The 72,089-nt window shown below is 42.5% G+C and overlaps 1 protein-coding gene across 3 annotated transcripts; it reads right to left on the minus strand.

Annotated features, from left to right (window-relative positions):
* Nucleotides 1-31,978: 31,978 nt before the first annotated feature.
* On the minus strand, nt 31,979-45,748 carry pcdh10b (protocadherin 10b). 3 transcript variants are annotated; one of them, XM_063498466.1, is made up of 5 exons: nt 42,956-45,748; nt 42,027-42,085; nt 41,760-41,866; nt 34,841-35,176; nt 31,979-33,240 (listed from the first exon to the last, which is right to left on the minus strand). In XM_063498466.1, the coding sequence occupies exons 1-5, from the start codon at nt 45,302-45,304 to the stop codon at nt 33,221-33,223; spliced, it is 2,871 nt and encodes a 956-aa protein (XP_063354536.1). In that variant the 5' UTR covers nt 45,305-45,748; the 3' UTR covers nt 31,979-33,220. The 3 variants fall into 3 exon arrangements, with proteins under 3 accessions (XP_063354536.1, XP_063354526.1, XP_063354516.1); XM_063498456.1 differs by having other exon boundaries at nt 35,019-35,176; nt 42,791-45,748; XM_063498446.1 differs by having other exon boundaries at nt 42,791-45,748.
* Nucleotides 45,749-72,089: the final 26,341 nt, after the last annotated feature.

Consider the following 72,089-nt stretch of genomic DNA (forward strand, 5'->3'; position numbering starts at 1 on the left):
TAACCCACTTTGCAACTCATTTCTTTGAAGACAAAGAATATTTTCTTGGTTCTGTCCCACTGAACCACTGTGCTCCACTGTTGTGTAAATGCTATTAAAAACACATAAGCTAGTCACACTGTTGTTCTGTACTATGTGGCCCTTCATCATACACTATCAATCCAACTGCACACATCTAGTACATAATAATAATAAAAACTACTTTGATTTGTATTCTGCCTTTCAAAAGGGACACAGACTATAAATAAACAAAAACACTAGATGTTGATGGCTTTGTTGAAGAGGTGAATTTGAGAAGTTTCTTAAAAGAGTCCAGTGACAAAACAAAGTGAGAGGTCCTGGGGTCAGTCTGGAGTGACGGAGTTAAATCAGACAGTAGAGCCAAAGAATCATTTGCTATCTGCACTGAGGTATCAGCTGTTTGGCAGCCAGTCAGCTGATCTGTGAGGAAGGTGAGTACGCACATCAACAAACTGACCAGAGTACCGAGGAGACAAGTGCAGAGACAACAACGCCACGTCAGTGAAAGCAAAGGTTTGTCATCAAGTGACAAGTGGTGACATTCACACCGGTGTCGTCTCAATCCAGAATCCAGGATTATTCCAGCACTGGGAACATTTGGCTGTAGCTCAGCAGGTAGAGCAGTTCACTTGCTAGTTGCAAGGTTGGTGGTTCGATCCCTGTCTGCTCCAATCTGCATGCCCAATATCACTGAGCAAGATACTAACCCCGCGTTGCTCTCCGGTGCATCCATTGGATTGTGAATGTTAGATAGAAAACACTAACATAGAAAAGCGCTGTATAAGAACCATTTATCACTGACAGCAGATGTCTTATCTGTGACTTCTACCGTATCCTTCTCTGCCCCTGCTGACTTCCTCACACTCATAGCTTCTCTCCTGGAATGCTTTTTTCTAGATCCATGACCTTCTCCATACTTCTCCTTCAGTACTCTCTAAGCAAACACTGCATCTACACTGATCAAGTATACCATTATGGCCACCTGCCTAATACTGTGTTGATCCCACTTTTGCAGCCCTGACCCTTTGACCCCTGTAGGTGTGCTTTGGTATCTGGCACCAAGATGTTAGCAACAGCTCCTTTAAGTCCTGTGAGTTGTGTTGTTCCCTTGTGGTCCACTTGTGATGCTCACATGCCCGTTGTTCCTGTGGTGGGCAGGGGTCAGCATGGGCTAATGCACTGTGTATGCTCACACAGTTCTCTCAGAACCAGCATTAAGTTTTGTAGCAATATCAGCTACAGTAGCTTGACTGTTGAATTGAATTTATCATTTGTCTGAACAAACACTTCAGTAAAACTATTTGACACACCATACTTATTTTTATGCTTTGTGATTTTCTCTGAGCAGCTAATCACTGGATTAACTTTGGTTATGTCTGTTGTAGATCCATCACTCTGGACCTGCAGACCACAGGGAGACACCACACACCTGTCTGCTGTCACCGCTCAATTATTTCCTGCTCCTACTTTAAAGTGTACATCACAGTCCAACTTATTCACTGCAGCTACATCACACCATTTATTATATGATTTATATTTTATATTAATCTAATGAGAATAGAGTAAAACAGAGATCATGGTGAAATGTTTGCATTAGCACAGTTTTTCTCATTTTCATGAATAAATCCTGCAACACTGTGAAAGCTTCACATCAGCTTACAGTCTTGAGGATTTGTTGACTTTTTGAAAGTGCAGTTTGCCAGTTTAACCACAGCTGTTATTTCTACTGTGTACTGGTGGATTTATCAGAATTCCACGGGACGTTCTGAAGCACTCCCACCCAGTCATGAAACTTGCAGTTACAAATGTTCGCTGCAGACTGAGAAACTCTTTGTTGGCAGGTTTAAATGTGGACACAGAATTTCTAGATCCCGATGCACACTTGCTTTCCTGATACTCATTACTCGTAATACTGTACAATAGATTAATGTGACAGCAGTGCAGAGGATCCTCTGGTTTAAAGGATTTCTTCTGCATTTAGGTTTTCTACTGACAGCTGTCAATATTTTCTGTGCTACACAGCCAAAAACAAAACTGCTGACAATTAATTTGGCAAACTTTATTTTCTAAATCATAAAAAAATGGTTTAAACAGCACAACCTGTAACCTGAGCTGTGCATCAAAGTGACCAATCACATCAGGACCCTCGCCTGCCTGCAACAGCGTGAAACTGCAGCAGCATGCTTGAAGCAGACGCTCTCACGTGCGCTTTGTGCGCGTGGCTGCTGAGTTCTACTCACGAGTATTTTAATTGTTTGACAGTTGATTCAACTTCGGTTTTTGAAGTGATGATGATCACACATTTACTTTGTAAATAGTCAATAAAAACTGAGTGGTCAATCCCCAAACTGTAGCTGTAGATGGATATTATAAAGAGCTCAGAGGGAATTCAATTCAATTCAATTCAATTTTATTTATATAGCGCCAAATCACAACAAAAGTCGCCTCAAGGCGCTTTATATTGTACAGTAGATAGCACAATAATAAATACAGAGAAAAACCCAACAATCATATCATATGACCCCCTATGAGCAAGCACTTTGGCGACAGTGGGAAGGAAAAACTCCCTTTTAACAGGAAGAAACCTCCAGCAGAACCAGGCTCAGGGAGGGGCAGCCATCTGCTGCGACCGGTTGGGGTGAAAGAAGGAAAACAGGATAAAGACATGCTGTGGAAGAGAGACAGAGATTAATAACAGATATGATTCGATGCAGAGAGGTCTATTAACACATAGTGAGTGAGAAGGTGACTGGAAAGGAAAAACTCAATGCATCATGGGAATCCCCGGCAGCCTACGTCTATTGCAGCATAACTAAGGGAGGATTCAGGGTCACCTGGTCCAGCCCTAACTATATGCTTTAGCAAAAAGGAAAGTTTTAAGCCTAACCTTGAAAGTAGAGATAGTGTCTGTCTCCTGAATCCAAACTGGAAGCTGGTTCCACAGAAGAGGGGCCTGAAAACTGAAGGCTCTCCCTCCCATTCTACTTTTAAATACTCTAGGAACAACAAGTAAGCCTGCAGAGCGAGAGCGAAGTGCTCTAATAGGGTGATATGGTACTACAAGGTCATTAAGATAAGATGGGGCCTGATTATTTAAGACCTTGTATGTGAGGAGCAGGATTTTGAATTCAATTCTGGATTTAACAGGAAGCCAATGAAGGGAAGCCAAAACAGGAGAAATATGCTCTCTCTTTCTAGTCCCTGTCAGTACTCTTGCTGCAGCATTTTGGATTAACTGAAGACTTTTCAGGGAGTTTTTAGGACATCCTGATAATAATGAGTTACAGTAGTCCAGCCTGGAAGTAATGAAGGCATGAACTAGTTTTTCAGCATCACTCTGAGACAGGATATTTCTAATTTTAGAGATGTTGCGCAAATGGAAGAAAGCAGTCTTACATATTTGTTTAATATGTGCCTTGAAGGACATGTCCTGGTCAAAAATGACTCCAAGGTTCCTCACAGCATTACTGGAGGCCAAGGTAATGCCATCCAGAGTAAGGATCTGCTTAGATACCATATTTCTAAGATTTTCAGGGCCGAGTACAATAACCTCAGTTTTATCTGAATTAAGAAGCAGGAAGTTAGCGGCCATCCAGGTCTTTATGTCTTTAAGACATTCCTGCAGTTTAACTAATTGGTGTGTGTTACCTGGCTTCATGGATAGATAGAGCTGCGTATCATCTGCATAGCAGTGAAAATTTATGCTATGTCTTCTAATGATGCTACCTAGGGGAAGCATGTATAATGTAAATAGAATTGGTCCTAGCACTGAACCCTGTGGAACTCCATAATTAACCTCAGCATGTGAAGAAGACTCTCCATTTACTTGAACAAATTGGAGTCTATTAGATAGATATGATACAAACCACTGCAGTGCAGTACCTGTAATACCTACAGCATGTTCTAATCGCTCTAATAGGATATTATGGTCGACAGTATCGAACGCTGCACTGAGGTCTAGCAGGACAAGCACAGAGATGAGTCCACTGTCAGAGGCCATAAGAAGATCATTTGTAACCTTCACTAAAGCTGTTTCTGTGCTGTGATGAGCTCTGAAACCTGACTGAAACTCTTCAAATAAGCCATTCCTCTGCAGATGATCTGTTAGCTGTTTGACAAATACTCTTTCAAGGATGTTTGATATGAAAGGAAGGTTGGAGATTGGTCTATAATTAGCTAAGACTGCTGGGTCTAGAGATGCTTTTTGAGTAAGGGTTTAACTACAGCCAGCTTGAAGGCCTGTGGTACATAGCCGATTATTAGAGATAGGTTGATCATATTTAAGATTGAAGCATTAATTAATGGCAGGACTTCTTTGAGCAGTTTTGTAGGAATGGGGTCTAAAAGACACGTTGATGGTTTGGAGGAAGTAATTATTGAAGTTAACTCAGAAAGATCGATTGGAGAAAAAGAGTCTAACTTAACATCAATGGTACTAAAAGTAGCTGTAGACGATATTACATCTGTGGGATGATTATTGGTAATTTTTTCTCTAATGATAAAAATTTTATTTCTGAAGAAGTTCATGAAGTCATTACTAGTTAACGTTAAAGGGATTGTTGGCTCAGTAGAGCTCTGACTTTTTGTCAGCCTGGCTACAGTGCTGAAGAGAAACCTGGGGTTGTTCTTATTTTCTTCAATCAGTGACGAATAGTAAGATGTTCTGGCTTTGCGGAGGGCTTTCTTATAAAGCAGCAAACTATTTCTCCAGGCTAAATGATGATCCTCTAAATTTGTGACACGCCATTTCCTCTCCAGCTTACGAGTTATCTGCTTTAGGCTACGTGTTTGAGAATTATACCACGGAGTCAGGTACTTCTGATTTGAGACCTTAGTTTTCACTGGAGCTACAGTATCCAGAGTCGTACGTAGTGAGGAGGTAAAATTATTAACAAGATAATCGACCTCTGTTGGAGTAGCGTTCAGATAGCTGCCCTGCTCTATGTTGGTACAGGGCATTGAAGATGATAACAGTGGGTGGATTATATTCTTAAACTTAGTTACAGCACTATCAGAAAGACATCTAGTTTGATAAAGTCTACTCTCCACTGCTGTGTAATCAATTATTGTAAATGTAAATGTTATCAGGAAATGATCAGACAGCAGAGGGTTTTCAGGAAACACTGTTAAATGTTCAGTTTCTATGCCATATGTTAAAACAAGATCTAGAGTGTGATTAAAGTGGTGGGTGGGTTCTTTTACATTTTGAGAGAAGCCAATTGAGTCTAATAACAGATTAAATGCCATGTTGAGGCTGTCATTTTTAGCATCTACATGGATGTTAAAATCACCCACAATAATTATTTTATCTGAGCTGAGCACTAAATCAGATAAAAAGTCTGAGAAATCAGAGAGAAACTCTGTGTAAGGCCCAGGTGGACGATAGATGATAACAAGTAAGACTGGTTTCTGAGTTTTACAGCTGGGTTGGACGAGGCTAAGCATCAGGCTTTCAAATGAATTAAAAGTCTGTCTTGGTCTTTCGTTAATTAGTAGACTGGTGTGAAAAATTGCTGCCACACCGCCCCCTCGGCCTGTGCTTCGAGGTTTCTGGTAGTTAGAATGACTCGGGGGTGTTGATTAATTTAAACTAACATAATCATCCTGCTGCAACCAGGTTTCTGTAAGGCAGAGTAAATCGATTTGTTGGTCGATTATTAAGTCATGTACTAACAGAGACTTGGAGGAGAGAGACCTAATATTTAATAATCCACATTTCACTGTTTTACTCTTTGGTTCAGATGTGGATTCTGTATTGTTCTTTCTTTTTGATTTTTTATGTTTAAGTTTTTTATTGCTGGTTTTTGGTTTGTTTTTTGTCTGTTTGGGAGCTGACACAGTCTCAATGGAGATGGTTTTTTGGGGGGGTAGCGGGAGGAGAGAAGCTGCAGAGAGGCGTGTAAGACTGCAACTCTGCTTCCTGGTCCCAACTCTGGATAGTCAGATTTTGGGGGGTTTAATAAATTTGTCCATATTTCTAGAAATGAGAGCTGCTCCATCCAAAGTGGGATGGATGCCGTCTCTCCTAACGAGACCAGGTTTCCTCCAGAAGGTTTGCCAATTATCTATGAAGCCCACATCGTTTCTGGGACACCACTCAGACAGCCAGCAATTTAAGGAGAACATGCGGCTAAACATGTCACTCCTGGTCTGATTGGGGAGGGGACCAGAGAAAACTACAGAGTCCGACATTGTTGGACTCTGTAGTGTGGGTGTTTATTTGTCTCTGTCACTCACACCGGCGTGCTGCACTCAGGCATCAGATATTAATTGAATTGGTTTAGAAAATGAGTATGAACGAACAGCTGACATATTTCCCACTGTCACAGTCACCCATGATGTTTGCTCTCTGCCTTCAGCTTAGGTGGCTGTGTGCTTTGTTAGGCGAACACCAGAAATACTCGAGTACAGAGTCTGTAACGTGCTGTTTCTAGTGTGCTGAGCTGACATCTTGAGCCTCCAGGTGGATGAAGCAGTAAACAGGTATGACTGTGGTGCTGCTGTTGCCACTTTGGTGAAAGAAGCACATTTAACAGGAACAGCTTGTCTGTTTCCTGTTTCACTGTAATAGCTGTCTGTCAGCTCCTCTTCATCCTGACAAAGCTGTGCGTGTGTGTGCATGTTTGTGTGCGTCGCTGTCTTTAAGCTCAGGTGTTTGGTGTTTGTTTCCGCTCCGTAATGAAGAAGTAATGAGCAGTCGGACAAGCTGTTGATTACCCTTTTTTCCACTAGCTTGCAGAGCTCTTGCAGATGGCTTGCAGTTGTCTCTACACAAGTATGTGTGTTTGGGCATCTGTTTGCAAGCGTGTGTGTGTGTGTGTGGCTACATGCACGTCCTGTGTTTTCTCTCCCGTATGAACTAGAAGTGTGAAGGCGTTTCTGTGTGAAACAAAGCAGCTAGCAGCAGCTTCTTTACCCCAGGGGTGAATTAAAGTTTCCTTTGTGGTGTGGTACTGATAAGGCCGTTAGACACTGATAGATGACGCTCTCCCAGGGAGCTGACATGTCACTTGTTCTTTTTATAATAGTTTTCTCTGACACAATCGTTTGTGAGGGGACCTGTGTGAGAGTGTGTATGCACAAAATCTGCTTATAGAAAAGGAGCAGTCTAATATGATATGATCAGACTGATAGTACACTTAATACATGATGAGCAGTTATCATGCAGCAGTAATCTGGAGCCACATCCTTCCACAGCATTAGTCCTTGGTACGCCTGCTTTTACTGCATCAGATGTTCAAAACCACAGTCTCACCAAATAATTGGATACAGTGTAGCGAGATAACGCCTGCTAAGAGAGTCACACTAACTGATTTTAAAAAAGGAAAATGTGCAGCAAAGACTGGAAAAATTACTTTTTAGTCATTTTAGTTTTCATGTTGATCTTTGCTCATTTGTTTCCTGAGTGTCTTCTGCTGTTTGTCTCCTCTCTGTACTTTTTCAGTTTACCTCCCAGTTTCACTTTCTTCCTTTGCTCCTTGACTGCACTCATTTTTGTCCTGACTGAGTTAACCTGTGCTTTATTTCCCCTCACTCAGCCGCCTAGCGGGGTGAAGACATTACCCCATCAGCCTTTCACAGCTGAGGGGTAGAGAGTATTGCAAGTACAGTTTAGCAAAAATGTTCAATTTAGCAGCTACTAATGGGTCAAAGTGTAACTTAGAAAGTCTAAGTAAAGGGTAAAAAAAGTATTCTGTGTGACCTAAAGTCAGAACTACTGTGGAGCTAAATCAGCTCAGAAGCTTGAGTCATTTGAAAAAGTGATTTGAAACTGAAATTTTTGACATTTGAAATATAATAACATACCTAACTGATTGTGAGTGGATGGGTGTGTATTGAAAGTTGTTTGCACTGCGTCATTGGACGTTTGCTATAAGCTGAACTTCTCTCAGGGTTTCCCTCTTGTACCTCTGCACACTAGTCTCTGTGACTCATCATATTTACACTGAAGAGTAGCTTGAATCTGTTCGTGTGATAGCCACCCATCATGCATATACAGGGTCTCGACCTCCACACCTCCAGTTAGTAGCAGGCTGGTACACTCACAGTCTTACTTGTCTTGATTTAAGAGAAGAGGAAAAAGTGACGGATTGAAAGTTTCAGGTATTCAGAAGGAGAGTGAGAGCTTTGGAGAAATGCACATATACTAAATGTACTACATTTGATCTATCTAGCAAAGCAAAGCTGAAGCTAGTTTTGTCAAGACATGACACGGAGACTCGGCTTGACTACTGTAATGCACTTTATGTTGGAGTCAGCTGAGGATTTCGTGCACGTCTTCAGCTCGTTCAAAATGCTGCTGCCCGCCTCTTGACTGGTACCCGCAGGCATGAACATGTAACACCTGTCCTGTCCTCTCTTCACTGGCTTCCTGTTCATGACAGAATTCATTTCAAAGTCCTAACGCTGGGTTATAAATGCCTTAATGGCCTTGCTCCCCCATACCTTTCTGAGATACTTCAGCCTTACTTCACGGGCCCTCAGATCAGCTGACCAGCTGCTGTTGGTTGTCCCAAAATCTCGGCCATAACGTAGAGGAGAACGAGCCTTTTCAATTATGGCTCCAAACTTATAATATGCAGCCTTTAAGTATTAGACAGGCATCTTTGTTTCCTGTTTTTAAGTCTCTTTTGAAAACTCGCCTTTTTTCGACAGCGTTCAGACTGGTGTGAGTTGATATGTTTATTATGTGTATTACTATGTGTTTATGTGAGTGTCACTGTTTTTATCTTGTGTGTTTCTGTACAGCACGTTGGGCAAACCTTCTGTTTTTAAATGTGCTATATAAATAAATTGGATTTGGATTTATCTGTACAAGCATGAAGTAATGGAGCGTTGTTGAGTCAGCTCTGGATTACTTCTTTTTATCTAGAGCTCCAAATGAAAATGTAAAGACCAAAAAAAGAGCAAAGAATCAAAGAAAGCAAGCAGGTGAATGTCTGAAGGCAAAATAAAAATGATTTTCTTTTCCTTTGGTCTCTAACACAAATCACTGCACTGGATATAAACTCAGCTCGTATTATGATGACCTCTGAGTACTAATAATGATATTCAATTAGGTTGCATTGATCACTGAACATTGATCATTACACAGAGTTTATGTTCAACATCGTTGCCCTCCAAATGCCATGATAGTGCCCACAGTGATGTCACAGTGATGTCACAGTGATGTCTACACCTGGGTGTGGTTTGTGTACCTCTCAGATTTTCCTAATCTTGCATACGAGACATGAGTGGACGATCATGTTTGTCTTTACTGCCAATCCAATTATAAACTATGGACAACAACACTGGGACACTTTAATTTTCCCTCAGCAGGATAATTCTGTCCAGTTCCTAAAAGCATGAAGCATCTGGGTGGTAATTAAAGCCTAACAAAACAAGCCTAATAAGATAAGACAAACTTTCCCAAGTCTTTTATCGTAAACATGCTCAATGCAACCACAGAGGCCAATATTTTCACAGCTGTGAGTCACTGAACAACAGACTGACTTGGTTTGGTGGCACAGCACTAACTGTTTTCTTTATAAACTAATGTATAATTACATTATACAATGTTTTAACTTCTACTTCACATCCTACTACAACTCACACCAGTATTTCACAGTATAGTGAAACATGAGCCTTATATGTATAAATCAATCTTAATCTCACATTTCAGTCAGATGAGAGTTCTGAAACCTTATTTCTCTGCCAGAATGTCACCGGACGAAAAACAGCGAAACACAGAAAATATGTATATGAGTTTCATAAATCATCAGAAGGGCTTTCTGCCAGAGTAGTGTGTAGGAGGGAAAAGTTGCTATTGCAGGAATGACAGACCCCCCCTCAGCACACACACTCATATACAGCTCTGCCGAACATTACACCATTTTTACTTTGCCAAATTCCAGAGAAATGGCAGTGTGATGTGCTTTTATGGGGCGAGGAAAAAATACAAATGGCATGAAGATATGATTCAGTAATCAATGTGGTCTTTTATTTGTAGAAGTGAGCTTAGAAATCATCAGCCAATCAAAGTGCTCTTTGGGTGCTCTCCCAGAGTTCACCTGGTTCACGTAAATCACTGTTTGTGTTCGTGTACTTACCTTTTTCAGATTCTTTCTTTGCACTCTCCTTTTCCACTGATTTCATAGACAAGCCTACATAGAACAATTAATGTTGGTTTAATCAACAGATTCTGTTTCCTTTTTGTTATTTTTATTGATTTTCAGAAGTCACTGAGAAATGGTGCTTTGGTTACTGCACTGTTTTATTCCACAGCCTCTCTTCACTTCTTTTCTCTTCCCTTTCTGCACTCATTGTGTTTGCTTTGCCTCCACTGCTTCGATTTACTCCATAAACACACACACAGCCTTAGTGAACACACACCGAAGTTTGTCACGTGTACACGGAGTTGTTCCAGGAAATAGACCCTTAAATGATCTGGCTACAGGACTTAGAGGCAGGCATTGTCTTTCCAAAGGAGACTCATGTCCAAAACATCTGCACACATGTTCACCTCCGTGGTCCCCTCACACATTCTCAGCCTATTACAACTCAAAACAAAGAGGTGTGGCCATATTATTTAACAGAAAAATTAACTATGGATTCATGTATATATGGGCCAAATGTTGATGATCCCTCGTTTTTTCACACCCCCTTCACTTCACTTTCAGATCACTCTGACGTCGTGCTTATAATAAGAGGAGAGCTCACCAGGTATTTAATCCAGAAACGGCCAGGCTCAGTGCAGTGGTCAGAGGAACAGGCAGCCAGTACGCACTCACACTTAGACTTTACCTGGCAGCTCCATTATCATGGATATCACAGATATCACTGCTCTGTCTCTAGCTCTGACACAGAAAAGAGTCACACCATCAGTTAGGAGCTGGAGATTTAATACATCACTACTTAAAGAACAAAATTAAAATAATAACTAACAATAAACAAAACTAAACGGGCAAAGTATTTATAATATAATGACCCCCCAGGACTACCAGCATGTGTTCTGTGGGAAGCTGGAAAGTAATGTGGGACAAAATAATAACTTATTGTTCACATAAGAAAAAACAGAAAAAATACTTGTATTAGAATCAGAACAAAAACTTCATTCATTAGAATCTGCCCATGCTGCCTCACTACAAGGAGATATTATTAACAACCTGAGAAAACTTCATTTCTGCTGCACTTGGAGAACTTTGAACAAAGTAACCAGTTAAAACTACATTAAAAAACAGTTTTTTATTCTATTAAAGACACAAATGTGAACATTAATCATGATCCACAAATAAACCTTTTAAAGACTTTTATGAAGTCTTGTACTCGTCACAGATCACAGATCACTCGATTCATAAAGCAACAAGACAGGGCAGAGAAGCAGGAGTAACACTCAGGCAGCAGCTGTGAGCAGAGCCAGGAACACTGCCAGGTGTGAACAGGTGTGATCCAAACTGCTGTATTAACTTTTATAATTCCAAAATGATTTGAAGGCTTCATTTTCATATTCAATGGAACCTGAACTGTAGCAAAAAATCCTGTAAAATGATGATTAAAATTCATATACGTCTGTGTGTGTAACAAACCATCCATCAAATCCACACATGCAAAGAAGTCACACCAGGAAACCAGTCACATGCATTACTCAGGTGTGATTTTGACCCACTCTTCCACACAAGCTAATCCTGAAGCTACCATGGCCCCTGTGGACTCTATTGTTCAACAATGGAGTGTTGTGTGGTGAGTGTGCATGCAGACCATGGTGGCTGAGTACTTCCTGCTTTATGTGAAGAACAATGGTACCTGCTGATTCCAGGTCTTTCTGTAGGTCTCCAAAAGTGCTCCTTGGCTTCTGGACAACTCTTCTGATAATTTGTTTCTCTCCTCAGTCTGTAATGTTGTGGGGAGCACCCAGTGGTGGCCGGTTTATGGTGAGATGATGTTCTTTCCTCTTCCAGATTTTATGACCAACTCTGCTCACTGGAACCTTCAGTAGTTTAGAAATTCTTCTGTAGCCAGTAACATCAGTAAGGTTGCAAAGGATTTGACAGAGCTAACTGGTTCTACCCATCATGACGTGTTTCTTATGTGACACCTTTTTATAGGCCATCAGTTGGGAGTAGGCTGGGTATTGATATCAATTTCTATAACTGATTCAATTCAGTTTTGACTCAGACAATCAGAATTCTTATAATTCTGATCATTTATCAGTACATGTCCATATTTATATCTGTGTATAAAACAAAGCTGACACTGAGACTTCATCAGAGGTCTGAGCATCACAGCAGAGGCCTTTGTGTCAAAGTAACTGAGGATAAAACAGAAAAACATGAAGGAGATTTTCCTGGCCTGACTTTTTATAGCAGATAACCTTAAAAATATTCAGCAGTAGAACAAAAACTGAGGAAAAACCATGAATCAACATGTGAACATGACCTGATGCTGCTGAATGAAGCAGAATTGTGATGAAACCTGCAGCTTCAGAATCTGAGCGATGTCAGCTTTCCGACGTGTCCGTGTCGGGTGAACGATCGGACTTTGTGTTTACGTCGTACCTGCTCTCATTTGCTGTTTTAGCTGTTTGGTGGTCGTTAAAACAGTTTCCTGAGCTTCAACCTGAGATTCTGGCAAAATCAATTTTTTAAACCCACCCCTAGTTGGGACTGTACCAGCTGATATTAATTTGCACTAAGAGGCAGGATTGCTTTCTTTTCACTGATAGATTTCAGCTGATGTCATGACTTTGCACCGCCTGTTTGCACCTTCCTTTCTCCATGCGTTGAGTCCTGTGTCATTTCTAATTATTACACATAAGTTAGTTTTAGAACATCTATGGTTTGATTTCTTTCCATGTGTGGATTGGACGTGTTGTTTCTGACGCTTGGTGATAATTTCATGTCATTAGCACTTTTACAAATATATTTACTTCAAAAACTGGTGACTTGTTCAATACTTATTTTAGCCACTGTTAGTAAAAACTCTTAAAGGAGCAGATTCAGTGTGTAAGGTACAGCAATGTAATACATGTTTGAAAAACATTACCCATTTTATTAGTATTTATGAAATACTAGAAGAAAAGCAAAATACTTCATGTAAGTTTCTGAAATATAAGTCTTTGTAATCAGGAGCCCCACATCCTCCTAATGCTGACAATGAAATAAAATTCTACTAATTACAGAAGTCCATAAAAAAGACGTGGGTCCTGTCACTGCTATGATTTATTGTGTTAAAAAAAACAATACTAATAAAGCTTACAAAAACTGTCCAATGAGAAAAATTAAATAAAAACCAACAAAAAACAGTTTTATTTATACAGCCCGAAATCACAACAACAGTCGTCTTAAGGTGCTTTATATTGTAAGGTGGACCCATACAGAGAAACACCCAACAATCATATGACCCCCTATGAGCAAGCACTTTGGCGACAGTGGGAAGGAAAAACTTCCTTTTAACAGGAAGAAACCTCCAGCAGAACCAGGCTCAGGGAGGGGCGGGGCCATCTGCTGCCACCGGCTGGGGTGAGAGAAGGAAGACAGGATAAAGACATGCTGTGGAAGAGAGACAGATAAGATAAGATGGGCCTGATTATTTAAGACCTTGTATGTGAGGAGCAGGATTTTGAATTCTGGATTTAACAGGAAGCCAATGAAGGGAAGCCAATACAGGAGAAATCTGCTCTCTCTTTCTAGTCCCTGTCAGGACTCTTGCTGCAGCATTTTGGATTAACTGAAGGCTTTTCAGGGAGTTTTTAGGACTTCCTGATAATAATGAATTACAGTAGTCCAGCCTGGAAGTAATAAATGCATGAACTAGTTTTTCAGCGTCACTCTGAGACAGGATATTTCTAATTTTAGAGATGTTGCACAAATGGAAGAAAGCCTTCTTACATATTTTTTTAATATAAGCATCCAAGGACATCCTTGAATAAACATTGAGATTCTAAGATTTTTATGAGATCCTAAGTATTAATATCCAAATGTCACTCAGGTTCATATACGTGTGAAGTCAGATGAAGAAAAACTTTTGCCAATAAAGATCATAAGATTGTGTATGTATTCCCAAACATCAGGAAAGGAGTTCAGCATATTCATTCTCAGCTGCCTTTTTCAGCTCGATAATGCAAATTGATGTGTTTTGGCCTTTACCTGGTCTGGAGTGTAACTGAATGCCTCAGCTCCACGCAGTGTTTTTCCTGTGTGTGATCACATTTGCAGTGCAGTGGCTACATTTGCTGCCTGAGAGAGAAACAGAGAAAAAAATAATTTTCAGATATGTTCTGTTACTGTGGACGCCCACAAACACAAATCGAGTGGCATGCACATCACTTCAGAAGTGGGAGGAGGATTCAGTGTGGGCTTGATTTAACAACAGATGGAAGTTACATACCAAATGGTTGTGAAAGAGTCTGCAGAGCAGCAAATGTTCTTGTTTTGACGGCCCTGTAGCCCCTCATCACATTCCACACATACATGCATGCAACCCCCCTTTGGCTTGGTGTGTGTGTGTGTGTGTGTGTGCGCGTGCGTGCGTGTGTGTGTGTGTGTGTGTGTGTGTGTGTGTGTGTGTGTGTGCATGTGTGTGCGTGTGTGTGCGTGTGTGTGTGTGTCTCCTTAAAAACTGTGACCAGTGGATTCACAGGAATTGACATCTGATTTCTCACACTGCAACATTTCAGCTGTGAGTGCAAAGAGCTGGAGCCTCAGCAGCTACAGCAGAGCAGTGTAATAAACAGCTGTGATCATTTTACGTTCTGATGCTTTGTGAAGTAAAGATTTGAGCAGCATAATAACAGTAAAAATATCTGACACATGATCAACTTTTTCAGGTACAATTTGTGGACACAACCATCTTTGACTTACAAGTTCAAAATCTGACAAGTGAAGATAAAAGTGCAAAAATCCTTTAAATTCCTTTCACACACACACACACACACACACACACACACACACACACACACACACACACACACACACACACACACACACACACACAAACCTCACTAAAGTATACTTTGTGTGTATCTCTGACACAGAACAGCTTGCAGGATGATTACACAACACAACAAGATTTTCAAAGCCTGAGCGTAGGAATCACAATTAATACTTGGTAGTTAGTGCCATGTTATTGTTCACACAACACCAAAATAAAGATGCCAGGAGGCAATAAAGAGGAAAACACAATAACAACTGCTGAAAAAATACCCAAGTGGTCCATGTAAAGACGAGTGCAATGATATGATTCAACGAGGCAAAGCAGTGCTGTGGACACCAAGAATGGTCCCTCTACCTTTTGCTCAGGTTTCCCAACATTATGTTGCACAGCTAAACATCAAACAGGTGCAGAAATCACTCCAAAGAGCTCATTCGTGCATGTTGAACCATGGCTCTGTGGTACATTTTGCCTGCATACAGTTCATTTTACAATTGTATGTTCATATTTTTTGTCTTTTTCAATTATGAGTTTCTGTTTATAGTTTTACGTCTTATAACACTGTACACACATTTATTAAGCACAAGTTTGACTTGATGTTTTATCTTGCACTACAGTAACATGCTTACATGTTCTAATTTGAAGTTAAATAGTAAAATGATCTGAAACATACTGTCTCATAATTACAGAGTAACATGAAAGTAACGAGTAGTATAACAAATGTCTTTCTCCTGGGTGTAACTAAGTAACATACTGGATTACTTTTAAGAAACCTGTTCTGTGTAATACCTGTAATAATGACTGTTTTGAGTAATGATGCCACACTGACCACAAAAGAGGAGAAACACCTCCAGCATGCACAAACATTTGACCACTCAGCATGTAATTAATTTGCATGAATGTAATGTCTTTGATATGCTGCTCAGAGATGGTGGTGACTCTCAAAGCAGAGCCAATGAGAATCAATAAGTGATATCGATAATTGAATTGGTATCAGTTCCCGTCCCTGCAGCAGCTCCACAGGCTGTAACCATGGACCAGTTAGATGTGAATGTGTGTAAAGTTAGCATCTAATAACAGTTACACTGTTACATTTCAAGAGCTGCTTTTTAGAAAACAAATGCATCAAAATTCTAGTTATATCCTCATGTAGCTACAGCCAAGGTAACTGTAGCATGTAAGGTGTGCAACATGGCCACAGCCCTCTGACAAGTAAATATGTCATGTTTCATTGTGGTGGTCACAGAATCATATTTTTCAAAATGATGTCGTTTACGTGAATGTTTTTTCTTCCAACTGTTACCCAACCCGTGCGTTACTGGCTCCATGACCTCCGCCCTTTGTTGTTGTTTTCTCAAAGATGGAAGTTTTACTCAGTTCTGTTTAGTGTTTCCTTTCTGGTTATAGCACAGTTCTGTCATTTTACATGACTTTTTTTATGGCAGCTTACTGTTCTGTTTCTGTTACAGCCCGGCTGTAATAAAGTGGTAATAGTACAGTAATGAGGCATTAGCACTCAGGTAGCTGTGGTAGTTTGTGTGTAATAAGCAGGAAACAGAGCTGCAGAGCAGGACAGCGTCTATGATATCATTTCTTTGCATGTGATGATTGAATCGGTTGTTTCCCGCATCTGGTGACAATCCCACGTCATTAGCACTTCTAGAAATAAGTTTACTTAGTAAATTGGTGACCTGTGGTGTGTCTATAAAAAAAAATGTATTGAAATTAGCAATATCAGCATCAAAAGCTTTGTATATATATTGTGTAAAGGCGTACTAAAATCAGTAGCGACTCCCAGAAACTTTGAGGTAGCTAACTATGGGGCTCATCGACAGCCCCGTCCTTCCTCAGATGGATATAAAGATTGTGTTAACCCGTTCTGCAGCTAACTGTGTCATGTCTACATAAAAAATAAATAAATAAATCACTATTGCTGGTAAGAAACGCTGCTTACAAAACATTTTTGAAACAGAGTTTGGCATCAAGTCAGTTAAACCTTTGGGATACTGATCTGGTCAGTTAAGCAGCAGAGGGGGTTCATCAGTGTTGAGCCGAGATGGAGAGCATGCAGTGACTGATGACATTTATCAGATCGTCTGTTATCAGAGAAAAAACAGAGAGACCCGTGGCTGATTGAAGCCAGATGCCGTGAAACAAGAGAGACAGAGAAACGGGAATGAGATGAGGATCAGCATGTCCTGAGGTGAGGGACACTTCACTGAGCTATGAAGACGTTTGTGTCTCATGGGACAGAAAAAAGGACACGAGCAACTTTTAGAGCTTCACTTCAGACACTTTCTTACCCTAAACAACATCATTTCATTACTGCACTAATGTTCTCTGTGAACACTTTATGAATATATTTATTATTGTTGTTGTTGTTGTTGTTGTTGTTGTTGTCTTTATGTTACTCCAGCAGAGTTGCTGTTTTGCTAGAACTTTAAGTCATGCCCATCAATCTGCTGAACTTATCAAAAATCTCCAGGAAAAGCTGTCAAGGTCTCTAAAACGCAGTCACAGAGCCTGAGTTGTTTGTTTTTGAATAACTAATAATAATAATAATAATAAATTTGTTCAGTTTAATAAATCATGATGGTTAATTAGAAAATCTGATGTTGTTAGTTAATTTTGTCATGCCAGATGAATCTCTGATGATGTGTTTTTGTTCTTCCGTCACAGTCCAGAGTCAGGGGAAAGATTTACAAAGGCCAAAGAAAACCCAGATCAGGAGCTACGCTGCTACAAGACCAAACGGAAACACATCACAGAATGATTTCAAGTAAAGCTAATAACACTAACCCTGCAACATCTTTTACCTTATTTAATCAGCACCTCCACAACATAAGATCTAAATATGAGTGTGTGTAAAGAGTCAACAACTAGTTAAATTAAAGAAAGTACAACTCAGCAGTATTTTGTAGGGTAATAATCTAATAGTCTAATAATAAAATGTTGGTAATGATAAAATAACGTTTACATTCAAAACTGAAAAAAGAGCTTTGAAAATGTTTAATTACATTTTAATTAAATTTTGCTTTGCAAAATCACATTTATGTTTAAGCCTAATCTTGAAAGTAGAGATAGTGTCTGTCTCCTGAATCCAAACTGGAAGCTGGTTCCACAGAAGAGGGGCCTGAAAACTGAAGGCTCTGCCTCCCATTCTACTTTTAAATACTCTAGGAACAACAAGTAAGCCTGCAGTGTGAGAGCAAAGTGCTCTAATAGGGTGATATGGTACTACAAGGTCATTAAGATAAGACGGGGCCTGATTATTTAAGACCTTGTATGTGAGGAGCAGGACTTTGAATTCTGGATTTATGGCTGGCAGCCGTTCCAGGGTGTACCCCACCTCTTGCTCTATGGTAGCTGTGATAGGCTCTGGCCCCCCTGTGACCCTCATAAGGATGAGTGGTACACAATGAATGGATGGATGGATTTAACAGGGAGCCAATAAAGAGAAGCCAGTATAGAAGAAATACGCATTTTTGGATTAACTGAAGGCTTTTCAGAGAGTTTTTAGAACTACCTGATAATAATGAATTACAGAAGTCTAGCCTAAAAATAATAATTAAAAAACGTTTTCTTCAAATAAACTGCTTATTAAAAAGTTTCATCTTCTGCGTTTTCCTTAGCTACACTTTGCACATAAACCATTGCAGTGTTGTCGCCTCTTTTTTTGTTTCCCTGAGTTGCTTCTTCGCCTTCTGCAACTCATCATCTTAATCTTACAGAGTTATCTGTAAAGAATACGCTCAGACCAGTATTCATATGTTGTAGCTGTGTACTGACAGTACTAGCTCGATGGTGAGTCTTCCCACTGGACTGGAAGAAAGATATCACTCATTTCCCTTTGGCTCCATGAAATTAAAATATTGCCAAAATAAGAGCCAAATGAAACGTGTTTTTTATGATTACTCTTTAAAAGGTTCAGAATGCACGCTATAAGATAAAACATTAAAATAAACTGAATCCAGCTACAGTATCAAATCAAAGCAACAAAGTAACTGATGCTACTGATGTGAACACAGTTTGTGCAATCCTTCCATCTGCCTCAGGCCCACAGCCATCACAGCAGGCCTCGGCTGGACAACACTGTTTACACAAAGCAGCCCTTATTACTGTACTGTGTGTGTGTTAGAGAGAGAGAGAGATGACTGTTGACATTAAGCAGCCTCCATCCTGGGTGGCTCTGCACCCCCGACCCCCTGCTCCCCCCAGAGGGCACGATGGCTACAGTTAGTTCAGGCGGCCAAGTTGGGACAGCATGTTACACATATGGTAAGCAGAAAGTGTGTGTGTGTGTGTGTGTGTGCGTGTGCGCGTGCGTGCGCATGCGCGTGTGTGTGTGTGTGTGTGTTTTCTTTTAAGTGGGGACCAAAACTTCTGGTCTCAGATTTGCTTAAAAACCTTTCATTTAATTAGAAATCCCAGTCTTCAATTAATTCAATACAAAATACTACATAGAGTGCACTATACAGGTCATCGGATGTTCAAGATGGGCTTTACGTCTACCAACAACTGCTCACACTGCCAAACCAATTCACCGGACAATTATATCCACTCTCTTTGGTTCTGTCCACCAGTTCAGAAGTTTTGGAGTGAGATATGTGAAGACTTATCAAAGTGTCTGAAATGTAACATTCCAACTTCTCCTTTAGTATGTTTGTTGGGCAGCTTAGATAATGTCACTACGGAAAAGAATATAGCCCATATGGTTTTCACTGCCCTATGCATAGCCAAGAAAACAGTCCTCATGAACTGGAAAAATAAAAATAATCTTAATTCTAACCAATATAGAAATTATCTATTAGATTACATTAGTCTTGATACAGCCTCTGCCACCACATCAGATCAATTGCTCTGGGCTCCTTTGATCAGCTCCATCACCTAGTGGGGGTGGGGGGCCATAGTTTGGTCCCACCTTCACTGTTGTGATTGGTGTGGGGGTAGGGACAGGCTTAGGGCGTCGGGGGGTTCCCCAGGAGCATCTTCCTTGGGGGGCTCAACCCGGGGTAGCGGTCATGGCCAACTAGGGGCTCTGTTGGCTCTTAGGTGACGGTTTCCTCGTGGCTGCGTGCAGCGGGGCTAGGGGAGGGTCTGTGCTGACGGACGTGGGTTACTGACCTGGTAGCCTAGCTGCCCCTGGGTGGGTCCGGGATGGGCGTGAGGTTCTGGGGGCGCTCCGTCTCTGGGCTGGGGCCCTGGCCGGGCCTCAGGGGCTTGGGTCCTGGTTGGTGTGTTGCCGAGGTTGTGGGCGGGTGGGTGTATGGGGGCCCGGCCCTGGCGCGGGGTGCCGCCGGTGCATCGAGCCACCTGGGGGGCTCTTCAACTGGTGGGGGAGGTTGTCACATCTTGCAGGAGCTTTCCTCTCTTCAGGAACTCTCTCTGCAGGAGGGGGAGATACAGGAGTGGTGGAGGAAGATCTCAGCCTGGGCGTCTATTGTCTTGTGTAGTCTGGAAGATGAGTGGATGATGGGGTGGGTGCAGTTTTCTCTGTGGTGGGGTCGGGTGAATTGTCCCGGGCTCTGTGGGGCCGGGGGGCGCTGCTGCACTGGGCCCCGGTCCGGATGGGCCTGGGCCCCCCCTTTCCCTGGCGGGTTGCACAGCATGGGGGTGCCTACTGGGGTCAGCGGGGGAGCTGGCCCCAGGGAGGGGTCACTTGCCCCTCCCTTCCTTCCCTCCCCATCTCCAGCGGCCTCCCTCTTCCCGCTCCACCACAATCACCCACACATGCAGGGCCTTGGGGTAGGGGTGTGTCACCAGGGTGCAGAGGAGACATCCCCCCCCTCTGTCCCCTTCTGGCTGCCTCTGCCTCAATTTTTATCCCACAACTTAGACATTCACATTACTCACACTCTCATTACACATACATATAGGATCTTGGAGGTGGGCACGCTACACGGATTCCAAACTACCATCAGGGTGTACACCTCACCCCTGGCGTCGTTGCCCACCTCTCAATTTTAAATACATGTAGACATTGAGGGCTAGCAGGAGGGGCTATATGCTTACCTGCTGCTCTGGCAGGTGGCTCCATGCCCTCCTGGGTTTTAAATGCACCTTAGAACACACATACATCAACAGTACATATGAGCGGGTGGAGGGAGGTTTGGAGTCTTCCTACACCCCCGTTCTCTGCGGCCTGCTGGAGCAGGGGGGCTAGGAGGAGGAGTTGGCCGTCCGACTGGGGTCTGGTGTATGGGGCCTCCCTGCTGCTGCGGAGTCGGGGCGGTCTGCTTCTCCCCACCGCAGGGAAAAGGGTTACACCACTTGAGTCTGGGTGCAGTTTCCCCCTCCAGGGGCAAGGGTACCTAGACTCGGGGCTTAGAGTACGCTTGGGGAGTGTGATTGTGTGTACAGCGTCTCTCTATGTCTGTCTCCACGTTGGGTGAGTGTTGAGCAATTGTATATGAGAGCATGAGGGTGGGAATAGATGTTTGTATCTGTGTGTGCCTGTTTGTCTGTGTCTATATGTCAGGTTGGGTATCAGACGCCACCTCTCTGAGGACATCTCAGGCCCTCCAAGGTTTGGAGGCCCATCTCCCCCCACCACTTCCCCTGCCGGTGGCGGACGCCCTCAGACATCGGTGCGTTGGTGGTTCTCTGTCTGATCTCACGTGCTGCACAATAATGTTTAATATTTAGTATTTACTGTCATATTCTCATATATCATTGTGATCTTGTTTATTACTCTCGTTTTCTTCTGCTTGCTTTCTTTTTTCTTTCTCAACAGGTGATCCAGGTGATCGATATATGTATTTTTTGTCTGCTTATTCTGTTGGTTTTTGTTTTTTGCCCTTTTTCCCCGTCCCTCTTCTCAGGTTTTTTTCTTTCCCTCTTTCTTTCTCCACATTCTCTCCTCCAGTCAAGTCTGTCCCGTATTCAGCAAGTGAAAATAAAATAAACAATAAAAAGTTGAATCAAATGGACCATTACGGCAAGGCTGGGATGGTCCATTTGGTAAAGTAAATCCGTTGGGCATCTTTCTTCGCCTTTAGACAATAATTCTGATGGCAAAAGAACCAAACGGGACAGGTTAAAAAAAAAAAAAAAAAAAAAAAAAAGTGGGGAGGAGGGGTGGAAATGATAAAATCAGTGCTGTAGGCAACAACTCCTGTGGTCATCTCTCACTGTGTGTGCCTTCCACAGCCACCACAGTTTCAGAGCCCGTCCTGATTTTCAGACGGCAGCTGAGGAAGCGTTCAAAGTTACGTATCGTATGTATGTGTCCCTCACACAGGTGATCACGCTTTTAAAGTTATTGCACCCAAGCTGTGGAGCGGTCCTTACAGGGTGGTGTTTCCTTATATGTTTCCCTTCATTTTTGGCCATATATGCATGTGTGCATGTGTTGGAGTGAATGTCTGACTGTATGACCGATTATGTGTCTATATGTTTGAACATCTGCACTTATTTTCAACGTGTGCCTTTTATTTGAACTATGAAGCACTTTGTAACTGTGTGTTTTGAAAATTGCTATATAAATAAAGTTATTCCTGCTGTTATCATTAGCATTAGTATTAGTGTTATAAATATTTTGCAGCATTCTCCAGTTTTTATTGACCAGTCAGAGCCAAAAAAAAATCAAAAATCAACAAAGTCTGAAGAATGAAATATGGCACTATAATTATTGTAGAAATTTGCAAATGTTCAGTCAACTTGTTTGTTTTACAAAGTATTTCTTTATGATAATCTGAACAATTTAAATGTAAATTTAGCTTTTCAAAAACACTGAAACTGGTTATTTCAGGAAAACTGATTTAACAATAAGAGTTAAGAATTATTACAAAGCAAAGAAAGAAAAACATGTCACACAGATTGTATGACATGTTTAAAAATGCTTAATTGTAACTATGAGTTTCACAGTAAACCTGCTGGGCCTACAGGGTGGACCCATGTCTGTTATTAACACAGATGTTAAAACATTAACACAAAATGTTTAATGCATTATTTTTCTGCTTCAAATGCTTAAAAAATCAAAACCACATTTTAAAAAGAATTATTAATGCAGAAAAGAGAATGGTTGAATTTTTATCAGTAATAATTATTAAGATTATTAAAATTATGTGAGTGTAGAAAAGGAAACAAAGAGACAAAAAGTTAAAAATGTCAGACTCCCCATCAGCCACCCTGTGGACAGCAAATATGACCTCAAACCCTGTTCACAGGTACATATGATTTCGCTTAGACAATTATACCAGCGTTTATTTATTGAGTGTTTATGCTACTAAAAGAAAATATTTCTCTAAGATCATTTCCTCCAACAGTCATAATCCACGTGTGTTATTTAAATCTATTGACTCAGTCTTAAATGCTCCACAAAGTGGCTGTTTGGAGGCCTCTCATAAACTGTCTAATGATTTTATGTGTTTTTTCATTGAGAAGGTTGCAACCACGCGGGCTCTCATTTCTTCCCCTGAGTCTGACCCCTCTGTCTCGATCCCTTGCTCTGCTGTTTTAACCAGTTTGAGCCTGTGTCCCTTTCTTATTTAGAGGATGTGGTCGGCCACCTGAGGCCCTCTGGTTCCCCAAATGATTCTGTCCCACCACAATTTTTTAAGGAGGTTTTTCCTAGCATAGGCCAGGCTGTTCTTACTGTTATAAACAGCAGTTTAATATCTGGTGTAGTCCCTGCTAATTTTAAGCATGCGGTAGTACAACCCTTGCTTAAGAAACCTGCCCTGGACCACACTGTGTTGGCTAACTACAGGCCTCTCTCCAAGTTGTCCTTTATGTCTAAAATCTTAGAGAAAATTGTACATTGCCAATTGATGGATTTTTTTAAATGAGAATGGTATCCTGGAGGTCTTCCAATCAGGTTTTAAAAACTTTCATAGCACAGAGTCAGCACTCTTAAAGGTTTTTAATGATATCCTCCTTACCTGTGACTCTGGTAATCATGTTGTTCTTGTCCTCCTTGACCTAACAGCTGCTTTTGACACTGTAGACCACAACATTTTACTGTCTCGCTTGCACCATCTTGCAGGCATTCGTGGTACTGCTTTAAAATGTTTTAGGTCTTATCTTTGTGACAGAACTTTTAGTGTTAACTTTTTAGGGTATGAGTCTTCCTCTGCCACTTTTCAGTCTGGGGTCCCGCAGGGCTCAATTTTAGGGCCTCTGCTTTTTTCATTATATTTACAGCCCCTGGGAACCATCCTCAGAAGGCATGGAATATCCTTCCACTGCTATGCTGACGACTGTCAGATTTATCTGCCTCTGAAGCAGATAGACGCCTTCTCTATTAAGCCACTTCTAGCATGTCTAGAAGACATTAAATCTTGGATGTCCCTAAACTTTCTAAGGTGTAATTCAAGCAAAACTGAGGTGATTCTGTTTGGTCCTAGTGGACCTTGTGAACCCTCCGCTATTGATTTGGGACCCCTGGCAGAGTATTTTAAATGTGTTGTTACAAACCTGGGTTTTAAGATGGACAGTGATTTTAAATTAGACAGTCAAATTAGGGCTACTGTCAAGTCCAGTTTTTACCATTTAAGGCGCTTGGCAAAGATAAGACCTATTTTATCCAGGCAGCATCTTGAAACGGTAATCCATGCTTTTATTTCATGTCGTCTAGATTACTGCAATGCACTGTATTGTGGAGTTAGTCAGCATCTTCTCTCTCGTCTGCAGCTGGTCCAGAATTCTGCTGCACGACTTTTAACCAAAACTCGTAAAAGAGAGCACATAACTCCCATCCTGGCTTCACTCCATTGGCTGCCTGTATATCATAGAGTTCATTTTAAAATTCTCATGTTTGTTTTTAAATGTTTAAACGGTCTTGCCCCAACTTACCTCTCTGAGCTTCTGCATCCTTACTCACCCCCCAGGTCTCTCAGGTCAGCTGACAAGCTGCTCCTGGAGGTACCCAGGTCCAAGAGGAAGCTCAGAGGGGACAGGGCCTTCTCTATTGCTGCTCCTAATCTGTGGAACAATCTGCCCCAGCACATTAGAGAGGCCCCTTCACTGTCCACTTTTAAAACACATCTTAAAACCCATTTTTACTCCTTGGCATATGACACAGTCTGACCCAATTTTATTGATTTTATTGTTTTGATGTAATGTGCTGATTTTATTGTTTTAAATGTAATTCTCATCATCATTTTTTATACTATTTTATTATTGTCTTTGCTATTTGTGCTAATTTTATTTATTTTAATGTCATTTTAATAATCATTTTTATATATATATTTTATTTATTTTTATATTATTATTTTTCTTATTTTTTAACATGTTCAATGTATCACTTTGGCATGTCAAGTGTACAGCACTTTGTGTTCAGCTGGGGGCTGATCTGAAAGTGCTATATAAATAAATTGCTTGCTTGCTTACTTTATAATGCTATATGTTGGTCTCATCAGACAGACGTCCCATGTGCACCTACAGGAGGGCGGACCTATATCTCTGTGAAGGTTCTCAGTCATCCAGGTCATCGTGGTCTAAGGAGCTTGGAAAGAAAAGCGTCTGGACTTCTTTAAGTTTCCTTGAAGACGTTTCATCCAAGAAGCTTCTTCAGTTCTAAGAGCAACTGGTGGCGAGTCCCAGATTTAAGGTCTATTGGAGTGTCCACAAGAGGGTCCTGGACCCCCTATTGTTCCTCTACCTAATCACACAAGCCAAGGTGTGAAAGTGGGTGTAGGTCACAATCAGAATCTACTAGCAGATTTTATGAACCATCTCCCTTTCAACCCAAGATGCAGACAAAGCAGATGTGCTCCCAAGAGTTTGCGCCTCGGATCCATGGTTAGACGACACAGAGCAGAGTTGATTCTATGGAGAGCACAAAATCAACTTCTAAGTGAAATAGGTCCAGATGATTTTCTCTAGAAGCACTTATCCTGGAGCCCCACCTGGGGGTGGACGATGCAGTGATACATGTGCTGCAGAGAGCGTATTCCTCGACCCAACACCACAGTTCAGATAATGTTCTTGGACTTCTCTAGCGCCTTTAACTCGATCCAGCCCGTGCTGCTGAGGGAGAAGTTGGAGTCCATGCAGGTGGAGGCTCCACTGGTCCAGTGCATCAGCGACTACCAGATAGGCAGACCACAGTTTGTGAGACTGCAGAGCTGTGTGTCAGAGAGTCTGAACAGCAACATAGGAACACCCAGGGAACTGTGCTGTCCCCTCTCCTCTTCACCATCCATACGGCCGACTTCAAGCACATCACAGAAACTTGTCTCCTCCAGGAATCCTCTGATGACACGGCCATTATTGGAAGTGTGGACACGGGAAGAGGAGTACAGAGGACGGACTGATCTCTTTATGAGGTGGTGTGAGGTGAACCACCTGCAGCTGAATGTGGCCAAAACAAAGGAGCTGGTGGTGGACTTTGGCAGAAACAGGTCCCCAGCCTCTCCTGTCTGCATTAGTGGGACTGATGTGGAAATAGTCACATCCTACAAGTATCTGGGAGTTCAACTGGATCACAAGCTGGAGTGGTCTGCCGACACGGACGCTGCCTCCAAAAAGGCTCTGAGCCGGCTTTACTTTCTACGAAGGCTCAGATCCTTCAGTGTCTGCAGCAGCTGCTCCATATGTTCTATCAGCCTGTTGTTGGCAGCACCATCGTCTTTGCTGTGGCGTGCTGGGGTGCAGGCGTCAAAGCAAAGGACGCAAACAGACTGAACATCAGGAGGGCCGAGGCTGTTGTTGGCATGAAGCTCTCCACCCTGGAGGAGGTGATCAGTGACAGACTGCTGGTAATCATGGACAATGACTCCCAGCCTCCATAACACACTGGACAATCTGAAGAGCAGTTTCAGCAGCAGGTTCCTGCAACCAGGCTGTCTGAGGGAACGTTACAGGAGCTCGTCCCTTCTGCTGCTGTCAGACTCTTTAATTCATCCACTGGGGTCAGATCCACACATGTGGAACAGAACTGATCACACCTCAGTGCACCCTGTCACTTTGTACACCACGACATATTTGCACACATACCTATCCTTTTATATTTATACCCATATTTATCTATTTATCTAAATATTTATCTCTCATATCTCTGTTTCTACACTCATTTTATACGAGTACTTGATGTTTGTTGTATATTTGCTGCTATGACAGCTCAGTTTCCTTCTATATGTAAACATATAAGCTACAGACCCACACACCAACACAAATTCCTATAAAAATGAAGACAAACGTGATTGTTCTTCGAGTTTTTAGGTATGAAGACAAAGCCAACAACACAAAGCAAAGAGCTCAAAGAGACTTCAAAGAGATTCTACTTTAGAAACCTGAACAGTTAACAGTGTTGGTCATCACTGCTTTTGTTGCCTGTTAAAGATCAGGATCTGACCTCCGTGCTGAGGTCAAAATCCACTCTGTTTTAAAATTACTGTGGCTCTTTGCAAGCATCTGCACAGACAGCATACTAACAGATAGCTAGCCAACAACCCACCGTTGTGTTAGGAGCTTGAAGTGGTGATTCCTGTCCTGGATGCAGCTCCCACTTTACTCTCTTTTTCCTCTGTGCAATGAAAATAAAAGTAATCCATACTCCTGAAAAGCTGTATCACTGTACCATTTTCCTCTTTCCACAAATGAACTGAAATCAGCTGATTGTAGTGCATGTGCATGTTTAATTGATATTTTTTTCTCTTTCTAACTTAAGAATCTCTGTAAGAAGCAACGACATCGCTGCGAGTGTAATGTAGTTATTTAATTTAGTACATCCCATCGAACCGCCCGTCCGTTTCCTTTAATCTGTCCCATGATGATTCTTTCAGTCACTACCCAGAAATTACATAATTATATGAGCATATAATTCTTATATATTTAGTTACTGTGATCCCTAAAACAGCCCTTGTGCAAAAGACAGGAAGTGATCTCAGACCTAAATCCACATTTACGCAGTGATCAGTTTGATTTATACAGCGCCAAATCACAACATCAGTCGCCTCGAGGGGCTTTATTTTTCAGTTAGAAAAAAACTTGCTGCTAATTGAATTAAGTCGTATAAGGTTGCAATAATAGTCAGAAACCCTGGTCCTGATCCTCTCCCAGAGCCGAGCTAAATTAACTCCTTATACTATACGTCATATACTTTACTTATAATGGCATCTTAACTTTATTCTCATGATGGAACCAAAGTGGTCACAGTCTTTACAAAGCAAGTGAGGAAGTGGATTAAAAGAACCTGTTTTATGACCACATCAACAATGACTGAATACGTGAGGCTTTTAGTTAAGAACAAAAAATCCTCCACTGATAGAAAGAATACAAAATATTTACAAGAAAACAAAAAACAGAAAATTCTTGATTGATTTCTAAGATTTTTCATTGTAATAAAAAAAACCCTGTAAAGCTGGGGTTTTTTTTATTTGTTTTATTTTATGTCTGCAGTATATGGAGTGACAGTAAAGTGACATAATTAGACTTTTCCTCCACATACTGAGGTAAAAGGAACCTGTCATTCAGTGTGTCGATAGTTTTACAAAGACATGTCCGTCCAAACCAAAACACTTTCTTTTGAACAGGTTATAAACCTGCAATAAAATAAAGACAATCCAACGATGAAGAAAGTGACACATTTGTCATCGTGCGCTCCTTTTTTCTTCCAGTATGTTTCTATTTTATGCTCCTCTGTGACCAACTTTGTAACATCCTGGATCTGTAACCCCCACGTCAGTGCACTCTGCAGCTATTATGATTGGCTTGTTCCATGACTTTCATTCCCAGCTACTTTGTGCATTTGACAGCAGGAGAATGATAATGAGTCCCTAAATATAATAATTACTAATATTAGTATCAATACGAGGACTCCAAATGAAGAACTTCTGTCAGTTAATGCCTGTTTATAACAGCGTGCTAGTGTTAGTGATAACTGCTGGACTGAGGTCAAACTGTGTTATTGTTATTGGTGAAATCATGCAGAAATAGCATCCTTGATTTATTCATGCTAACCAAAAGGTTGCCAACTCTAGTGCCTTTAATCCCCTCTTGTACTGTGTAAAAGGACCAAAGAACAAAGAAATGCTCCAAAAGTCACAAACACTGCTGGCAGGTCCAGTTCAGTGCAGCCACACACACAGCAGCCACACACACAGCAGCCACACACACAGCAGCCACACCTAAACACAACCAAGCCTGACCCACGAGCTGATGTTAGGAGCTATCAGTAGAGCTGCTCCAGCCAACGTAAGGCCGACACTTTGTAATACTCAGCTCACATAAAGAGAACCCCTTGGTAACAGTAACGTGATGAAGGCTATGAGCAGCTATGAGGCGAATGCACTTGGAGTGCGCCTACTGTCACCTGATTGGTTGCTTAATATCCAAGGGCGTGGAGCCTAAAGTAGGAGCAAAGCTCTTTAGCTGCCAAAATCTCTTATTGTGTGATTTTTCCAAAGTCTATCATTCATTCAGCCACATCTGAAGAGCCTCTAATCAACCTTCACACAGACCATCCACCCGCCTGTGCTTCTATTTCCACCCGTGCTCCTCGGCAGGGAATTCAAGCCCCGACTCACTGCGACGACTCATCTTCTTCTGATGTCCGGCAGCATCTGCAATAGAGGAGAGCTCTGACACAAAAAAGTTCAGTGTTGGCTTCTAATCCGCTTTGCCTTTGTGAAGCCAGTGACTTTGAAACTTGCTATGCAATTACCTCCTCACCCCCACCCACCCACCCACCGCCCAACCGGAAATAGAAGGAGAGACGACGGCGTCTTTATTTTACCGTCTGCCTCTCCTCGAATCCTCCCATTTGTTTGGGGAATTGTAAGCCTTTCCTTTTTGTTCTTAATTTATCTTTCATTATACTCTAATGGTTTTTCTCATTTGGAGCCGAGTGTGCACAAACGCACATGGAAATTAAAACTTTTTGGTTTGTGACAGAGATTAGCGTCGAGTGGAGGTCAAAAATAATAGCTTCCATTTAACAAGAAAATAGATATGATTATACTGAACTTGCTCTTCCTTCAACTATTGTCCTCAATCTAAATGGCGCTGCTCTGATAGCTCTGCCCTCATTACGCAGCAACAAAAGGCCCGGGGTCAGTGCTTCACACTCAGCCAACTCGCTATTTGTCGTCCTATTTTTCACTTCTCATTCTGAAGCCTACAAAGTGAGACGTTTCTGTCGTATTTATCCCTGTTTGCTTGGAATATTTATAGTTTGCACCAACAAAGATTCTTCTTTTTTTGAAATGGCAGATGAACAAATCAATGAATATTCAGTTTGTGCTGGAAGATTAAGCCTGCAGATTACTTAGTCTGATGTCTACCTTGTTATTGGTTCATCACCATCTGTAAATACTATAATCTACCTTGGATTACAGCTTCAACATCTCCTTCAGACTGATGAAAACATGCAGCGAGATCTCTAAATCTGCAGAGCTGAAAAGAAACAAGTGGATTAAAAATGAGCGGACATAACAACGAGGGACGATAAAGCTGATGTTTTTTCTTTCAAAAACTAAAAATACTGCATCGAGCTCACGTTCATCTGTTATTGTGTGTTTGGTAAAGTAATCCTGAGTGCTGGTTTATGCTTAGATTAGAGCTGGAAAGCTTTGGTCACTCAGCTCGGTCCAAAGTGTTTTACCTGAACGGGCTCTTAAACCTCCTGCTTGAAGCTTTGAAATGAATTACAAACTTTTAAAAAAGCTCCACCGTGTAACCAAACGACAGGTCTGTGATAAACTGCCACCTTCTGCAGGGCACTGTGACATCATCTGCCAAACAGATTCAGTCTGACCCCAAACTCACAGCTGTACACATTCATTTCATTGTTGATAATTAAAGAGTTAATGAGAGGGAGCATGTTCTTTACAGAAGACTAAACACACACACACACACACATATACCTTATTATGTCAGGTGGGTGTGGCTGCTGCCTTTTGCATTCATTCAGTTTTGTCTCATATTAAAATTTGTAACAACTATGCAGAAAAACAAAAACACTTCAGTCGTCGTTGAAAATTATCTCAGTGATAATTTAAATATGAACTGTTGGAACATTTAAATGCAAACTGACATAAAACACACACATACTTATCATTTTAATTATAATACAGCGGCCCCTCGTTTATCGCGGGAGTTACGATCCAAAAATAACCCGCAATAGGTGAAATCTGCGAAGTAGCCAACTTTATTTTTTTACAATTATTATAGATAACCCCTCACTACACACTTTATACTCTTTTCTCAGACAGGCAGGAACATTTTCACACTTTTCTCTCTTGTTTAAACTCTCAAAGTTCAAACCTTCGTAGAAACATAAGTCCAGTATTATAGAATGAAACCAAAGATCAAACCCTGTTTTCAGGTCCAGAACAGCTGTGAGAAAATCCAACATCAATGAATCATTAATGAATCAATGGTGCGGAAGTAAAGGAAGCAAGAAGAACGAGACGAGCAAAGTTTGACATAAATGTTTTCTTTTCACTCACAATGCGGTGCACCTTACGGTCTGAAAACTACAGTAGCCTCTAGCTTCCTTTAGCATGTCTGACTTTTTGTGTGATGGTTAGCATCTTCCTCTGCCTGTCGGGAGCTACCGCAGGAGCCTCTGATGGTGCGAAACGTTTTGTCGACACTGTTGTTTGTTGGGGAGAAAACGTACAAACATACAGTACAGCACAGAGTCACACTGCTAGGAACGAAGATTTATGTAAATGTGACAAGCTGAACGCATTCTGTACTGCACAGGAGACACGGCACGGGATGGTCTACAGCCAATCAGGACGCAGAACACAATACGCTGAAAAATAAAACATGCAAAATTGCACCAAAAAGATCCGTGAAACCGCGCGGTTATAGCGAGGGAGCACTGGATATAATCATAATAATGTTCCTTTGTATTTAGAACTTGCTTCCTTGTCGCAGAGATCCTCCTGAAGAGGAATCATTTGGCCCGAGGATAAACGGACTTACATTCATTTGAGGTCATTTGAATAAACGCAGCTTTATTTCCCTTATTTACCTTTGGCAGGTCTGCCTTAACTGATACTGTATTTTAATTAGGCATCAAATTTGTGATGAATGGAATGAGCAGAAAGCAGCGTTCACATTCACAACAAGGACACACGAAAACAAACGCAGACGGTGTTTTTACCATTTTTGTCATTTATTGTCGGCATATTAGTGTGTGTGTGTCTGCAGTGTGTGAGAGAGAAACTGGATTGCACCGTGTACATCACTCTTTGCATTTGATGGTGTTTTTGTCGCACTCCTTTACAAATGGACCCTTAAAAGTTTTGGTTACAATGACACAGAATTACCATGGATTCAGTCTAAATTATTACCTCCATTTTACTTATAGATATGCTCTTTATTAATACCTTGAAGTGGAAAAAATAATGAAATGATGTCAAACAATAAGAAGTCGAGTTTTACATCTGCTAAGGCTGTTCTGTCTCTTTTTACGTCTCCGGCTGTGAAAACACCGGCGACCTTGTTCAGGGGCAGCAAACAGATCAAAGCTCTGAATCAGAAACCAGCCGACAAGCAGCACACCTTCAGAACAAGAAGATATAGATAGATTTATATAGAGAGGTTTATATTCAGCGTCAAACTTTTAAAAGAGTACAATAAACACTTCTCACACGTGACAGAAACTACTTGACGCATCAGAACAACGTGGGCCGAACTCGGTCTGAGCCCGCCGTGTGGTTGTTGAACCAAAACCAAACGGATAAATAAAAAAATAAATAAAAAAAACAGAAAATCTGCCCACAGTCTTTTCTTACAAAGTTTGACCTGACCACACAAAAAGAATAGAAAAATCTAAAACAGTGGTATTGCATCTGAAATGCACAAAAATTCTCCTGTACAACTTGGCGTCTCTCTGGCGCCTAAAGGGCTGAGTGGTGGTTTTTCTGGGTGGCTCTCAGTTGGGTTCGCCTTTCGTAGTTCATCTGCAGTCTTCATCTGGCTTCATTATCCTCACAGATGTATACATCAGTGCTGTAAACAGGCACACATAGAGTGGAAAAAGATGAAGGGATCAGTGACGGGAGTCGCCATCGTTCGTCCTCTGTGAGCTTCTCAGTCCTGCTGAGACAACGGCCATCTCCAGTAAGGCTATTCATCTACCTGTGTTCCTCCCCCACAGCCTCCCCACCGTCTCTGTCAAACCCGGCAGAGCTCCGAGTGTTTTGTTCCTTTGTGTTTCTTTCTTCTTCATTTTGTTTGCAGTCATGTAAAATTTTCTTCTTTTTTTGTTTTTGCTGAGCGAGGAGGGATGAGGGCAGTGGAGGACAAAATGGGCTGAAAACTTTACACCCTTGGTCGTCACGATGAAATTGTGCAAACTCACGCAGTCTCTGGTATGTCCACGCGAAAGGAGCTAGCAAAGCCTTTTCCTCGCTGTAAGCACAGAAAACACAGAAGCCAGTTAGTTGTGTGTTGGTATCTGTGTGTGTGCAGAGCAGCAGTGACATGGCCTCACTCACACAGAATCACAGGAGTGTCAGCTAAATGGCTGATAGATAACATGTGGGGAGGAAGGGGGGGGGTGTTGTGGGAATGTTGGCACTGGGGGGAAGAGTGAATCCTGCCAGTTTATTTAGGACACCAACAAAAGGAGAGTCTGCACTCTAACCTCTCCTTCATGCTCCCCCCCTGCACACCACACCCTCACTCGGCACCTCCCGGGACAAAAGAGTCTTTGTGTATCACTGGCTGACTTAATGAGATTAGAGAGCTCTCCCACCCCCACCCCCCAAACAAACACACAGGACAAAACAACTTCCCGTGTGTCTCAGTGTTGAAGCAACAGCAAGGACAGAGCAGCTAATCGCTGTGCAGCTTACAGTGGACGTACATCGACTATGTTCAAATCATTTCAAATTGCAGCAGAAAAAAACACTGAAAGGCAACTTTTCCTCTGCTGACCTCGCACCGCTACCTTCATATTACTGCTTTATTATTTCACACACCGCCCCACACTGCTGCTGTAACGCGCTGTCTATAATCATAACTACATCATTACTATAAATACAAGCTAAACGAACATAAAGTATCTGTTCATGTATTTGTATAGATTGTCCTCGTGCTGTACTGCACTCTAACCCCACCCTGCGTGCAAACACTGCATGCGGCCTTTCACAGAGACTACAGCGCTCTAATGTGAGCAGTGGGTTGCTTCACATCGAACAACTTTTGATGCAGAACGAGGAAAAGCAGACAAAGCACAGCCAATGAATAAAATATTAATTACAGGGAAAAGGCCTTTTTCCTGCTGCTCCCACAGCGTGCTGTGGTTTTAAATGATGGCACGAGGAAAGCAGCAGGTCTCTGATAATTCCAGCTAGCTGTGCTGGATGATGAGAGAGGCGCCTCTTCAGGCGCCGCTTGACAAAATTATAATTAAGCATTATCACCAAATTTCAGTGATTGAGGACAGATCTGTTTGTGGCCTCTGAATAGGAGTTTAGAAAAATGGGCCTTTTCCTGCTTTATTTTCTCTTTAATTATGTGAAACCGGTTTTTGATCAACGAGCTGACGTCTGCCGAATACGAATGAGACGTTCAGCTCCACGTCTGTCCTTCTTCTTCTTCTCTGGTTAAAAACAGTGGTTTGTCAGCTGTTCGTGAGAGGGCTGGTGTCTCGCTTTCCATAACGCTAACGTCTCCACCCCCATCAAAGCAACCTTATAGATCATAATTGCTTTTGGCATTTATTATTTGAAAGGGCCCAAAGACCACAGTGCTGCATGTGTGTGTGTGCAGATAAGATGGTCACAGACGGAGATAATGGAGATGCTTGAGAAAGAGGGAAGAGTTAGTTAAACACTCTGACAGAGGGCTGAGAGAACAGCGGTCAAATCTAAAATGAATTTCACGCTAGCTTCCACGAGCCAATCCAGGAAGAAAATTCAATTTCCAATCGTTTCTTTTTCTGCTAATTTGATCAGCAGATCAGAGCCGGGCAGGCGCTTCAGCCAGAGCAAAACACAATACTCACTTAAATAAGCCGGGTTATAAGGTGCTCTGGAGCTAGGCAGAAATGCTTCCAACTCTTTCCTCTCTAAGGAGCCGTGGTGGTGGCTGAGGTGCTGGTGGAGGTGTTGGTAACTGAGAGGCGTCTCTTTGCCAAAGGTGGAGAATGATCTATCGGCCGTTTGCTCTGGGCTTTCAAATACCTCTGTGTCGGGGACCGAGTCCATGCCGGGCACATGGAGGTTGCTCCTGTAGTCGGGACCCTGGCGCCCGTCAGAGGGCACGAAGCTCGGCATCCAGCAGCGATCAGAATGGCCCAAAGCCTTACACTCGTCTGTGCAGTTGGAGAAAAGATCAGCGCCTGTAGGGGAGGGGGCGGGGAGAAGAAATTAAAGGTTTTACGAGCAAAACGGTACACGCACAAGCTCGTAACCAGATCTGACATGTTCAGAGTTTGCAATTATGAAGCTGCTCTTTGATTCCTTTCTGTTTCCCAGCACTGAGATCAAAGCTGCTGCACAATAGACTGAAAGAAACCTGTGCTGACACACAGGCAGCCATCAACAACGTGGCTCCGCTGTTTCAGTACAAATACATTCAGCTTCATAAAGATTTCATCAGCATTTGGAAAAGAAACAAACAGCTTATCAGCGGAGTTTAGCCGCGACGCTTTGAGAGCGACAGCTGCACGCTGATGTTCTACAACCGTGTTCAGACATGATGACACAGTACAGGACGATATTACACGAGACCAGAGTTTACTGCAACATGCTTGTAATGCTGCGTCAAACCTATTCTGTTTGGTAGAAGTCTGTTTTTCCACAAAGATTATACATTTTTACTCTGACATCAGAAGAACAACCGGCACGTGTCGCTGTATCGGTACACTGAGTGGATGGTTTCAGGGTGATTCAGTTCAAAAAAGTTTTTCAGTGTTTGTAACACTAATCGAGTCAAACTGATTAGCAGCAGATGTTTAACCTGAGGTTGCACCTAAAATAAGGAATCAGCAATTTGTCTTAAGCGGCTTAAGCACATCACAAATGACAAAAGAAAACAGGAATGTGAACATATGTAACATGTAGTGGACGGTCAGTCACCGTCTTTATCATTATTAGCACATTCTGCCATATTTACTTAACAGGCATCTACATCCATTCAAAGTGGATGAGCAGTTTTTAGGAACAATAAAGACCCATCATGTGTTTGCAGTACAAACAGGCAGGATGGCTCAGCAGGTGGTGTTTGCACCTCTTGTCTGCATGTTGATGCATCATTGTAGCGAATGTTGGGTTAAAAGTGCTTAAACATGGGACAAAAGCACTGAAGAGTTTACACGTACCAGTCTATTTAAATCAAATGAAGTGCATCCTTTGTAGTTTATCATATATGAAAAGCGCGGCTATGCAGGCCAACTGTAAGCCTTAAGCCAAATTGTGTGTTTGCTGCCCCAATGTTTTTGCAGTTGGGCCGAGATCTTGCGGACGCATGTTTTCGAAGCCTAAATCCTTGCGCGTGTGTGCGTTTGACTCTGTTTGGGGCTAAAATGTCCAGCTCAGGCTATCTGCTGCTAATCCCTCTGAATACAGACTGATTAGGCTAAGACTGCTGTCATCCCAGTAAGCAGAGTGTGTGCATTTTGTTCTGTGTCCTTAACGGTCAGCAAAGGGGGAATTTGCTTTGTTACAAGAGGATTAATTTGGCTTGCTGTCACTAGCAACTTGGAAAAGTGCCCAGTCTCCTAACGAGAGGGTTTCCTATTAAATATTAAGCAACGTGCCATAAATATACCACCGCATGAGGCTTTAGTACGGCCTCTTACATGGAAGGAAACAACTTATTGTACACTTTGATGGAGCCGCAGACACGAGGCAAAGCAGTGCTGACACACTATATCAGTGCACCTGCTCACGCAGACAGCGTTGCACTGTGAGCAGCAAAAACACACAGTGTGGAAAGAAGAGCTCTGCTTATATTACAAAATGGACGCTGTGTTAATTCTCAAAATAGGAACAGGAAATGTGGCGTTTGGACTAGGCGAGGGGGATTCAGCCACAGAGCCACATCACGACGTCTTATCAAAACTACACGTTCCCCTGTCGAATGAGGCAGTCATAAACAGACACACACACACACACAGGGTTGTGCTTAAAACGTGAATAAAGGTTGCAGGTGATACTCTTATCTCTCCACGGCGTCGTCCCCCTGTGCTCTGCAGCTGAAAGAAGCTTCATAAATCACGCTCGCAGAAAATTGTCAGTGTCTGGCCTCCACTTCAACACAGGATTAAGAAGAACTATGTCAACATGTCTCACACTAAGACACACACAAGCAGGAGCAGCGAGGAGACGAGGGAGGGAGGGCGGTGAGCTCTCGAAGCGAGCTGACCCTCGTTGCTTCGGACACCTCGTCTCATCTTAGCATTCCGAACGCCGCTCGCACAGGGCAAACGCAAAGTCCCGATAATAACCTTCATTTGGTAATTGGTATGCAGAGGTCTGAAAAATGAATTACTGATCAGCGAGCTGTTACCACGGTGATAACGTGAACCGCAGGCCTAAGGAGAAATTCATCTCGGCAGGGGGGGAGACGGGAATGCGGCGGGGGTGGAGGAGGGATTGAAAATTGGATAAGCGCCTCGACTCAATCTGCTCCGAGTGTGTGACATTGGCCGTATTGATAAAATGGAGCAGGACTGGAAGTGTGGACGAGTGGTCCCAGAGGGTCTGAGACTTTGAATCCACAGCTGATGGACTCATCACAGCAAACGAGCTCCTGCTCAGCCGTCTCACCTCGGAGAATTCAAACCTCACAACTAAACCCACGTTTGCTCTGTTACTAATAATACTAATATATTAATACTGGTGCTAAGAACTAAGCTCAGTGAACTTTCTCCTTCCAAACATCTTTTACAGGTTAATGTGGAGCTGGTTTCTTCACAGTCAGTTTGCACAGTGAATCACAAACATGCTGTCATTCGATACATAATTAAACTTTGGAAATTTAAATATTAAATATTTATATTAACATTTGTAATGTTAAAATTGTATCTATGTTATCAGTTTGTGAAATAAAAAACAACTATTTTATAAATTATTTTAACATGCGTGTACTGTGTCATAACGAGCTGCTAACATGTTATTATGTTATTATCATTTTATGTAAAAGGTTTTATTGCTGGTCAAATACTTCAGATACTGCTGGGACCTCAGGAACACCTCATCTCCTTGGTGGTGGGTGCTGTGATGGGAGGGGGGCAGCAATAACAACACAACGGTAACCAAATGGTTTTAGTGCCAAATAACAGAGCAGGCAGAGAGCACATCCAGCTGTAAGACAACAAACTGCAGACTCAAGTTTTCTCCCTCTGCTCGTCTCTCATCTGTTTTATAGTTTTTATAATTACACCAAAATAATGTTTATGGATCACTAAAGAGTCGCTTTTTCACATTTCCCTAGGAGGGGTCTGCAAAACTGCAAGGCCTGGAAATGGTCAAATTGGACTTTTTGTGCGCCTCTTGATGTTAGATATGTGTGCAAAATCTCATACATGTACATCATACCCAGCCCGGGCCTAAATTGTTTCATTCTTCTAGGTGGCGCTATTGAGCCATTTTGCCCCGCCCATGTCTGAAAACATGAACATATGTAAATTTTCACCAGACCCGATGCATGTGCAAAATGTCAAGAGTTTTTGAGCATCTTTAGGCCCTCAAAAAAGCCAATTCATTTGCCGCCATAATAATAATAATAATAACAATAATAATAATAATAATAATAAAACGGTGGTATTGCATTGGGCCCTAATAAAAAAAATCCAGATAATATTCATGGATGAATTACAGATGAACTCATTAACTCACATATTTAGAGATAATGTCTGTTATGCAGAGTTACCCAGCAAACATGTGATGTGTTCTTATTTAAAATAAATACCACTATGACTTCATATGTATTTCACATGTATTGTAATTCAGTGATTATTTAATACTCGAGCTTCTTCTCGGCTCCACGTTTGGCAGGCAGAAGATTTAAAGTCCAACATAAATGCACAAAACATGCAAATGAAATACAAAATGAGGATTGTATAAATGTGTGAATACAAATCTACAGATGCCTCTGAATGCCACGGCAGCCATCTTTGTAATATGTCATCAGTGTGTCTGAGAGTAAAAATGAAATTCACTGTTATTTCTCTGCCTCCAGCACTGGGAGGTAAAGACTCTCCAATAACCAACAAAGACTTGAAGCATTTTAACTTTCGATCCATTTCTACCACTTAAAGCCCCCCCCCCTTTTTTTTTCTTGTGCTAAATTTTGCACAAAGTTATTCCTCCTCTTGTTTCATTAAAGGATCTTTCACCACCGTCAGACACTGAGGACTGAATGTCTTTGGGCTTTTTTGGCTGCTGGTCAGACAGAATCAGCTATTTCTGTTCAAATGTGACTCATTATTCTTGGCGTGTTAGAAAGGGGATAATTACACAATTAAGAACTCATTCATTTCATCCTATAATAGTTTAACAGACCAATTTTGACTGTATGTAAAACGCAGCAGTGATAATAAACATGACAGCAGTCAAAGAAGCTCGTTGAATGTTAAACAGAGTCTGCATTTCTGATTGGACCATATCACAGTCATGGTTACACACACACACACACGCACACACTCATAAGTGTATATTCACGTGACTGTCACGCTGCACTCAGATACCTCGAAAATGATATCGGCTCTGATCTGATCAGCAACGGGTTTTTCCTCCACACTCGATCCAAATGTAACCAATTTGACTCCAATACTACAAAATCCATGGAGTTAAATGGTCTTTCAGTCAGTTCACGTGTTCATTACAGGTGACGTCTGGTCTCTTTAAGTACATCCTTGATGAGGAAAAACGGAGCGGCCTTTGATCAGAGAACAACAGAGCTGAGTGCCTGAAGCAGCAGAAAATGTTGGCACGACAAAGCAGCTAACCACAGGAAGAAGAACACAAATCACTGTGTCAACAAAAAATACAACAACGGCTACGCTTTAAAAAAAAAAAGAAAAGGATATGAGAATAATGATGAACACTAGGCCTGCCTCCAGCAGGTCAAAATATAGTATTTTATGAGGTAAATGAAATCAGTCGTGTCCTATAACTCTGACTGCACAGAAACAAAGGAAGGATGAAAGAGAAAAAGGTGATGCATTCATGAAGTCTGTGAGAGCCAAGAGGAAAGCTAACACGTGGATTTATTAAACACTGATGCAGCCTCACTACTGACAAACTAGATTAGCTCGCAGGATGATGGCGCTCTAAGCCATGCTATCAATTATCCTAATCAAACAACGACTAAATGCACAGCAAATAATCTGGGTAAAGGCATTAAGCTGATAACTTTGCAACAAAGTAACTCATGCTATCTGCCGCACCAAGGGTATGCAAAGGGTATGGGACGCTGTTTCACAGCTGGATGTGCTGGACAGAGTAGGGACTGTATGAGTAGGCTAACATGTGATGCTAACATGGTCTAACAAACAGCAAATCAAATATACAATGCAACAACAGCTTAAGCTAAGCGTGATCTGCGAGAGTTAATTCACAGAGATGCTTCATTGTTTCAGCTGATAATCTGCACACATGTGGAGCGTACATGAACATAAATTAGCATGAATTAAGTTCTAAGCAAAGCAAGTTGGAGAAATCTGAACAGAGGCCCCAGGTCACTGTGTGCTGGTCCAGCCCTGCCAGTTCAGCTCTTATTTAAATCAACAACAAATTGTGTTAATCTCCACTAACTCACCAACTCTGAGCACGCAGCACGGTTTATATAATCATGCAATCTGAGCTCAGGAAGTCTTTATTTATTCCTGTTTGTCTGTTTCTTAGAACAGTCGTGAAATGTAAAAACATCTCCCGTCAGAGGAAGAGAGTGTGGACATGCTAATAAAGTCAAAGTAGTACACCTCCATGCACATAAAGCAGATTAGAAGGAAAAATAAAAAAGGTGCAGCAGGGTATCTGTGTAAAGTCAGGCCGTGTTGGCAGAGACGGGGTCCAGCTCTGCGTGCCTCTGTTACTGAGCTCCATGTAAACCAACCAGGCCTACTGGGGTGACACTGGAAGTGGCAGGCAAATTCCATTTGGCACGATGGGGGCGCCTGCTGTGGCTGACCAGACATGATGACAGACCTCATCCACAGTGGGTCGGCACCAAATAAAGAACTAAACCTAGCTTTTATACATCAGCAGGGTCCTCTTGTAAGGCAGGGAAGAATTAAAGAAGAAAAACAGCCCGTGCATGGAAGGGTATAGCAAGGGAGGAAAAAACAAGCAGGGGGGGCGTGCAGTTAGAGAGTAACAGCATGAATAAGTGCATTAATTAATCTAATGAACGGATGAATTGCACGGTTTGTTTGCTACAGCCACAACCTATTTGGTCGGCTTCCCAGCACTCCGGTGCGAGCCCAGCCTCATTAACAAGCCCATCACATCTCGTCAAGTGGTCTCCAGCACCGAGTGACCGCGCTCACAGGGAGCAGGCTCCTCATTAACGCCGCCGCATATTTACAAACAGCAGTGGAAGCCTCACTCAAGACATTCAATCACCACACGGCAAACGTCACAGTAACAAATATTATGTGTTGGCTTTAGGAGCGAGCACTTGGATGTGGCTCACAGGGAAAGGTTTGATTCTGGTACAAGAGTTTAAGCGATAATCCCACGCAGGCACAACACAACAGCTAAAATACCTCAGACACCAACTCTGGCTGTGGATGATGATGACCTTTAGAAATAAGCTTTCATTTTTCCAGCCCTGCACAATGTGCTGCCAGATTTCAACAGTGGAGAGACGGGCAGCTTCTGGACCCACAATGCTAATCTGCAGATCCTCCTCAGATCTATAGATGCCCGAGGGGCAGAGAGAAGACAAAGAGTTTATACAAAGCCAGCACTTACCAGACGAATGGCCTCGATTGGTGGCATCGTGGTCGCTGTCTCCCTGCTCGCTGTCTCCGTGGCCACTGTCTTTGGAGCTGACCAGGTCGGCCTCCTGGAAGGCTGAACTGAAATGAAGAGAACATTAAAATAAAGCCTATGAAAGATGACCTCGCTTTGTTTTTCTTAATCCATGTCAGCATCACAGTAATGGGAGATATCAGCAAATGAGCTAGAAGCAGACCAGCTAAGTGACAGAGCAGGTAGAAGGGCTTTTTCCATATTTACCTGTTGACACGTCTCGGCCTGTCGACCAAGTAGCTGAGTTCAGCTCGCTGGTGTTTGGTCTGAAAGAGAAGGGGCAGTTTTTAGTGCGTCTCCTTATGTAGAGAGAAAAAAGCAGCAGAAAAACAAAAGAACATTACATCCATCGAGCCAGAGACGACACAACCCACACAGCTTTGAGTTGATGTAACTATTACATGTGTCATTCATCTCCATCAGTGGAGACTTCCTTCCCACAGGGAGGGGAAGCTCTGCAGACATGTTGCCAAGGTGCAAGGTGAAGTAGCGCACCTATGTAGGCTGCAACAGCCCAGAGATGCAACATTTTGAACAGTATATATTTAATCCTGGGTGACTGGGCTTCACGCACACATATACACCCATTATACTCCCACACCCACCAGCAGCCTCTTTGCCAACATACATTGTCTTTATACACCTTTTCTAATTTATCAGCCATAGAAGCACATCATAAACATGCAGTCGTTGCTTTTTAAGGATTGCAAAAGTCAAGGTTTCTCATTTCTATATCTGCTTTCATTTCCTATTACATTGTGTTACAGTTGATGTATCGACACTCAGTAACACCCATCTGAAGACCTAGCATGCCAGTGAAGTGAAATTTGGGGGATGAAATGGCTCCTGAACGTCTCTGGCATATATTTCATTCTTATTAGACGTCTAAGGGGACATGAATCAGGTTTAGGCATGCGGAGGAACTCAGATGGAAAGGGAGTTTAAACCGCAGGCAGGAGAGGGGCTCTTACCTCATTTGATAAAATGCTGCCGTTTGATATGATGTCAGGCTGCTGGTCTGTGTACCCTGTCACTATGGCCCCACACGGGTTGTGATCGGTGTCTGTGCTCCTAGAAGGACTACATGGCTTTAGGAACATGAGGTCAGTTTTGGCAGACTCTGGAGTGAGACATACCTGGTAGCAATAGTTCTGGTTTTGGTGGTGGGAGCCAAAGCTCCCAGATTCCTCCACAGGGACTTGAGCTGTGCCAGCCCCGCTGACGTTAACGGCACTTTGCACCAGCATGATATCCGACTTGCTGAGCTTTTTCTTGCGGGCCCTGCCCTGCCGTGAGCAGCAGGAGCTACAGCCAAAACAGCAGTCACTGGTCAAACAAGTATAGATGTTAAGCTTTTTGTCCTTCTGACAGCGCACGGCCAGCACAATCATAACCAGGAGGAAGATGAAGGAGACGGAGCCCAGGGCGATGATAAGGATGAGAGTGAGGTCCAGGGTGCTGTCCTTTGCCTTGGAGGTCCCGCCTTTCTCCCCGCCGCCACGGCCTTCAGCCACACTGTCCACCAGCACCACCAGCACGCTGGCGCTAGAGGACAGAGGCGGCTGGCCGTGGTCTCGCACCTCAATCAACAGGTCGTACTGCTGATGGGGGTCTCGCTTGACCGATACCCGCCTCGCAGTCCTGAGTTCACCTGTTCTCCAGTCCATCCTGAACATGCCATTCTCGTTTCCCCTCTGGATGCTGTAGGACAGACGAGCGTTCTCTCCATCATCTGCATCCATGGCCACGACACGTGTCACCAGATAGCCTGGCTCAGCAGAGCGAGGCAGGGGCTCCTTGGCTGTGCCATTCTTTCCCAGGGGAGCCAGCACTAGCGGGGCGTTGTCATTCTGGTCCACAATGATGACTTTAACAGTGGCGTTGGAGGAGAGCTCTGGGGTCCCTGCGTCTTTGGCCTTGACCATGAACGTGAACTCCTTCAGCTGCTCATAATCAAACGATCTGAGAGCATAGAGATAGCCTGTCTCCTCGTTGATTGACACGTAGGTTTTGACTGACATGCCCTGGATGTCACACTCTAATATGGAGTAGCTGATGACAGCATTCTGCCCAATGTCCGGGTCCAGGGCCGTCACCGCGTGTATGTACGCCCCTGGCACGTTGTTTTCTGTCACGTACACGTCATACACGGGCTGTGTGAACGTGGGCGCATTGTCGTTTTCGTCTGACACCTGCACTCGAATGGACTTACTGGTGGCCAGTGACGGCGTTCCTTTATCGCGCGCGACCACAGTGACGGAGTAGGAGTCCGCCTGCTCGCGGTTTAGCGGCCCGTCGGTGACTATAGTGAAGTAATTTTTAAAGGAAGATTTCAGTTTAAACGGGACGTCACCGAGGATCTCCACGTGGACCTGTCCGTTCTCCTCTGCATCCCGGTCCGTGACGCTCAGCAGCGCGATCACGGTCCCGGGAGCCGCATTCTCGCTCACCGACTCCGTGACAGTGCTGAAAGTAATTTCCGGTGCGTTGTCGTTCACGTCGCTGAGTTTGACGAGCACTTTACAGTGCGCGGGCACGGCGTTTGGTCCCAGATCTTTGGCCTGAACAAAGATTTGATAGAGGCTGCTCTCCTCGAAATCCACCTCTCCGCGCACCTCGATGCGCCCGGTGCGTGAATCTATAGAGAACAGGTCTTTGACGCGGCTGGAGATGTGGTTGCTGAATGAATAAACGATTTCTCCATTCAGTCCCTCGTCCAGGTCGGTGGCGTTCAGCTGTATGACGAGCGTGCCCAGCGGCGCGTTCTCCGACAGGCTCACCGTGTACACCGGCTGCTCAAACACGGGCACGTTATCGTTGGAGTCCAACACTTTGACGACCAGCAGCGCGGTGCCAGTCCGCGGAGGCTGACCGCCGTCCACGGCGGTTAGCACGTACCTGTGCGCCGTCTGTTGCTCCCGGTCCAGCGGCTTCTCCAACACAAGCTCCGCGAACTTGTTCCCGTCCGTCTGGGTCTGCACGTCCAGGTAAAAGAAGTTGTTCGTGGTGATATCGTACGTGCGTAAAGCGTTGGAGCCAACGTCCGGGTCGAACGCGCTCTCCAAGGGGAAGCGGGTGCCCGGAGTGGCGCTCTCTGAGATCTCCACCGTGATATCGGTCTCCGGGAAACTGGGTGGGTTGTCGTTAATGTCCACCACTTCGATTTCAACCCGGAATAGTTCTAATGGGTTCTCCAAGAACACCTCCATGTTTAGCTGACAGCTCGCACTCTGCTTGCAAATCTGCTCCCGGTCGATTTTCTCGTTAACGAACAGGACGCCGTTCTCCAGGTTCACCTCCAGGTAGGGTGTCCGAGAGTTGGGCACCACTTGGAAGCGCCGGGAGGCTAGCTTGGTGAGGTCCAGCCCCAGGTCCTCGGCAATATTTCCCACCAGTGTGCCATGGTCCGCCTCCTCCGGGACAGAGTAGCGTATCTGACAGAGCACTCCATCCGCGATGCACAGGACAAGTAAAAGCACAATCATCGCCGGGAAAACAAGTGCACTTGGGTAAAAATATCATATATGTTAGTGAAAAAATGTCAGTTTACATCACCCATTACAGTAAATGCGTAAAGTCTCCAAAATGCGTAAAGTCTCTGTAAATGTACAAGAGGTCCGGAAAACTCTGTGGGATTAAAAAAAGGCGCATTTCATTTCTGACAGGAATCCAAAGGACTCGATGATATTTTTCAATTTTAAAAACTGGCTCTGTTACTTTCGCACATGCGTCCAGGTAAAGCCCCAGCGCACATTCCAGTAAAGCGCAGAATCTCAGACAGCTGAAAGTTGGAAACATAAATTATAATCCACAGGAAAAACATACGACGCGCACTCTGTTTTCAGTGATGAAATCTACTGCAGACTCTGGCTGTCTCTTTCTTCTTGGCGTCCTGTTCCTCACTGCAGCCGCCTCCACTCCACTCTCCACTGATGCTCTTCACTCAACTGTTTGCTTTTTTCCCTGAGTCGCGCCTCCCCTCTCAGCCCCCGCAGCTGTAAATCACGCGGAAAGCTCTCTCCTGATTGGCTGTTGGGGTTGCTCGTCCGCTCGGCCTTCGTCTCCCTCACTGCTTCTCTATATCTCTCTACCTCCCTCTGAGCGCGGACTGACTTCTCTTAAGGATACCTGCCTGCAGGCAAAAGAGAAAAGGGGACAGGAGCGAGAAGGAATTTATTTCTCAAGTGCGTAATGCCCTTCCCAACTCGTCCGTTATAAAGTGCACCACTAATGAACCAGGGTGTGATTAGAGTGGAGCACTTGTTGACTTGGTGGCAGAGCCTGTGTGAGCCTGAGGACACGCTGGGCGAGCCAGGTTAATGCATGCAAATGTTGTGATATGCATGTATTCAGCATTCACGTGCTGCTCTCAGGGCTGTGCGATATAATTACAGCCAACGGTAGAAGCGTTACATCTCTGTTCCAACCACACAGCAGTGGAACAGAGAGGCAGTGGGAGTAGCACATCCGCGGAGCGCATACGACCCCTGCCGGAGTAAATGCAAACCAGGGTCTGAATCACGGCCAGCACTACAGTGTAAGGTAATACAAATAGTTATTGTCACAAGCATACTCTGATTTTATGCGTGGACCAATGAACGTGGCGAGAGTAAAAGGTCAAAGTGGAAGATGGGATAATTATCTTTTACTGTGAGAGTAGAAAACGCGCAGACTGCACTGTCATTCAAACATAAGTGCGGTGAGCAGGCGAATCGATCTGCTAAACTTCTGTATATGTCAAAGGCCTGGGCGGCGAGGTGCCCGCTCAATGAAGTCTCTGTGCCGTCTTAGCTGAATTCTAGTGATACACTTAATTGATACGCTTTAGTAAAAACACCCATATCACTGATAGGTTATTGCAGTATGAGCTCAACTTAATTATTCCGTTCACAGCAGTTTGGTGCGTTTGCAGAAATCGTGGTAACCAGCGTGACTGAGAGAACGCGGAGCAGATGGGCCCCTGGTGTCTGAAACTAAAAAGAGGTCACTCATTAGCTTTTGACCTTCAAAAGTGCAAAACAAAGAGAAATGTGTTGAGGACATTGTGAGCTCACAGTCACTTTTCCTTCTGTATGAGGAGGTCATTGATCCACTTTGCTCCTGATTTGTGTCTGCAGTCTAACAGAGATATTTGTGCTTTTTCTTTTTTAGCGCAGTAACAAAATGACTTGTGATTTTGGTCCTCAGGTACTGGTGACACGAATGCTGGAGTCAGCTGCAGCTTGGTCTGTATGTTGTGGTCACTCGGGGTTTCTGGGTTCATCATGGACGTTAGGGAAGATCACATGTCATGTTCACAGAATAAACAAACAAACAAACAAAAGGAAGGCTAATAAGAAGAATAGGATGTGGTAGATATCTCAGCATGTTTCATCTACAGGACACCTGTCAGTACTTTATTCTGGTGGTTACTCAGTAACACAGAGTCAGACTGCTTTGACGACTGAACGCAACACGTTTTAGAAAATCTACTTTCTATTAACAGAAATCCAGAAAGGTGTGTTAACTGTAAACATTGAACTTTGCATGATTTGGTATTTGCATTGTTATTTCAAGCAGGAAATTTTAGTCAGTTTAAAGGAGGGAGCATAACAAGCTCAAAATCAATGATCTGTACCAGAAATGATTATTTCCTGATTTTTAATATAGATTATAGAGTAAATTTAGTTTTATGTGTATAATGAAATATTACTTTGTGATTTGTATTTTCCCTTCTGGTTGTTTTATAGATTTAGTTTGATGTCAGCTGTTGGAGAATGAATTGCATGAAGGAACCGAGACATTAATGTGCAAAAGTCTCAATTCTTCATATTTTGCAGGGAAAGTAGCAAATAGCTGCAGCACTTTATCGAAGCGTGTACATATATATGGAAATGCAGTATGTTCTTCTTCTTTTGGCTGCTCCCTTTAGAGGTCACCACAGTGGATGGTCTGCTTCCATCCTCAGCATCCTCCTCCGTCACACCAATCCTCTGCTTGTCCTCCTTCACTGCATCCTACCAACCTTTATAGTCTACGTTTGTCTCTAAGGTTTGACCTGAGCCGTCTCTCTGATATACTCATTCCTGTCCAAGGACAGACATTGACCACAGACCATCAGAAAGCCTGCAAAACTAGTGAGCAAGAAAACTTTAGACAATGAAAAAAGATGGGAGGCTTTTTTCACAAAAACAAAAATACATACAACAGGTGTCACAGTTAAATTATGACCTCATCACTTTGACCTGCACCTTAGCTTAAACAGCCGCTCTGTGCCTACAGCTGAGTGGGGAGAGGAGCTGCTCTGAGACTTAGTGCTCCCTCTAGTGAACCACTACACAACACACACTGTTGCTTCCAACACACAGCCCTCTCCTCTCTCTGCCCAAACTCTGAACTTGAAAATCTCCACAAACTCACACGAGTGACAGACAGTGAGGGAAACAGACGCGCAAGTGCATGATTCACATTGTCTGCAGACTGTCAGAGCAGCACAAGAAACATGAATCGGTTCAAAGAACATATTTTCTAAATCCAGTCAGTGCTGCGGTCAGATATGGATCACCATCAAGATAGTGAGCTAAGTGACGGAGTAGGGCTGGGAGAAGTGGACATGCACACACTCAGCACTAATACAAGGAGACTTTTCACAAATATGATCACAGCTCGTTTGTCACGTCCATGCAAACCAACACGCTGAGACACCAGCAGCAAACATTTTATCACTGTGTGTCGAGATTTTACATGATTGTAACAATTTGTGTTTTCATTTTACAGCTAAAAATACAGCACGGGATGTTTGATAAAGTAATGCTCTTCTCACTCATCAAAAGTTTCTCAAGCATTCAGGAAGCGTAGAGAAAAGAAGAGAGTGGCCTAAAGCAATCTCACCCATAAGATAATTAGAGCAGGAGAAGCAGCTCGTAATCATTAAGTGTGATAAAGCTACAGGGACTTTTCACCGTCACCTTGCTGCGTGCCACACACTTCATTTTTCCATCACTTTGTGACTTTTGTTTCTTTTTTTTTGTTTTTTAAAGGACCTACATCGTGCACTCGGCCCAGCAGTGCATACTTCTCTTATATAGAATACATTTTTGGAGCAGTGTACAAATACTCTGTACTTTTCAAGACACAACAAGGTTCTTTTTTTTTCTAAATACGATATAAAAACAATGAATACTGTTTAATGTGCACCCATTCTTGTAACAAACATTACAACATAAAATGACTCGCTGCCCCGCGGTGGTGGCTGTAGCTCAGGAGGTCGTGCAGGTCACCTGCTAACTGGCAGGTTGATGGTTTGATACCTGGCTGCTCCAGCCTGCATGCCAAATATCCTCGGGCAAGACACTAACGCCAAGCTGCTCTCTGATGTGACCATCATAGTGTTTAATGAATGAGAAGGAGGTAAAGTGTTTTGAGGGCTCAGAGTAGAAAAAAACTGTATAAGAACCAGTCCATTTATCGTTTACTTAACTGCTAGTTAAGATACAAATTGGTCTAACCCACCTGCCTTTGGATCTGAACGAGCACGATCAGGTAAAAGTCTTTCGAGTGGTGTCTTTACATGAAGCATTTTCAGCTGTTAAAGGACCGTCAGCATTTCTATGGTAAAAACTGGAGACAGACACAAACATCTGTGTCCTACACACTGTATGAAAAGCTCCTTTCCCATGTCAGACAGGGGCTGTTTGTGTTTGTTCTCACTTTTTGAAGCCGACAATCCAACATTTACAGACACTTAATGCTGTGTGGAGACCAGAGAGGAGCCACTCATTTCACTTCTCTTTCTCAGTCCTTTTCTTTCTCAGCTATTTTATATATATATATATATATATATATATATATATATATATATATATATATATTTAGCACAATATTACAGTGACCTAAATCTAATGCTCATGTCATCAACACCACTGCACCTCCTCTGAATGTGTCTTTTAGGCTTTTTCTATCATAGACAAAGATGAAAGAAATGTAACAGATACATGACACGTATGCAGGGCACCAAAGAGAACATTAGGAAAACAACAATGCAATATAACGCCTTTTTTTTTTCCAGATTGAGCTGCTCGGGGTGGCAGCATGTTGGAGTAGCTCTCTTACCGTTACTGTTGTTTAAAACTTTCATTCCTCCGTTTTTGGCTGAAGGATTGCATCTCTCTATTTTTTGGATCCTGTGCAGCTGGAAGGAATTTTGCTGATAATTTTTTTTACTTTTGATCGTTTGTTACTGTAACCATAACAACAAGGTGGCTTACAACTGGAGCTGATTAACACTGCAAAAGCTGAAATAATACCTCAGCTGAAGCCATAAATCCAAGATGACTTGAAAAGGAGTCATCATGGGTGCAGAGCCTATCATTGCCTATCAATAGTGGGCAATGTGAGATCACTGGCTAACAAGATGGATGAACTCCAAACCCTAATAAGGACTCAGCCGGAGTGTCGGGAATGCAGTATTATGTGTTTCACTGAGACATGGCTGCAGGATCAAATCCCTGACTCCAGCGTCTCTGCCAGGCTCCACGAGCAGACAGGGATTTGAAGAGGAGCAGAAAAAGGAAGGGAGGTGGATTAGCAGTGCTTGTCAACAACAGATGGTGTCATCCAGGACATGTTACTGTGAAGTGTCGTCTCTGCAGCCCAGATACCGAACTTGGCAGTAAGTTTCCATCCATATTATTTACCAGTGTTATTTTGGCAACTGGTTACGTTCCACCTTCAGCCGTTACTGACGTTTGTCAGCTGCTCAACCAGAGAAAACAAGACACTGGATTTGTTTTATGCAATTGTCAAGGATTCATATATCTCCAAATCAAGACCTCCTATGGGAAATCCTGATCACAGTCTTGTTTTCCTCTGCTCGGAATATAAACCCCTTGTTCAGAGGCAACCTGTGACGAAGAGATCTGTGAGAAAGTGGTCACAGGAAGCCGAAGAAACCCTGCAGGGTTGTTTTGAGACTACAAACTGGATAGGTCTTTGCCAGGAACATGGAGAGGACATCAATGCCATGGCCGAGTGTGTGACTGACTATATAAACTCCTGTGTGGACAGCATCATCCCCACTAGAACAGGGAAATGCTTCCCTAATAACAAACCATGGATCACCAGTGACCGAAGGGACTGATAAACAAGAAAATTCAATTGAATTGAACAAGAGCTTTCAGGGAGGGACAGGGAATTGTTGAGGAGTGTTCAGAACCAATTTAAAGTCAAGATTAGAGACAGCAAGGACAAGTACAGGAAGAAGCTGGAGCTGGAAATGGTGTCATCTGTTGATCTGCTGGTTGGGAATTCATATTGGTGGGGGTCAGCTGTGATTTGGGGAGCAGCATTAATGTATTACTGCTCCAGTCTCTCCACTGACTTCATAATAATAGGTGTTAATGTTACAGGTCTGTAGGTTCATCGGGGTGCAGTCTGCCAGTGAAATGGCACAGTTATTGAGGACTCGAGACAACAAGTTTAATCTGGGAGATGTGGAAGACGCAGTGCAGTTCAGGGTGGCCTTAAGCTCCTGATTATTGTGTTCCACTTGGCCATTAGTCTGAGGATGAAAGTCAGAGGACAGACTAATGCCATGGTCAGCAACAACGTCCAGGGGAATGCCGCGGGTGGGCTACCAGAACAGCTGCAGGAAGGTAATTGTGTCGTTTCTACCAGAATGACAGGTGAATTTTGCTTTGTGCACCCAATGACTTGCCTTAGACCGGACTGAGGTGAGAGCGTGGAGATGACAAGATGACTGTTTCCAGGTTCATGTTCAGCTTGTTGGGCTTTGTGGATAACTGACTCGATTTCCCAGGCAAGTGATCCAATTACAGAGGAGGGAGGCAGGATGGTCGGACATCAGAGGTTGTAATGGAGGTGGAAAATTGTCGGGAGAGCATGTCAGGCTTGATGTTCTTAGAGTCAGGTCTGTAAGAGATAGTGAAGTTAAACCGAGTGGAAAAAAACTAAACACCTGGTTTGCTAGGTGTTTAGTCTTTTTGCAGATTGGAAGTAGGCAAGGTCTTTGTGGTCGGTCCCAACAAACAGGTGGTCCAATCCTTCCAACCAGTCATTCCACTCTTCTTGGAGAGCATGGGAGCAGGTGTTTGAGACTTTAGCAGGAATCGTGAGTTGTGGTAGAGATGAGCCCTTATTATTTTCACCAGTCAGTAACCCTACCATTACTGACAAATTATGCTGTTTTGGCCGCATGGGGCAAGAATCAATGAAATGACCTTTTGGGCCACAATAAAGGCATCTATCTTCTTCTGTGTTCTGAGCTGAGGGGCTCTGACTGACAGAGCACGACCAGTCTGGATCAGCTGAACCCTGCTGTCTACCGTTCCGCTCTCTCAGCCTGTGGGACCTACCCTGAGACCAAGCTGGAGGCCTTAGTTCACTCTGGACCCCTGAGGACCCCAAACCGTGAGCTGGGTCCCCATCCAGCTTACTGCATCAGCTGGGTGTTCAGCCAAGCTGCCCTACCCTGTGCTGCCATGAGTCGAAGAGATGTGCCAGCACTGCTAATACTGCTATCCAAGCCAGAGAGAAACTTGGGGTTAGTATCTTGCCCAAAGAAAATTGGCATGCAGACTTGAGTAGCCAGGGATCAAACCACCAACTTTACGACCTCCCCTAACTCCTGAGCTACAGCCACCCCTTTGCCCCTGCCATCAGCCTTCTGTAGATCATCTCCATACCATCAACACCACCCGGCCAAGTTACCAGATAAATCATGTCTTCTCCACCTCTGGGCCCCAGGGTCCCTCTGTCTCCACTGCTGACATTTTGGTAGCCTTTGTTAGTTGCGTGGTCAGTCCCCCTGGATTGTGTTCTGGATTTGTTAGGACTCTGAAACTCTGTGTTTTGTTGATTCAATTCAATTTTATTTTATTTATATAGTTCCAAATCACATCAACAGTCACCTCAAGACGCATTACCCTACAACACCAACAATCACATGACCCCTGATGAACAAGCACTTGGTACCAAACAATGGGAAGGAAAAGAAACCTCCAGCAGAGCCAGTCTCAGGGAGGGGCGGGAGAGACGGGATAAAAGACATGCTGTGCAAGAGTGGCAGAGATGGATTATTACTAATGATTAAATGCAAAGTGGTGTATAAAAACATAATGAAAAAAGAAAAAGACATTCTCCATTCAAAGGAAGCTCCCAGCAGAATACTGCAGCTGACTTAAGGGAGGGTTCAGGGTCAAGTGACAAATATTACTTTTTTTCTCCAGACTGAATGAGATCTACTAAATTAGTGAGACAGCGTTTCCTCTCCTGCTTATTTGCTTTAAGGTCTGTGTTTGTTAGTTATACCAACGAGTCAAGCACTTCTGATTTGAGGGTTTCTTTTCCATAGTATCCAGGGTTGTATGCAGTGAGGATGTAACACTATTAATGGGATCATCACCCTCTGCGAGAGTTCAGGTAGCTGCTCTGCATGCTGTGGGAACAGGGCATTGAAGAGAAATTACATCCTTGAACCAGTTGCAGCACTGTCAGAAGGACAGCTGAAATGTAATCCCCACTGCTGTGTAATCCATTATTGTAAATGTAATTGTTATTAAATGATCAGACAAAGTAGAGTTTCAGGAATACTGTTAAATGTTCACTGGTGGGGGGGCTCATTTACACTTTGAGAGAAGCCGATTGAGTCTGACAGCAGATTAAATGCAGTACTGAGGCTGTCGTTTTCAGCATGGATGTTAAAATAACCCACTATAACTATTTATCTGAAGTGAGTACTAAACCAGATGAAAAGTCTGAGAAATCAGATAAAATCCGTGGGCGATAGATAAAAACAAATAAAACTGATTTTAGGCTTTGAGATGAATTAAAGCTCTGTCTGGGTCTATGGTTGACAAATGTGCTGCCGGTCCCCTTCCTCAGTCTGTGTTTCAAGGATTCTGACAGTCTGTAAATCATTATTTTTAAATAGTTTACTAAGAGGGACTTAGGACAGAGAGACGTCATGTTTAATAATCCACATTTAAGTGTTTTACTATTTGCTGCAGTCGAGGATACCATGTTGTTATACTGATGCTATAATTTCTTTTACTTAAATTGGTAAATAAGTAAACTCTTTAAATAACTATTAACAAGAAGAGAGTGTTGAGCTGTTGCATGTACATTCACCATTTAGCCAAAATGGAAATCAAATGGAGAGAGAAAGGAGAATGTTATGATCCAAAGCATACCACATCACCTGTAGGCCATGGCTGCTTGGCTGCCAGTGGAACTGAGTGACGAGTATTTAAAGATGATGTAACTGATGATAGAAGGAGCAGGAGACAAACTACGCAAGGGTTAACTTGGAATTTGGCACACAGCTGCTTCCTGTTCTGTGTTTTTACACATAGCTCAGGTTATGGCTGGAAAAGTTAAAGATTGTGAAAAATGTGAAAAAGAGACCAAACTAGTGGACAAAGTAGAGCGAGGGCTGAGGCGAGTCACAGCTTCAGTGGCAGACTGACAAAGGCAAGCATAGATGCATACTTTACTTGTGAAATCTCCAGAGACAGCAGGGACGGCATGTTGACACTGACACTTAATGAATGAGTATGAATGTACCTCGTTCACACTCAAGTGAAAGTTTTTAAATAAAGTGGAGTGCTCCATCCCTGTGACGGCATTTGGAGCTGGAACATGGTGCCACATACTGACAGCGTTGCCTGGAAGCTGTTAAAGCTTGTCTATTTTTCCCAGATTTTGCCTGTCACCTCGGCTCATTTAGGCTTGCTCCCCATCCCGTTTCATAGACTGCATCTGACACCTCAAAGACTCGCGCTTACAAGCGCGTTCGTTTTGAATAAAAGCAACAGAGAGGTTCAATTTCAGTGAAAACAATAACTAATGTCAAAGACATATCTGCTGCTCAAGCTAGAGATGCTATCTGCTAACTCTGAAGAAAAAACCCCTCAAACATGGCTAAACACAGGGCCCAGAATGGTGCTGTCACGGTGGCATCGCTCAAGCAGTGGGAGCTTCAGTCAGTCAGTCTGCTGGCAAGAGGCAGACGGTGCGAAGCCAATGTGAAGCTCCCCACAGCAACGGGGAGAGACAGGGAGGCGAAGACAGACAGAGACGAGTGGAGGAGAGACAACAACATGGACAGATGGAGAGAGAAGTGAGGAGGGATGGAGGAGGAGTGACACAGGCACAGATGGACGTCAGACAGCAGTCTCCACACACTCAACACTTATTTCATAATCTTAGGAAAGTTTAAACTGTAGAAAAGTAGTTCATCTCACACATTTAAATCTATTCCATACACAAACACATTACCCATGTTTACAATTGATATTTGCCTTGGTGACATTTGAGGAGCTGATGAATAAGGATAATGAGAGAGGGGAGGAAAGTTGGAGAATCAGGAAGTGAGGTTGTTGGTCCAGGTGACGTTCCTGTGAAGGTGTGGATATGAGTCAGGGGGCTTTTTTAACACATTCTTGAAGATCAATCAGATACCTGAAGACCTGAGAAGAAGTAATAATAATAATAATACATTTTATTTGAGGGCGCCTTTCAAAAACCCAAGGTCACCTTACAAAAGAACAAAATTAATAAAAGAAGCAATAGTCATACATAAAGTAAGTTAAAATTGCAAAGCAGAACTTGACAACAGATAAAATCAGCACTAAAGCGAATAAGCCAGTTTGAACAGAAGTGTACTGGTACTGATTTTCAAGCGCCACAGATGTAATGTTTTCTTTGAGAGAAGGTCAGGAGGAGTTGAACTGTGTCTTTGTGATCTTTACAAAGCATATTAGAGAGCGCCAACGGAGGAAATGCAGGACCTGCTCGTAGGGGAAATCTTGAATAGCTTCAGTGTCCCAGCACTCAAAGATCCATCTCTGCCCACTTCAGCAGGACTTATCCTTTGATTGTGTGCATAAATTTAGTGCCTCTGTTTGACACACAATAAAAAGAAATGGCACTGATGAATTTTAATTTTTAATTAGCAGACTGCTCTTAGGAGAGCCCAGGTCTCTCGTCCACTCATCTGCATCACTTGTCAGATAGAAGGTCTGTGATGGATACGTACTTGCAAAGACATGAAAACCACATATTGATTTTCCAGGAGGAAAATACCTCCCAATGAGACAGTGTGACAATAATGTTATTAATCTGTCTCTCTTCCACAGCATGTCTTTATCCTGTCTTCCTTCTCTCACCCCAACCAATCACAGCAGATGGCCCCGCCCCTCCCTGAGCCTGGTTCTGCTGGAGGTTTCTTCCTGTTAAAAGGGAGTTTTTCCTTCCCACTGTCGCCAAAAGTGCTTGCTCACAGGGGGTCATATGATTGTTGGGTTTGTCTCTGTATGTATTATTGTACAATATACAGCACTGAGGTGACTGTTGTTGTGATTTGGCGCTGTATAAATAAAATTGAATTGAATTGGAAAAATGTCAATCTGGTGAACTTCAAGGACATCCATGCAGGAATCAGAGAACCAGAGAGAACGTGGTGAGGGAAATGATAGAGAGCCAGCCACAGTCGGTAAAAATGTTCCCGTTAGACCTGAAACACCCGGTGGAAGTGCAGTAGTGCCAGTTGTGACTGGTAACGAGGAACATGATAGTGGTTTGTGTCGACACAATACGGCTGCTACATGTTTACACACTCAGTCAGTAAAAAATAATACTATAATACACTAGAACAACATTACATTATAATAAGTAGCACTGTATGTAATTGATAATGTAATTCGATTATAATGTTCAAATATTCTTTTGGGTCATAATGCTGTTTTGCATGCCTGTAAGTGTCACGGTCCTCCTTTGCATCTCTGCCTTTCTTCCTCTCTCGGTCAGGATGAGTGTGGGTGTGTTTGTGTGTGTGCTGCTAACCTCACCTAGAAGTTAATGAGTCCATTTGTTGTCATCTGCTGATCAACTATAACCATACCTTATGCTGAGAGAGATCCTTCAGTTTTCGCCTGGGTGTGGAGCTAACTTTAGTTAACATTAGTGGGACCAGTCCCATTTTGTAAGAAGCCCATCTCCATAGTGACTCCTTGTGGCTACTTTTGCTATTGTGACATAGCCATGTGACGTGGATGTTTAGAATCAGGGTTGGAGCAGTGTTTTGAAAAATCTCAGCTTCATAAGTTTGACACGGTGATGAAATGTCTGTATCGAGCGTCCCATCATCACCATTCTCCTTTCCAGCACCTGTTCTGCCCTCGGTGCAAAAGCCTGCACCATTGGTCACAGCAGTAAGTGAAGCTAAGTTACTCAAATCAGGAAACAACCACTCTGAACAGAAACTCTGCTGGTATTTATCAGAGGACTGTGATTGGTTGAATGTGAGTGCTGAGAATAGAAAAGCACTAATATAAGTACTAGTCCAAATACCTTTTACTGCTGCATTAGATTTCATCTTTCAGGTGTCCCTGCTTCTCTGTTCACTGTGAAGAAATCTGGATCTTCATGTAACATAATAACTCCCTTTGTGTCTATCTGGAATATTTACATTTATCAGGATCAGAATCGTTGTTGATATTGTAGCAATGGAACAACGAAATTCAGCTGCAAGTCTATCAGTGCAAAAAGAAGAATTACATTAAAATAAAGTTAACAAAAAAGAATTTATATATATACACAAAAAGACTATAACAACAAATGCAATTGTTTCCATATTGCACTTCTCCCCATTTGACAGCGTTGATGTAAATACCAGTGTAACTGCTAAGGGATAAAAGCTGTTCCTTAGACTTTAGTTTTCCCGTTTATGGATGGAAGAGAGACGTTCAAACAGTACAGGACCTGGGTCAGATGGGTCTTGAAGGATTTTATTAATGTTCCTGAGACAACAGGAGCTGTGCAGTTCTTCAAGTGAGGGGATAATACAGCCAACTATCTGCTGGGCTATTGTTGTTGTCTGGATTGGAGGCTTATTAAACAACCAGCTCAAACTGCTAACGTTTCAGGGAGACTCTACTGATGGAACGTGCATCTGGGAAAGACTTCAACTGAAGATGGATTTAAGGGACTCTGAGGAAGACAGGGAACACGCACGTCTCTCATTCTACAAACAACAGTCAGTTTCATTAATATAAATATATTCTGTAAAGGTAATATTAATCAAATGTCTTTTAATATAATTTTTTTAGTGATTTACTGAAACATCATCTATTTCATTTGACTGATAAGCACCGTGTGACGTTCACTGGTCAATCTTATTAACTACACAATAATTAAAGTGTTTACGCTCTCAAACACAAATAGTCCAATCACAGTAAAACACCAACGTGAGCGTAGATTTGTTTTGTTCAAGGTTAATAAGATTATTATTGATGAGATTCTAGACTGAAAAATAATCTGGCCGCCACTAATAGATATATGCTGTGTATAATAGTGAACGACAGCCAATAGAACATTTTATTTTGCCTGTTTTAATTTAAATGGCTTTTCCATTATCAGTATTTGATTTCAGGTGAAGCTGCTGGAGTTTCAGTGATGTCGTACCAAACTCCAGCTTGGATTCGGATTTTGGCAAGTGTGTTACTATTTTTTTAAATCATTATTATTATTATTTTCTAGTTTGCGTTACTATTTTTAAGATTGATATGTTTCTTTTCTTTAGGTAGCACGGTGGCACGGTGGTTAGCACTGTTGCCTCACAGCAAGAAGGTCCTGAGTTCAATTCCACCATCAGGCCGGGGTCTTTCTGTGTAGAGTTTGCATGTTCTCCCCGTGTTTGCGTGGGTTCCCTCCGGGTACTCCGGCTTCCTCCCACAGTCCAAAGACATACAGTTTGTGGCGATAGGTTAATTGTTTAATCCAAATTGCCCGTGAATGTGAGAGCGAACGGTTGTCTGTCCCTGTGTGTTAGCCCTGCGACAGACTGGCGACCCGTCCAGGGTGTACCCCGCCTCTCGCCCTCTGACAGCTGGGATAGGCTCCAGCGCCCCCCGCCACCCTGAGAAGGATAAGTGGAAGCGAATGGATGGATGCTTCTTTTAAATGTATTTAACTCTTGTGTGGTGTTTGGCTCTGCTGGATCCATTTTCAGAATTTTTCAAAAAGGAAAAAATATAAAATAATGTGTTAAATAAAACACAAAAATGAACCCCACACATGCATGAAGAGGTTAACTGTATGACTTTAACCCATGCTCTAGTGGTAGTTATAGAGGAATGAGCTGAATGTTGCCATTTAAGGGTGAGCGTAAGCGTCTCCGTCAGCACCGTCAGAGGCACTTTTAACATCAAACTCTTCTGGGTTGCAGACGGATGTTGAACCTTTTTGTATGATGGCCCCCACGTCACAGGATCACTGTTAGTCCTACAATAGTTCGTGTGCTGTTCAGTGGTGACCCAGAAACAGCAACAAAAACTATTCTGGGCAACGTATTCAGGGCATCTTTCCATTATCGAGATTCACTTACACTGACACTGCCAATCAGGATAAACCTTCACATAAAGCTGGTCATCAACTCACTAAGTTAACCCAAGGTTTCCCCTGCATGTTCATATGAAAGAGGAACATCTGACCAATCACAACGAGGCCTTTCATGGATCATATGACTCTTCTTCCACAGAAGATGATCTCTCTGAGCACCACTTACTCCAGGGATGTTATCAAATGGTAGTGAAGATCATAAAAACCAGTAAAATACAGCACTGTTATTAAAAGGACGAGATGAATGCCACTGAAAATTCTTCAGTTAATCTGGTGATTTAGTCCACACAATAAACATTTAATTCCAGTTAATAGTTTTATTAACTGCAGGCTCACTGCTGTTGGCGATGGCTGCACATTAGAGCTCTGAAACTTTAAACTGGATCCAAACTAACCCCCAGTCTGTCAAAGGAAACACTGAAATCTCTTCAGCTTGTCACAGATCAACAGGTATTCTTGCCGCGCTCTGTTTCCAGCCATGTAAAATAGCAGATTAGAATCATGTATGACAACATTTAGACCTTTTCTAAATCACCAGATTACTACATGGACATTCCTGTAACAATGTAACACACAGTTTGTGCTTCATTCAGTGATTTTAGTAAGGCACATATATAAGCAGATAACCTATATCACACTTAATAAAAGAACCAAAGAAGACACAATGTTTCCAGCTGATGTTAAACTGAAACTCTCAACATAAGCTGAATTTTTTACAGTGAGTAGACAGAGTTCAACTCATTTTATTAAAAGGCTGAGGAGCCACCTTTGATCTCTGCATCTTCTCCACAGTTGTTGTGTTGATTGATTCTCAGTTCTAAGACCATGACAGTGCTGAGCATCTCTGAAAGAGTGCAGGTTGCACTGTATTTATGAACGGAAGACCCGGTGCAGACCATAAAGATGGATTTTATTGTCTGGATTGAATATTCTTAAATGTTAAATGTTCTTCCAGTGAAGTGCTGATAGAAGAGGTCTAGGGCGTGTTCGTACGCATCCTCTCTGTTCTGTGATAAATTCAGGATGAAATCTGCATCTCCCCACCTTCATCAGACCAAACCCTTGGTGGTTGTAAAGTTGTAAATGTTGACTTCTTTCTTCAGGGCCACAGTGGACTGATGGATAAAACCCCTAACTGTCAGCAGGATCAGCCTAATAAAGCCATGCACTTTGCTGATAATGTGATTTAGCACTTCTGGCAGGTAGTAGCAGCTCTGGTAAAGAGAAAACTGAGCTTCTATTGTCATTTGAAACTCCCTGAAAACAATGCTCTTAAACACATGTCAGTTTCTCAGTGTCACTTGTATTGAAGGTAAAATATGTAAACTTGGATTAATAACTGACATTTGCCTGGAATGAATAAAAATCCAGGTGTTCACGGTGTTGGAGATTCTGTTATTTCTGAGTGCTTCCTCTTTAAATGTGCGCACCTTTTCTGTGTCTCTGTGTTTCCTTTGTCCTCTGACACAATTGTAAGTGGCTTCACTTGCCCTAGTTCTTTCAGGGCAGGAGAGGAGGGTGGAAATTGCCTCCCTTAATTGAGTTACCTCACATATCTATTCCCTATTCCCACTCGAACTGATCATCCTCTCTTCCACTTTTGCTGCTTCTCTCGCTCCATCACATTGTCATTGGGCTTGTCAACAGATCTGAAGCTGCCATCTGTTCTCATTTTCACTTGGAATATGTCTCCAAGACAAACCTTCCACTTCCATCAGAAACACAAACATACAAGGGAAATATGAACTTTCCTTCTTCCAGTTTATCACTACTTTATACTGGAAAAAGGTAAAACACTGTTCATCTTGGAAGCAATAGTTGTCAAAGTAGCATCTCCTCAGTCGTCATTGCTGAGCTGTGCTTAAGCATTTAAGCTTTATTCTTCTTCAGCATGTGGAAACCCTCCTTTTGTGTCCTCCACTGTCAATAAAGAGCCATCGTGTCGCTTTGGTGACTGAATGGTGTGGACACAGTTATCTTTGTGATGTTAGGGTTAAAAATTGATTAAATTATTTATGAAATGATTAAATAAAGCTGTTTTATTGTTTTAATATATACAGAATGCGAATGTGCTCATAAGCATGTTGGCGCTCCATGTTTGAGGGTTAAAAGCTTCGTCCAGTGCTACTGTCTGCCCTGAAATATTGAATGGTGGCGTAGAGAGCAGAGGGTTTTGCTGCATGCTAACACATCCTCAGTGCGAGGCAGACGGCTGTCACTCCACGGTCCAGCGCTGTAACTTGTACTTTCAACTGCCAAAGCAAATTAAATCTGACACATATTTCTCCTGAATTCCTGCTGAAAACATTTGAACACAACACTGGCCCGTGTACATGTATTTGTAGGAGTTTCCAGTTCAGACTGAGACATTTTTGTTTTTGTTGAAACAGAGCTCTACTGATCTGAGCTGAACTGTCAGTGAGACGGGGACTCCCAGTACAAGGACGCGTCTCGACACGGAGCTGAAAGTGTCAGGTTTGCAGTCATGCACACCCATGCATTGGCTCTAATGAAGGGTTTTGGTTCATTCGTTTTCACTTCTCTCTTATAGGGTCTGCCATATAACATACTGGAATCTCAATCAAAGTGCAATTATTGGAACTAAGACAGGCTTAAGTGTAATAGATTATATCCTGAAATATAATAGTAACTCACATAAAAACCTTTTCCCTCACACGGCATGAAAAAAGCACAACGAATGCATTTATTCACACAGCAGAGCAGCTTTATTAACCATGGATGGATCTGATGGTAAAACACAATGTTTTGTGTTTTACACAAAACATTGTGTAAAAAACAATTGTGTTTTAATTGTTTAATCACATTAAAACACAATGTTTTGTGTTTTACACATTGCACAGGTGAGTAGAACTACAGAGACTTCAGGCTTAGACTGAGTAGTTTTTCATAGCTGAGGCAGACTGGAGGATTAATCCAGAACAGGCTGCGTGGTCAGTTTATTCCAAAGACGAGCCGTCTCACATTCAGACCGTATACCAGAAGCCTGTTGATTCTCTTTTAGCTACTTTTCATTGATCTGAACTGTTATATTGTTTCCAGTTTTATCAAACCTGCACTGTAAGAAAAAGTCCTAATATAAAAGTATTTTACAGTTTTGTTCTGTTCTTCTAGAATATCATTACATTTACATAAATAGACTGTGATTTCACATTTCAAATGTAAATTAACGTAAAATCATTTTCATGATTATTAAATCTGTCTGTACATGTGCATATTTAGATTGTTAAAATACATTCAGAAATGTATCAGGATTTCACAAATATCTGTCTGTTATTTGAAAGATTGAACTGTTGAATTCAAATGTTGCTATGGAAAAATATATAAAATGATTCTTATAAACTTTTTGATCAAATAATTATTACTATTATTGCTTTTTAGGGTGATCGTGGCTCGAGAGTTGGCAGTTCGTCTTGTAATCAGAAGGTTGCCGGTTCGAGCTCCGGCTCGGACACTCTCAGTCGTTGTGTCCTTAGTCAAGACTCTTCACCTACTGGTGATGGCCAGAGGGTGCGATATGGCAGCCTCGCCTCTGTCCCAGGGCATGCAATCCATTATTATTTAAACCAACTGTTACCTGTATATTTCTGTACATTTAAGTATTATTATTCATATTGCCACATTCATTGACCTTGTTTATAGGTAATTTCATTGTTTAATCACATTAAAATGTTCCTAATTTAATGTTTAAAAGCACTTGAAAAAGGCAGGATCCCATGTAAAATTAGGGCAACGAACTGTATTGTCATTACTGAAAATAACCGTATTTTTATGAGAAAGTTATTTTCTGTTATTTGATGGTATTATTTTGGCGCCCCTGCTGCCGGAATATTACTGTTTTTCTAGGATTTTTTTTTAACAGTGTGTGCTCACATCGTGTTGTTTGGTTAATAGATTACTCACCTCCATTTTTGCTGCTCTATGCAGATTGTGTTAGTCGTCACTGAAATGAACTGGCTCTGGCTGTGTTTATCCATTAGCAGACAGCTGATCTACAGAACTGGGCTCTCTCACTGGTCCATGTTGACCACTGGTAAATCCTCTGATCGATGATTGTCATCAAGAAGGCTGAAGGGGTCAAAATGGCATCGTGGTTTGTTTTCCACTCAGACCTTTGTGTTGTGTATTGCTTTTACTTTTACCTGCTGGTTACCTTTCTTCACTTAAAAGCATTTGGTCCTATTTTTATCATGTAAAAATGACTTGGAAACCTAAATTAAAATATATCCCTTCATAACAGAAACCCAGCATGCTGGGTGGAGCATTGAACGCAACAACCATATCTGTCCAGTGCCATAACCTGCTGATATACACTGTAGCCAAAAGACAGCTTGTGAATTGAAACAAAATGTCTTTGTGAAGAATAAATAAATCCAGACATCGTTACTCTGAATTTGTGTGTATTTCTGTGAGGCTTACAGATAAATCAGCAGGATTTGTTGCTCTTAATTTCTTTCTTTTCACATCTTTTGAAGTCTGCAGGTGGAAGAATAATGTTGAAGGCCAGTGCATCATGTGACATCAGGGGGTCCTGACCGAGGGTCTGTGAGCCTATGTGACAAAATCACATCACACCGCCTTTCCCCATGTCGTTGTTCTTGCATCCTGAATCCACAGTCTGTTCTCCTTTCTCCCTGTTCTCCTGTCTTTACATCATCATCGTCATCGTCACCTCCCCCAAGCCTAACCTAATTACCAGCTTATTTAACATTTATCTTAATTACCCCCACACCCCCTCTTACCCCCTCTAATTTAATTAATGTAATCAATAATTTATTTAAATATCTCCTTTTAAATTAATTATTGTTGCATCACAGCTAATTAGCTATACTAATTAAGCGAATGGTTTCGTATCCCCTCTGTGTACGTCGCAGATCAAATTCATAAAGTGTTTCAAGTATTGTTTACAGGCGAGTCCTCATTATCAGCTCTCACTAACTCTCCCTGACACTTTCCATGTCCGCTGCTCGTTTGTTTGTTTGGACAGAAACAGCTGACTGTCCTGTTGCTAAGCTGCATATCAGTTAAGAGCTTTAGCTGTGCTCTCTTTTTTTCCTCATGGCTTCTAAGCCACCGTCATGCTTTCACATTTTTGTTCCTCTCCATCATTTCTTTCCTCCGCAGTGCTCTCGCACTCTCTCCTGACATTTAGAGAAAGAGCTCCTATCAGGTCACGTTCCACAGCACTGAACAAGGAGATGATATGACAAGAGGAAAGTGTCTGATTACAGAGTCTGCTTTGCATGTCAAACAAGACAAGCTGATTCACAGTAAGTGTTATGTTAACTACATCCAAAAATATTACAGGACTGGCCGAAAGCCAGCTTCACAGTTTTAGCCACTGAGTCGCCATGGTTACTTAACAGGGTGGGCAACTTTTCAGATTTTATCCCAAATTATAGTTTTGGCTTTAAAAAGTTAAGAAAACAAAATTACTTGATACAAAATTACTTTTTGATTTAATTTTCACTTTAGAACAGAAGAGTCTGTTTTTACCAGCGTATAAAAACCAAAGAGGGGACGTTTGGTTCTGTGTATTAAATATCTATGGTCCTGCCCATCATGGACACACACTGCAGCTCGTCTTTTTGTTGCTAACGAGAATAAAACTGAGAGCAGAACATCATGACGTCTGGGCGTCGTGGTGGTTTAATGGTTTTTTAGGTTCCTTTGGGCTTAAATATACATTCATGGGTTTTATCTTTTTTTCCATTTATAAGTTCATGAAGCAACATGAAGAAAAAATGTAACAGTAGTTTATGGCATCTAACTGTGTCAAGTGGACTAAGAAAACAGACTCAGAAACTAACGAGTGCTCTAAAAAGGTTTATTTGCAGAAATCACAAAGTAAACTGATGACACGCTGCTTGCAGTGAGTGCTGATGATCTGCTGGGAGGCGGAGAGCAATAGTAAGAGACAGTACGTGGGAGAGAATTCCTCTGTGAGTGGGGAAGTTGGGGTTTACTTATATTCACAGGTGGAAAGGACACAGGAAAGGACTGACTGAAGGCAGGCAGATGAAAACTGACTTGAGCTTTCTCCTTCCACCTGCAGCCTCCCCAGACCCTAAGACCCTATCATATTTTCTGTCTGTCTCTATTTTTAAGATTTTTTATTAGTACTACATTTATGTGATATGTGATATATAGTATCTCACTTACTATAGTGTCTCAATAATATATATTTATCTTCAAATCATCTTACACATGTAGCTTTTTCTTTATCAAATCAAATCAAATCAAATCACTTTTATTGTCACATCACATGTGCAGGTACACTGGTACAGTACATGTGAGTGAAATTCTTGTGTGCGAGCTTCACAAGCAACAGAGTTGTGCAAAATACAATAATGTAAAACAAGCAAAATATAAAAATGGCTAATCTAAAAAGTAATAAATATATGTACAATATGTAAAGGTATATACATTACTTTATGGAAGTCCCCCCATCAGCTCTGGAAGAATTGCAGCCTCAGTACATTTTCTGTCTATCACACGTAATCATATGCAAATGAGCAAGGAAACTGAAAAGGAGAATAATTAAAAAAGCAAAGACAGTTTGTGTTTGGTCAGTGATTTCTTTTTGTTTGGTTGCCATCCCACCACAGTGTGTGACCGAGCTGGTGACCAGCATGAGGAGTAGTATGTCTTGTTTCTGCAGACTTCAGTTATTCAATACAATAAACCAAAGAAGAGTCAAGAGCAGAATAAGCTGAGAAGATTTGGCACGTTTTTCATGAGTGCAGCTCACGTCTTCAACTCTGCTCCTCGAAGCACAAACGCATTTTCCTTACAAATGAATATGAACACAGAAATATTTGACCAAACACAAATTGCCTTGGTTTTGTGCTACGTTTGTATAATTGAATATATAAAATAACAGAAATAATTTATACTAACTAAAAGTCCATATTAGAGGTGTTTTATGTCACCTGCACCCACAGAGACTGTTTCTAATGGGCCTCAGCCTGAACCTTCATAGACTGCTACCCCGTGTGGGGGACTGAAGCTATCCTTGCTCCCAGGGTGTGGGCAGCTACAGCTCAGCCGATTCCAGCACACATTTCAGTTCCCAGGGTGATCGTTTCAATGTCTCCACGTTAATCTGTTGCTGAATGAAGCGGCTGAGCGTCCTGCACAGCCGCGCACAGCCTCGATCACCAGATGAGGCGACTAAACACACTGTGACATGTGACTGTGTGGAGTCCTGAGCTTCCCATGCCTTCATCTCCAGAGCCCGAGCCAGAAGCTCCCACATCGTTCACGTGATCTTGTGTTTTTTGTTCGACTCACACATGCACAGACACACATACACACACTGATGAGCCTCCAGTTCATGGAGGTTAGATATCAGTGGGTGCCTATAAAACCTGTAAGGGACAGCTAAAAGCAGGCTACATTTAATAATACAGAGGACAATTATTTTGCATCCCGTGGAGACCAACACTAATTTAATAATTTATGCATTTGTTCAGTGTACCTTCCCTCCAGTCTCTGAGAGACTTTCAGAAGGGCTACCACTGTGAATTAAAGGACTGATTCTACCCCCCACCCCCACTCCGCACCTTCCCCATCTTTCCATTATGATAAGCTGTGGCTTAATTAATTTAATAGGGTCAGGAGTTATTACCACCTACACTGCACACACTTTATTATAATGAGGGATCACCTCCATTATGAATTCTTTTTCAGCACATATTTTTGAAGACTCTTTTTCTCAGGACCCCTCAGATCCACAGTGAGGAGAGTGGTGACATGGAAAAGTGACTCATTCTGTGACTGTGAGCAGCTACAGGTTAGATACAGCAGCCTACATGTGATCGATGAGGTATCGCTTTCACAGTTTATCAGGATAATGCACTGACTGCAGTGTATACCTTTACCATCAATGGCCAGAGCATATACCAGTAATCTTTATCACTTGGAATATTACAGGTGTATTCCAATCAAATAGGCAATAGTCTAATATTAGGCGGTCCACCATTGCCCAGCAGACATTCTGGAAGCTGCTCCTTGCTGCTGTGGGCAGGCTGAGAGCTGATGCCTGGGCTTTGCTGGATGGCAGCAGGAGCAGCCTCAGTGCCCACTACTCCTTGGGAAACCAGCATGCCTCGCCTGCCTTGAAGAGTTCAAGGAAGGCACCTTGGGCTCAGGTGAGGCCCAAACCAAGCGACCAGATTCTCCAGGACTAGCTGTTTCTGCCTGCTAGCTCCGCTGCAGATGGTGGTCCGTCATTACTGTCCGAACTAGTTTTCGGCACCCCTTGTGAACATATGACCCATGCACTCAGCGTTGCAACACACATGATCCTTACTCCAGCCTCTCCTGTAGCACTGCCCCCTGAAGAAGCTGCTTCCACCCTCCCCTGCAGTGGAGCCACAAACCCCACATGTCAAGTGTCAGCCACCACACAGCAGTTATGGAATAGATAGCTGTGGTTATGTGACTATAACTCATACTGTATTTTTTTATAACATTGAAAATAAAGAGGAAAGCTTCTCTCTGTTATTGGTGCAGATCAAATAGCTGGCTTGGCATCCTTCATTCAGCCCTCCTCTGTACATGTGTCTAATCACAGCTGTAAGCTGCTGCACAGCCAAAAGCACAGCCAGGTAATACAGGATGAGAGCTGCATGTGTGCCTCCCCCGTTTTTGATCCTCTTTCATCCCCACAGCAACTTTTTAATCCTCTTAAGATTCCACTCACTGCTGTAGAGTGACAAGATGTCAATAACTGGTAAAAAAGCAAAGCGGGCTCTATATTGTATCTGCCACAGTGCGAATGTTTCCATTAAAGAGTCTGTGACATTCAACCAGAAATAGACCAGAAATCCTGATCAGTGTGACCTAACTGATTCCTGTACTTATTTACCTCTAACATTCAGACATTAAGATGAAGGGAGATGTTGGCTTCTCTGGCTTTGTAACATGAAAATATGCAAACTTCTCTCCAGCAGCTAAGAGTAAGAAACCTTTATGTTTCTTACTCGGTTTTATTTGTAGTTTATCGATAACATGATTTGAAACATTTCCCTAAATGGAAATAGAAATGCACTTTAAAATGTTACAGCCTTTTTGTGCCATTATTTTATAAGCCAGTGTAGCCCAGAGAGATCACTGTACAGCTTTGGTTTCTGGTGATCGGTTCTCTCAGCTGTAAAAATAGAAAAAATAAACCCATATAAACTGAGCTCAGAACACCAGAATAGTGCTAAAAATAATGATCGGTTATTGGGAAATGTCATTCAGACAAACTGGAAAAGCCAAAATAAAGAAAAATGATTGCCTGAGATGTTCCTAATGATCTGCACTTGTTGGCAGACAGACAATAAATTGTCCATCTGGTAATATAATTTACAATTATATTAGACCTAGGGACTTGTCCATATAAAGCACCTTGAGCCAACTGTCTGTGGGACTGATGGGGGGGCTGTGAAGTTGCCAAACCTCTGTCTCTACTGCCTATTCCTGCCCGATCCTCTGGTAATGAGAGTGGTTTGCTTCCCACTCAAGGAAAAGGGGCTCACAGCGGCAGAAAAAGGATTATGTGTTTGTTTTTCATGGGGCTTCTGAGCACAAGCTTGCCACCTCGTTGATGCAGTCCAACCCACCGAATACTCAGCTATCCAGCACTTCAGAGGCATCTGCAGGCCCAGCTACACAGAGTTCATGGTGTTCTTCACCCCAGCTGAGAACCAGTCCACCTCTGCACCCATACATGCTCCTTGGGTCGGGGCAGCTGGTATCCAGCAAGTCTCTGCAGCCATGCCGGTCCCTAGAGTGAGGTTGGCGAGACAAATGTATACCCTGTGACTAGCCTCAGACATCAGAGGAGATAGCTGAGCTCCCTACAAAGCCTCAGCCTGGGCCACCAGAGCCTGTGACTGGTCCTGCTCTGTCTGTTGTTCCATTTGAGCCAGTGGTCTCCACTCCACCTGGTCCTTTCCTTGTGTCTGCATCGCCGTCCCCTGCTAAGCCAAGGGTTTCTGTGGCCTCCACATCGGTCTCCAGAGTACTTCACCAGCGCTGAGTGACCTGAGGAGTCCCACCGCTGGCCACGCAGCTGACCTAAAAACCTCTTCTGTCTCCGTCACCCCCAAGAGTGTCTCTGCCACTGGGATCACGACACCCCCCCCCCCCCCCCCCCCCGAGTAACTTTATCCCTGCTGAGTCTTTGAGCTCCTTTTAGGTTTTGGACTCTTCTGTTCCAGATTTCCTTCTGTTCCTCTCTGTCTCTCGGCCTCATGTTAGTTATTCTCTTCCTGCGTCAGGTTTCTGTGTCTTGAGTCTCGGTCTCTGTGTTTGTCTGGTTTCCTGTCTTATTTTCGTAGTCCTTGTTTCATGTGTATTATGTTTAGTTTTGCTCCCCCTGTCTCGTGACTCCTGATGTGTCACTGCTGTCTTCCCAGCTGTTTCTTTACTTCCCTGATCTCCTTCTTGTATATGTATTGTTTGGGTCTTCCTTTGTCTCCTGTCAGAGCATCAAGACACTCTCCCTTGTATTTATGTTTTGCCAATTGTCGCCTCCCTGTCTCCAGACGGGAATAAAGGCTCACTCTTAGATGACCCTCTGCCACTGCATGTCTGTGTCTGAGTCATCTCTCTCTCCACAAAACCTGACAAACTTGAGATTAGAGCAGTTATCTGTAACTACATGATGGCTTATTTCATCTTATCAAAATACTCAGGATTACTATGACTGTTTCTACTACTAATAACAAAAATGCATTATTGTTATTATGACTATTAATATCACTGTTGCAGGGTTTGTTTTTACATTAACTTGACTGTAATTTAGTGTAGAGCACTGAAAGCATGAAGCAGTGGAAGCATTCGTTTTTGTCTGGATGTTCCCTCGGTTTTCCTGGGTCGTACATTTTCATCTCTCGGTTGGAGCGGAACAAATGCTATGCATACTACTCATGCATCAATAATTAGCAGCTTCAAGAAGCTTTGAGTTGACATTAAATGAGACAAAGGACACTATAAAGTAAACTGGAAATTCTGAGTGTTCTGTTATTTTATTTTTGGAACTGTGCTTTTGTTGTTTTAATGTTGAACATGTATTATTTCATCTTTTTGTTACATTTAAAAAACAAAGACCTGAATCTGAACCAGAACACTGATGCATGGAGTTCCTGTGAAAAGAACCCCTAAAATAAATAAATAACTCTGTTCTCAGTTTGAAAAAGCTGATAGTCACTGGTTGTTAGTCACTGGTCGGGCTGCAAATTTTCCACCCACATAATGGGCTGACAAAGGCCACAGCTACTGGCTCCTTTACCGCTGATTTGAATAGTATTTGACTCGGACGTTCAGCATGTGTGGTTATGGTTGCAGCTGGCCTGTGACTACTGAAAGAGAGAGGAGAACCAAAACCTGAACTCTCTGGGCTCTGTGGATGTCAGGAGATAGTTGGTAGGTTTACATTTTTAGACAATGCACACAAATGTATTAGCCCAGCATCCAGTGTGAGGTTTGTGCCACAGCTCCATATACTAACAGTAAGTTCAAAATAATGTTTTATGTTTCTGTAGTGGTTAAACCAACAGTACACAAAAGCTCTTTAGTTTAAATGATATTGTTAATAGTAAAATAGATTTAAATAAGAAGAGCTCAATGAAGAATTGAACATTTGTCACAGCTGTGATGTACTGAACAGATTAGCAGCTGAACACACAGGAAAGCAGGCAGATGAATGATTACAATCTAACCTTTGTAACACAGAATTATTAGCATCAGTATAGAATAGAATAGCCCTTTATTGTATTCTACATGTACAACAAAATGTCTGGTTTTAACCAGAAGGGCTGATTACACAACAGAATCCCACAGAGGGCAGAGAGGGGATGAGAGCTTTAACGAAACAGAAATGTTTCCTCCAAACTTTCTTCACTGCTCTACTTGATCGTCATCAGGATGAGCAGCTCAAAGGCATGTGTTAATGGTTTTCCACCGTTTGTTTTCCAGTTGGGAAAGGTGACGTTGACAACGCGGGACAGGACCTGTCACTGGGTGTATTAGTGGGCTGACATTAAGGAGACGAGTTTGGGCTTAGAAGGCAACCATGGCCAAATCACTGACAGCCCACTCTCATCACCCACACACAAAAACCCTGAGACCAGGGCATACGTATCTATCTATCGATCTATCTATCGATCTATCAATTGATCGATCGATCAATCTATCTATCTATCAATCTATCTATCTATCTATCTATCGATCGATCGATCGATCGATTGATCGATCTATCTATCTGCAGACAGGAGGGCACACAGTCCTTCTCTAGCAGCCTAAGTAGTTGATTTTTCCAACACTGAGTAACTTTCAATAGCATTTAAATATTAAACAGTTGTCATAAATAACCAGTGCATTCACTAACATATAAGATTAGAAATTTCACCTTTAGCACTTATGCAGTAGCTACATTAGCTGTCTGTTACATTACCATTAGGGCAGCAACTAGCAGTTATGGCTGATAATAAATGATAACCTAGGCAGGATTTGTTAACAGGATAAGGTTATTTGTGTGTGATTATCTGAAAGTCTCAGATTAAAGCTGAGAAACGTTTACCAGCAACCAGACAGAAAAAGGAACAAAGTAACTTTGCCAACTCTGTTTGACCACCAGTGAAACATGGCGCCAGGCCCCCAGAAGCACAGCACAGACATTCCCAAAATATTCTCGTCTTTTACGTTTCCTTGATTTTTTTGGCACCAACTAAAAGAATCTTAAGGTAATATAATCTTACAATGACATAACTGTATTGTTTCTTTTTTTGCACTGTGAGAGAAGTGGTGTTACTGTTTGTATTGTTCTAATCAATTTTCATGAAACTGAAAATGGTGTTTTCA

This window comes from Pelmatolapia mariae, linkage group LG2 (assembly GCF_036321145.2).
Source record: "Pelmatolapia mariae isolate MD_Pm_ZW linkage group LG2, Pm_UMD_F_2, whole genome shotgun sequence".
Lineage (NCBI taxonomy): Eukaryota > Metazoa > Chordata > Actinopteri > Cichliformes > Cichlidae > Pelmatolapia > Pelmatolapia mariae.

Coding starts and splice junctions, on each gene's coding strand:
- pcdh10b (XM_063498446.1), bottom strand. CDS start 45,304: ATGATTGTGCTTTTACTTGTCCTGTGCATCGCGGATGGAGTGCTCTGT. Junction 35,177..41,759: donor CAATCGAGGCCATTCGTCTG/GTAAGTGCTGGC, acceptor CCTCCCCTACAG/GCGCTGATCTTTTCTCCAAC. Junction 33,241..34,840: donor TTATAACCCGGCTTATTTAA/GTGAGTATTGTG, acceptor CTGTGCTTACAG/CGAGGAAAAGGCTTTGCTAG.